The 71,882-nt window shown below is 43.8% G+C and overlaps 2 protein-coding genes across 2 annotated transcripts; both read left to right on the top strand.

Moving 5' to 3' along the window:
- The first annotated feature begins 26,101 nt into the window (after positions 1 to 26,101).
- p4hb (prolyl 4-hydroxylase, beta polypeptide) lies at positions 26,102 to 58,765 on the top strand. The gene is made up of 11 exons (XM_078571237.1): positions 26,102 to 26,382; positions 34,374 to 34,580; positions 38,504 to 38,637; positions 42,801 to 42,938; positions 50,029 to 50,133; positions 50,539 to 50,664; positions 53,068 to 53,268; positions 55,056 to 55,176; positions 55,487 to 55,668; positions 56,409 to 56,495; positions 57,991 to 58,765. Exons 1-11 carry the CDS (start codon positions 26,244 to 26,246, stop codon positions 58,078 to 58,080), a joined length of 1,530 nt encoding a protein of 509 aa, XP_078427363.1. The 5' UTR covers positions 26,102 to 26,243; the 3' UTR covers positions 58,081 to 58,765.
- Positions 58,766 to 66,069: 7,304 nt separating this feature from the next.
- On the top strand, positions 66,070 to 69,440 carry LOC144667580 (protein phosphatase 1 regulatory subunit 27-like). The gene is made up of 3 exons (XM_078528977.1): positions 66,070 to 66,260; positions 67,038 to 67,188; positions 68,458 to 69,440. The coding sequence occupies exons 1-3, from the start codon at positions 66,080 to 66,082 to the stop codon at positions 68,576 to 68,578; spliced, it is 453 nt and encodes a 150-aa protein (XP_078385103.1). The 5' UTR covers positions 66,070 to 66,079; the 3' UTR covers positions 68,579 to 69,440.
- The last annotated feature ends 2,442 nt before the right edge of the window (positions 69,441 to 71,882 follow it).

Below are 71,882 nucleotides of genomic sequence, written 5' to 3'. Positions count from 1 at the left end.
CAAGTATCTCATATACCTTCTTGACCACCTTATCTGTGAACATGTAGCCCAAGGCCACTCTGTTCCTTTATATTTCTCAGCATCGTACCATTTATTGTGTATTCCCTTGCATTGTTAGCCTTCCCCAAATGCCCTTATGATTCTCCAGACTGAATTAGGAGCACTCATAAATAGTAAGAGTTTCAGCAGAGACTCATGTGCACTCTAACCTGAGAACCCGTTGCAGAAAGAAAGAGCCATTGATTAATTTCCATTTTTATCTGGCCAATCAGCGTTGGCACCAAACTGTGCAACCACTTGATTTGGTCACTCTGATCCTCCTATATAATTGAGCCTGTATGTTTCTAGAGTAACAAACAATACTTGGGTCTTGATGAAGGATGTAGGAGCAGTGAGGGTTCAGTGAAAGCTGACACAGGGCAGCGACTGAAGATGGGTTTAGTCAAGGACGCAGATGCCCGTGTTGTGCCAGGAAGTCAACTCCTCTTTTTACCTACCGACATAATCAGCCACAGTCTACAAAGGGCTGTGGGTATAAGCATCTGTCTCCATTTACAGAGAGACAATTGTTTATATATAACCTGAGGGTCACCAATCCACAATCGTGGGGCAAGAAGAGGAGGTAGGGTCTCCATGAGCTGCCACAGCTGGTATGGAGATTGAACCCATGCCATTGGCATCGCCCTACATCACACTCTGGCCATCTTGCCAATTGAGCTAACCAGCCCCCACCCTGCAGCGTTAAAGGTTTAAAATTAGCCCTGGGTAAATCTCCTGTAGCCTGGAACAGTCTGAGATCATGATTAGAGTCCCGCAGTCAGCGAGGGCTCCCTGTGTTAGGGGATTTGCACTCCTGATGTAGGAAGCCAGTGTAGATGACCCTGGAAAATCCGGCTGGTCCTAAAACACGGGGAGGTGTGGGGGGTGAAATTGGATTTGCACAGGAGGGTAAAATAACTGCTAACACATTGGCCGCCTGCTTTAAACCCCACCCCATTTACCCCTTGACCAGTTCCCTTTTCCTGAGGTCACAGGTTTGGAAGGTGCTGTCAGTGGAGGGTTGGCAAGTTTCTGCAGTGCTGTTTGTGGATGGTACACACTGCTGCCGCTGTATATCGGTGGTGGAGGGATGACTGTTTAAGGTGGTGGAAGGGGTGCCAATCAGGCGGGGCTGCTTTGCCCTGGATGGTGTTGAGCTTCTTGAGTGTTGTTGGAGCTGCACTCATCCAGGCAAGTGGGGAGTATTCCATCACACTCCTGACCTGTGTCTTGTAGATGGTGGACAGGGTTTGGGGAGTCAGGAGGTGAGTTACTCGTCACAGAATTCCCAGCCTCTGACCTGTTCTTGTAGCCACAGTATTTATATGGCTGGTCCAGTTCAGTTTCTGGTCAAAGGTAACATCTCAGGATGTTGATGGTGGGAGATTCAGTGATGCTAATGCTGTTGAACATCGAGGCAAGATGGGTCATTGCCTGGCACTTGTGTGGTGCAAATGTTACCTGCAACTTATCAGCCCAAGCCTGAATGTGTCCAGATCTTGCTGTGTGTGGAGATGGGCTGTTTCAGTACCTGAGGAGTCAAGAATGGTACTGAACATTGTGTAATCACTGGGACTTGAACCCACAAGCCTTTAACTCAGAGGCAAGGGTGTTAACTGTTAAACAACAGCAAGAAAAGATAAAAGGGTTTGCCCTTTGGATTCTACAGTTGTGAAAGCTCTCAGAGCCTCACACTGTAGTTAAAAGCACGGATGGGAGCTGTCTCAGCTTTTGTGTTACACCAGGGGTGGGATATCCTGCAGTGAAAATTCAACTCTGCACGCATTTTTCACACGTGTCTTAACAGGCAGTAAGTCCCATTCCCCTGTCTCCCCTGTGCTCACTGACCTATCCTGGCTCCTGGTCAAACAACGTCTTGATTTTAAAATCTCAGCCTTGCTTTCAAATTCCTCCATGGCCTCGCCCCTCCCTATCTCTGTAACCTCCTCCAGCTCTACAAGCGCCTAAGATCTCTGCACTCCTCTAATTCTGGCCTTATTATGCGCATTCCCAATCACAATCGCACCACCATTAGCAGCCGTGCATTCAGCTGCCCAGGCCCCAGGTTCTGGAATTCCCTCCCAAAAACTGCCTCTCTACCCCTCTCCCTCCTCCTGTAAACCGCTCCTTAAAATCTACCTCTTTGACCAAGCTTTTGGTCACCTGACCTAATATTTCCTTATGTGGCTGGGTGTCATACTTTATTTTATAATGTTCTTGTAAAGCACCTTGGGAAGTTTCACTACATTAAAGGTGCTATATAAAAATAAGTTGTCTGATAAGACGCAGGAGCTGTTAAAGTTATTAAAACACTGTTTAGCAGGAGATAGAAGTTTGATAGAAGTTTGATTGAAGCGTGAGTTGATGAAGTATTACCTTGTGGTTAGATACATTTGCAGATATCGCCAAAGATTGTGTGACTGTGGAGCCAGCTCTCTGGGTCCAATCAGCCTTTGCCAACTCAGGCAATTTCTGATCAGATATAGAATATTATCTGATTGGATCACCCTCACACTTCCCCTCCAATGTTGGCAGGGAATTTATTCTGACAGGTTTCCAGGAATATTTGTTTTTAACTTGTAGATTTTTTATTGTAAATTCAGCTGTGGGTCTGGGAGAGGCACAGCAAAACCCGGGTTTCTTTCTGGCAATTCCTCCTCCTGTGGTCTGTCTGTTTGCTGAACCTTATCAGGCTAGGGTGGGAGAGGGGGAAGATATTAAGTCAGAGCTGCCTCGCTCTGCTGCCTCTGACCTGAGTTTCTCACTGTGATCTGGGAAGGAAGCCTTAGTTCCTTAAATAACTGGAAATACTTTGCAGGTTATGGCAGCATCTTTGGAGAACATTTCAGACCTTAACTCAAACTTAATGCCTGCTCAAAACCTATCTGTAACTTTTCACAGTTTTGATGAAAGATCATTGACCTGAAACGTTAACTCTGTTTCTCGCTCCACAGATGCTGTCAGACTTGCTGAGTATTTCCAGCATTTTCTGTTTCTATTTCAGATTTCCAGCATCCACAGTATTCTGCTTTTCAATCTGTTTTGATCTCTTGGCCGGCTCTGATTCACTGCAGATAACCTTCTCTGCTTTTACTCTGTGTGGAATGCCAACTCTTACACACATACATGACCAATTATAAACTGCTGATGGTCAATGTGAGAGTGCCTGCTTTATGTAGGGTGGGCTCTAGTTAGTTGATTCCCCCACTTGCTGCTATCAGTTGAGTACAAATTGTTTCCACTGTTTAATGGATAGTGCGTAGAGAGAGGGAGAGAGAGCTGGTCTTTTCAGTTACAGAAATACCCAGGGCTCTGGGCTGCATCAGGATCAGTGTGTAAAATAATCTAAATTTAAATTATTTAAAAATAGCATTCCTGGCCTTCATTATTCACAAACAGTTCCTTTTATTTTTTTCACTTCTGCAATTACTGGTCTGATAGTGTTGCAGAATGATTTCAACCATTCGGACAACTGTCTAGCTAGGTTGTTGGCATTTGGTGGAGTACGTGCAGAGTCTCACACCGGGTCTAGTGCACTCACTGTCTCATCAGTTGTGGTAAACTTACTCAAGTGTGGTACACTCACTCAGTGAGTGGTTTGGGGAGGGGATTCCAGAGTTTAGGGTCTCGATGGCTAAAGAAATGGCCATCCCATGATGAGGCAAAGGGAGGGATGGATTGACAAGAGGCTAGAATTCTATTTCTCGCAGAACCTGTTTTTCAAAACTGTGCTATTAAACAGCCGCTCATCCAGTGACACCTGCCAACAAGTCAACCAGGTAAAATATAAGCTAAATGGGACAGTCTTAAAGGGGTCCCAGAAGAGGGAGACCCAGAAATATTTGTCTACAAATGTTTTGAAGGTGGCAGGACAGGTAAACAGAGCAGGTAATGGAGCATATGAAATCCTGGACTTCATAAATAAAGGCAAAAAGCCCATATTAAACCTTCATGAAACATTATTTCAGCCCTGTCTGGAATATCCAATTCTGGGCATCACACCTTATGGAGGATGTGAAGGCTTTGGAGAGGGTGTGGAAGAGATTTACAACGATGGTTCCCGGGATGGGGAATTACCGTCAATAGTCTGGAGAATCTGGCGTTGTTTTCCTTGGGGCAGGGCTGCTAAGAGGAGATTTGATGGAATTGTTTAAAATTATAAGGAGTTTAGATAGAGTAATTAAAGAGAAACTGTTTCCAAGGACAGAAGTGTCCATAACCAGAGGGGACAGATTTAATGCGATTGACAAAAGAACCAGGGACAACATGAGGAAAATCTTTCACTATGCAACAAGTGGTTAGGATTTGGAATGCACGGCCTGACTGGGTGAGGGATACAGGTTCAATTGTGGCTTTCAAAAGATAATTGGATAAACACTTGAAGGAGAGAAATTGCAGTGACCTGAGGAAAGAATGAGGGAGTGGGGACTAACTGGATTTCTCTTTGAAAGGGCTGGTGCAGACTCAATGGGCTGAATGGCCTCCTTCTGCGCTGCACTAGTCTATGATTCCATGATATATTCCTATGCTTTCTTTTTGCACTTTTTAAGTAATGGAACCTAGGTGTATCAGGTAAGGAGATCCTCTGAAGTCCAGTTAAGAAAGCAATTGTAAATTGAGTTGTTAATGATCTATTTTTAAACTGTGTGTCAAACAGGGATTGTAAAAGAAAATCAAGATCCTTGTGTAACTGGAGCTCAGAAACTACTTGACAAGGACACTGTAATCTCCATGAACAGTGAACACATTTGCTTGTGGCTGGTCGGTGATGTCAATTTGCATACTGTTTTTTCACTTACGTATTCATTCAAATGATGAGATGTTCAGAAGAGGCAAAAATACACTCGCACTGTAATCAGGTGTCCATCAGAGTGATGCTAAAATACCGAGTTAAAGTTTAAACAATCCTTTATTTTCTGCTAATGTTCTTGTTGTGAAGTAAATTGTGCTCTAAACACTCCTGGGGTGAGAGGCAGCAGGATTTGGATCGTTCTGCACAGAGGAGTTCTGTGCTTTCCTTGCCACTGGTACAGTCCAAAGTCCAGGACTACATGCAGAGGGACACCCTGAAGCTTGGGGCATTCGCTGCAAAGGCTCACTGGGGAAAGGATAGTGTCTAAGCCCCTCCTGCTATTGTAGACTGTGGGTCTGGAAACTGTGTAAAGCCCATTGGGCTGTATACTTGGCATGAAACAGGTATTGTAAGGATAACCTGTGACTGAAGTGACTCACTCCACTTACAGAGCACCACATGATGCAATGAGAGAAATGAATAAAGTACATTTTGGAAAAAAAAATGCTTCTTTTCAGGAAAGAGAAGGAAGAGCAAATCACTCTAAGTTCATCCTATGTGTATCTGACTAGGCACTTATGAGATTGGCAGAGGTTCGGGAACGAGCTTTGCCAACCTTCCCTCCCTGCTCCAAGGTTGATCATTCATTCGCCATGTTCCTACGCTTTAGAATTCTCTCCACCAAACCCTCTCCTTCCCATCAAATTGGACTCACACACTTGAAAAGGAAAAAAAATGGCATGTCTGTGGGATGAAAGAGCTTGAGAGTGGGACTAAGAGCTGGCACAGGCACAATGGGCCGAATGGACTCCTTCTGGGTTGCATCATTCAACAAAAGTTTCTTAGGCTGCAGTTATACTGACACCTTTTCATTGACGTTAGGCAGTTTTGCACGGGCTTTGCCGCAATACTGGCAGTATAACTCAGAGAGAGCCAAGAGCACTGGAGTCCCGAGGTGTGAGACTTGCCACCTGAGAGCACCTCGGTTTAATATTGCATCCAAAAGACAGCTCCTCCAACAGTGCAGCACTCCTTCAGCACTGTACAGTGGTGTCAGTCTTCATTCTTGTGCTCAGGTCTCTGGCGGGTGGTGGGAGGGGTGGGGTGCTTGAACTCACAACCCTCCGAGGTCTCTCCACTCCTCCAATCCTGGTCTCTTGCGCATCCCCAATTTTCATTGCTGCCCCACTGAGAGCTCAGCTGTTTGGGCCCCAAGATCCGGAATTCCCTCCCTAAACCTCTCTACCTCTATGTCCTCCATTAAGATTAGTTCCTGTTATCTTTTTGAAAAATGTTCGAATAATATTTACCTCGAACGCCTTAAGAAAGGGTAAGGATCACGTTAAAGAAGAGAGATGGAAAACCGCCGTCTTTAAAGGGGCTCAGTGAATGTCAGCCCGCCCCAAACTAGATCATACATACGAACATACGAGTTAGGAGCAGGAGTAGGCCACTCGGCCCCTCGAGCCTGCTGTGCCATTATGGTTTTGAAACTGCCCCTTTCTACCCGTTCTTGTGTACAAGATTTAAATTGTGCACCATTATCATTTTCAGCCAGGGTTTACATACTGAGTGGGATTTTGTCAATAACCTGCCATTCCCGCCGCTGCAACTGGAAGTCGGCACCACTTCCCATTTCCGGCTTCTTGCCTTTCCCTCCGCGGTGCCGGTGCCGCTGGTGCACGTGGGGAAACGCGTGCGATTTTGCGGCGGAGGGAAACCTTTCACTGGTGAAACCCGCCATCAGCTGACCATGCTGGCAGCTACCAGCGAGCTAGCAAAGAGCGTCCCGGACAAAAAAGGGAGGCTCTGCATCACGGGCACAACTTCCCTGCCAAACGCCATTGCCTGTTTTCTGTGATGCCCCTTCCCTTGACGGCTGCATCCTGACCAGCTGCCCCCTCTGGGGGCTGCCTGCTGCTGGCGTAGCCGCCTCTGTTGCTGACCAGCAAGAGCCCTCCTTTGTCACATCCTCTCCTCCCACTCCTGAGGTTGGAGGGATGTTGGGTGTATGAGACCCATCGGTATCCCAGCAATTGAATTGTGTGAAGAAGGCAGACAGTGTCATGAGAGCATGTGTGTCCAAGCATTTCACCCATGGAGCTGATCCACAGGGAGATTTTCAACTCTTCCCATTGCCCATAACCATAACTCCACCCCCCGCACACTGGGCTCCTCCCACTTCGACCTGTAATCCTGACACCACACGTGCTTCTGAAGACATTACAAAAACGGTCATTTTAATGCTTGTACCATCCTCCTGCCCCCTTCACACTCGTCCCATCACCCTCGACCCTTCCAACATCACTTTGCACCTTCCCTCTACAACCCCTCAACTTCCTCATATTACCTCGGACCCTATCACCATCCAATCGGAAATGTCATCTCTCCCGCCTGAACCTACGCCCGTCCCCGCCAACATTTCCCCTCTGATCCTAGTCTCTCCCTGCATCAGCCTTAGAGTTTTTGTTAGATCCCTTGACCCGCCAAACAACACCTTTGATTGTCCTAGTCTCAGACCAGACCTGTTCCCTGGACCAAACCAACCTTGTCCCTGTGACTGTGAACATTCCATCTGCCAGCCAACGCCCTGAGATGGAGCCTCACGTGGACACTTCTGACCCCACCCTTTAGGCCTCTCGTTTTCTTACCTAGACTGACTGTTTCATACACCCACCCACCCACTGCACACCCAGGATGCCAGGCCCTTCCCACTTCACTCCTCCATGCCCCCGATCCCACCACCTGTGCTGCCTTGGATCCCTCTTCCATCACTCTGGCACCACTCCACATCCCCCCCCACCGCCATTGACTCGCGCTCGCTGGTCCTGAGCCTCCATCCAAGCTGCCATTCTCCTGCTCCCCTCCCTTGTGCCGTAGAGTTCAACAAGGAAAGCTATTGACCTCAAACACAACTGCACAAAGCCAACTGGTGTACGTTACATTTAAACAAACATGAACTGGATACGAAAAGATTTTTTTGCGCTGCTTTCTTTATCTTGAAGGTAGACATCATTTTAAAAAGTTTCACACTCATGAGCATTCAAGCTATGCAAATGTATTACAATAGGAACCCGCCACAGGCCATGTGAGGTTTGACATGTCACAAACACGCAGCTGATTTAATCTTTGCATCTCAACCCACCATCGGGAAAGCAAAATTTTGCATCCTGCCTAATTAAGCCATCCTGCACTCTACATTTCCTACTCTTCCAGGCTCCATAAAATCCCCCCCTCCCACCATGTAGAATAAGAACACTGTGGGATATGTCAGGTAGTGGGGGATATGGAGATCTATGTGATTATGGAACTATGAGATGTGGAGATGGTGGGGTATGGTGCTGTATGGGATATGGATGTATGGAGGTATGTGGGATATGGAGGTGTGTGGGATGTGGAGGTGTGTGAGATATGAAGGTGTGTGAGATATGTAGGTGTGTGAGATATGGGGGTGTGTGAGGTTTGGTGGTGTGTGGGATATGGAGGTGTGTGGGATATGGAGGTATGTGAGATATGGTGGTGTGTGGGATATGGAGCTGTGTGGGATATGAAGGTGTGTGAGATTTGGTGGTGTGTGGGATATGGAAATGTGTGAGATATGGTGGTGTGTGGGATATGGAGCTGTGTGGGGTATGGAGCTGTGGGATATGGGGGTGTGTGAGATTTGGTGGTGTGTGGGATATGGAGCTGTGGGATATGGAGGTGTGTGAGATTTGGTGGTGTGTGGGATATGGTAATGTGTGAGATATGGTGGTGTTTGGGATATGGAGCTGTGGGTGTATTCAGACATATTTAGATATCAACAATGTTAATATTTGTTGGTTTGCATTTTTGTATTTTGTTCTATGAGAGTGATTATACTCACGTAACAACACAGATTTACAGAGTGATTAATAACATTGTCAAAATACCTTTAGTGGGTAAAAATATTGATGTTAAAAATAGGACTATAAGAAGCCACACCTTTATGATCTATCTTAAGCTGTTTATGTCTCTGAGGGACTGTCTTCTGATTCCTTCTGGTACTCTTGTATAAACCAGCAGCTGTGAGCAGGGCAGTCTGTTGGTCACAGCTATCCACATGTGATATAATGCAATTTTCAGAGAAGTTATCAGAGGTTCATTCTGGCTATGTTCTATTTTACTCAATTTTCTTGTTATTCCTTGATCGAGCACCAGGATCAACCAGTTGCTAATCTGCAAGGCTGGTACAAAGAAACAAGAACATCAAAGCTGTCTGCATTACTCAGGCCACTCTGCCTGGGTCCTTCTACTATGCTGGAAATACAGCCAATGAGGAAACTCCGATTCTTGGGGGCAACAACTTTCGGAAAATATAACCAGGAGGCTGAGTAGATGAGAACATACACTCCTTTGTCCAAAGCTCAGTACCTAGCTAGACCACAAGAAATATAAGCAGGATAAAAGCAAAAAATTGCGGATGCTGGAAATCCAAAACAAAAACAAAAATACCTGGAAAAACTCAGCAGGTCTGGCAGCATCTGCGGAGAGGAACACAGTTAACGTTTCGAGTCCGCATGACTCTTCAACAGAACTAAGGAAAAATAGAAAAGGGGTGAAATATAAGCTGGTTTAAGGCGGGGGGGTAGGTGGGACAAGAAGAGCTGGATAGAGGGCCAGTGATAGGTGGAGATAACCAAAAGATGTCACAGACAAAAGGACAAAGAGATGTTGAAAGTGGTGATATTATCTAAGGAATGTGCTAATTAAGGATAGAAAGCAGGACGAGCAAGGTACAGATAGCTCTAGTGGGGGTGGGGTGGGGTGAAGGAATCGAAAAAGCCTAAAAGGTAGAGATAAAACAATGGATGGAAATACATTTTAAAATAATGGAAATAGGTGGGAAAAGAAAAATCTATATAAATTATTGGAAAAAACAAAAAGGAGAGGGAAAATCGGAAAGGGGGTGGGGATTTACTCCCACAGCTACCTCGACTACAGCTCCTCACACCCCGCTTCCTGTAAGGACTCCATCCAATTCTCTCAGTTCCTTTGCCTCCGTCGCATCTGTTCTGATGATGCCACTTTCAAAAACAGTTCCTCTGACATGTCCTCCTTCTTCCTTAACCGAGGTTTTCCACCCACGGTGGTTGACAGGCCCTCAGCCATGTCCGGCCCATCTCCCGCACAACCGCCCTCACACCTTCCTCTCCCTCCCAGAAACATGATAGGGTCCCCCTTGTCCTCACCTATCACCTCACCAGCCTCCACATTCAAAGGATCATCCTCCGCCATTTCCGCCAACTCCAGCATGATGCCACCACCAAACACATCTTCCCTTCACCCCCCCCGGCGGCATTCCACAGGGATCATTCCCTCCGGAACACCCTGGTCCACTCCTCCATCACCCCCTTCCTTCACCTCAACCCCCTCCCATGGCACCTTCCCATACAACCGCAGAAGATGCAACACCTGCCCCTTTACTTCCCCTCTCCTCACCGTCCATGGGCCCAAACACTCATTTCAAGTGAAGCAGCATTTCACTTGCACTTCCCTCAACTTAGTCTACTGTATTCGTTGCTCCCAATGCGGTTTCATCTACATTGGAGAGACCAAACGCAGAATGGGTGACCGCTTTGCAGAACACCTTCGGTCAGTCCGCAAGCATTACCCAGACCTCCCTGTCGCTTGCCATTTCAACACTCCACCCTGCTTTCATGCCCACATGTCTGTCCTTGGCTTGCTGCATTGTTCCAGTGAAGCTCAACGCAAACTGGAGGAACAGCACCTCATCTTCTGACTAGGCACTTTACAGCCTTCCGGACTGAATATTGAGTTCAACAATTTTAGATCATGAACTCTCTCCTCCATCCCCACCCACTTTCCGATTTTCCCCCTCCTTTTTGTTTTTTCCAATAATTTATATAGATTTTTCTTTTCCCACCTATTTCCATTATTTTTAAATGTATTTCCATCCATTGTTTTATCTCTACCTTTTAACCTTTCTCAATTCCTTCACCCCACCCCACCCCCACTAGGGTTATCTGTACCTTGCTCGTCCTGCTTTCTACCCTTAATTAGCACATTCCTTTAGATAATATCACCACCTTCAACACCTCTTTGTCCTTTTGTCTGTGACATCTTTTGGTTATCCCCACCTATCACTGGCCCTCTATCCAGCTCTTCTTGTCGTTCCCCCCCCACCCCCCCACCAAAACCAGCTTATATTTCACCCCTTTTCTATTTTTCCTTAGTTCTGTTGAAGAGTCATGCGGACTCGAAACATTAACTGTTCCTCTCCGCAGATGCTGCCATACCTGCTGAAATATAAGCAGGAGTTGGCCATATATGGTCCTCCATTCAATAAGATCATAGATCACTACATAAGCTCCACTTTCTCTCCTGTTCCCATATCCCTCGATTACCTCAATGCCCAAGAACCTATGGACCTCAGCCTGGAATGTGCTCATTGACAGAGCATCCACAGTCTTCAGAGGTAGAGAATTGCAAAGATTTACAACCCATGTTTCAGAGGCACAGCAACCTCCCCCGAAGCTCTGTTGCTCCATCTCGTTGGACATATCATCAAGGGTCTGGCATGTGTGCTTCTGTCCTCTAGTTGGTTGGATGGGGACAAGGATTTAAAGTGTTTATTCGTGAGTTATGCTGTTCATCGTCATGCTTACGAGGAGATCCTATAGTACTTGTGTTTGCCAATCATCAGACAACTGACTGATGTTTAGGCTCCTTGTGGAAGGAATGTAAATAAGTTCTTTTTGGGTTAAGGTGGTTCTAAGATAAGGAAATAGGAACATAGGAAATAGGAGCAGGAGTAGGCCATTCAGCCCATCGAGCCTGCTTCGCCATTCAGCAGGATCATGGCTGACCTGATTGTGGCCTTAACTCCATTTTCCTCCCCCCCCACCCCCACCCACAAACCTTATGATAAAAGCAAAATACCGCAGATGCTGGAAATCTGAAACAAAAACAAAAATTGCTGGAAAAACTCAGCAGATCTGACAGCATCTGTGGAGAGAAAGACAGAGTTAACGTTTCGAGTCCATATGACTCTTCTTCAGAACCAAAGAGAAGTAGAAATGTGGTGAAATATATACTGTTTAAGGGGGGGTGGGACAGGTGAAGCTGAATAGAAGGCCAGTGATAGATGGAGGCAAAGGAGAGATTGCAAAAGATGTCATAAACAAAAGGTCGAAGGGGTGTTGATGGTGGTGATATTGGCTAAAGGAGGTGCTAGTGGTGACATTAAGAGTAGAAAGCAGAAAGAGCAAGTCAGAGATGGCCCTAGTGGGGGTGGGGTGGGGGGAGGGGACGGTGTGGGAAAAAAGATTGAAATAGGCTAAAAGGTGGGGATGAAACAATGAATGGAAATAAATTTTAAAAAGTAATTATAAAAGGTGGGAAAAAAGATATATAAAAATTTAAAAATAAATATTGAAAAAAGGGGATCAAAAAGGGGTGAGGATGGAGGAGAGAGTTCATGATCTGAAGTTGTTGAACTCAATATTCAGACCGGAAGGCTGTAAAGTGCCTAATCGGAAGATGAGGTGCTGTTCCTCCAGTTTGCGTTGAGCTTCACTGGAACAATGCAGCAAGCCAAGGACGGACATGTGGGCATGAGAGCAGGGTGGAGTGTTAAAATGGCAAGTGATGGGGAGGTCTGGGTCATGCTTGCGGACAGACCAAAGGTGTTCCGTAAAGTGGTCACCCATTCTGCGTTTGGTCTCTCCAATGTAGAGGAAACCGCATTGGGAGCAGCGAATGCAGTAGACTAAATTGAGGGAAGTGCAAGTGAAGCACTGCTTCACTTAAAAGGAGTGTTCGGGCCCTTGGACGATGAGGAGGGGGGAAGTAAAGGGGCAAGTGTTGCAGCTCCTGCGATTGCATGGGAAGGTGCCGTGGGAGGGGGATGAGGTGTTGGGGGTGATGGAGGAGTGGAGCAGGGTGTCCCAGAGGGAATGGTCCCTACGGAATGCCGCCAGGGGGTGAGGGGAAGATGTGTTTGCTGATGGCACCATGCTGGAGTTGGCGGAAGATGATCCTTTGAATGCGGAGGCTGGTGGGGTGAAAAGTGAGGAACAAGGGGATCCTATCATGGTTCTGGGAGGGAGAGGAAGGGGTGAGGGCAGAGGTGCGGGAGATGGGCCAGACACGGTTGAGGGCCCTGTCAACCATCGTGGTTAACCTCGGTTAAGGAAGAAGGAAGACATGTCAGAAGAACTGTTTTGGATAGTGGCGTCATCAGAACAGATGCGACGGAGGCGAAGGAACTGAGAGAATGGGATGGAGTCCTTACAGGAAGCGGGGTGTGAGGAGCTGTAGTCGAGGTAGCTGTGGGAGTCGGTAGGCTTGTAATGAATATTGGTGGACAGTCTATCACCAGAAATTGAGACAGAGAGGTCAAGGAAGGGAAGGTAAGTGTCAGTGATGGACCATGTGAAAATGATGGAGGGGTGGAAATTGGAAACAAAATTAATAAATTTTTCCAGGTCCAGACGAGAGCATGAAGCAGCACCGAAGCAGTCATCGATGTACCGGAGAAAGAGTTGTAGGAGGGGCCTGAGTAGTACTGGAACAGGGAATGTTCCACATACCCCATAAAGAGACAGGCATAGCTGGGGCCCATGCGGGTACCCATAGCCACATCTTTATTTGGAGGAAGTGAGACGAGTTTAAGGAGAAATTATTCAGTGAAAGAACAAGTTCAACCAGATGGAGGAGAGTTGTGATGGATGGGGACTGTTCGGGCCTCTGTTTGAGGAAGAAGCGGAGAGCCCTCAGACCATCCCGGTGGGGGATGGAGGTGTAGAGGGATTGGACGTCCATGGTGAAGAGGAGGCAGTTGGGGCCAGGGAACTGGAAATTGTTGAAATGATGTAGGGTGTCAGAGGAATCGCAGATGTAGGTGGGAAGGGACTGGACAAGGGGAGAGAGAATGGAGTCAAGATAGCAAGAAATGAGTTCCGTGGGGCAGGAACAGGCTGACACGATCGGCCTGCCAGGACAGTTCTGTTTGTGGATTTTGGGTAGGAGGTAGAAGCAGGCCATCCGAGGTTGGGAGACTATGAGGTTGGAAGCTGTGGAAGGAAGATCTCCAGAGGAGATGAGGTCAGTGACAGTCCTGGAAACAATGGCTTGATGTTCAGTGGTGGGGTCATGGTCCAGGGGGAGGTAGGAGGAAGTGTCTGCGAGTTGGCGCTCAGCCTCTGCGAGGTAGAGGTCAGTGCACCAGACAAAAACAGCACCACCCTTGTCAGCGGGTTTGATAACAAAGTCAGGGTTGGACCTAAGGGAACAGAGTGCAGCAAGTTCAGAAAGAGACAGGTTAGAGTGGGTGAGAGGAGCAGAGTAATTGAGATGGCCAATGTCACACTGACAGTTTTCAATGAAAAGATCAAGAGCAGGTAAGAGGCCAGAGGGAGGGGTCCAGGTGGAGAGAGAAACTGGAGGCGGGTAAAAGGATCCGTTGAACGGGGAGAGGACTCCTGCCCAAAGAAGTTAACCTTGACTCCCTTGTCAATCAAAAATCTGTCCAAGTCAGCCTTGGATATATTTAATGACCCAGCCTGCACTACTCCCTGGGAGAGAGAATTCCAAACACCAATGACCCTCTGAGAGAAGAAAATCCCTCATCTCTGTCTTAACTGGGAGACCCCTTATTTATAAATTGTGGTCTCTAGTTCTAGATTTCCCAGCAAGAGGAAACATCCTCTCAGCATCTGCCCTGTCAAGCCCCCTCAGAATCTTATATGTTTCAATAAGATCACCCCTCATTCTTCTAAACTCCAATGAACATAGGCCCAACCCGCTCAACCTTTCCTCATAAAACAAACCTCGCATCCCAGGAATCAGTCGAATGAACCTTCTATGAAATGCCGCCAATGAAAGAATGACCATATTTAGGTAAGGTGACCAAAATTGTACACAGTACTCCAGATATGGTCTCACAAAGGCCCTGTACAGTTTTAGCAAGACATCCCTACTTTTATATTCTATCCCCCTTGCAATATAGGCCAATATTTCAATTTGCCTTCCTAACTACTTGTGTACCTGTTTACTAACTTTTTGTGATTCATGTACAAGGACACCCAGGTCCCTCTGTACTGCAGCATTCTGCAGTCTCTCCCCATTTAAATAATATTCTGCTTTTCTATTCTTCCTGCCAAAGTGGACAAGCTCACACTTTCCCACTTTATACTCCATCTGCCAAATTTTTCCCTCACTCACTTAACCTACCTATATCCTTTTGCAAAACAAAAACAGAATTACCTGGAAAAACTCAGCAGGTCTGGCAGCATCGGTGGAGAAGAAATCAGTTAACGTTTCGAGCCTTCACGACCCTTCAGCAGAACTGAAGCATAGTTAGGAGAAAGGAGAAATATAAGCTGGTCTAAGGTGGGGGGGCGGGGGGAGAGAGAAGTTGAGGGTGGGGTGGTTGTGGGGATAAGCAAGCAGTGATAGGAGCAGATAATCAAAAGATGTCACAGACAAAAGGATCAAAGAGGTGTTGAAGGTGGTGATATTTGTCTAAGAAAAGTGCTAATTAAGAATGGAAGACAGGACACTCAAGGTACAGCTCTAGTGTGGGTGGGGTGGAAAGACTAACAAGGTTTTAGTTTTAGATTTAAAAATAATGGAAATAGGTGGGAAAAGAAGAATCTATATAAATTATTGAAAAATTTCAATACCACCAAACACATCTTCCCTTCACCCCCGCTGACGGCATTCCGTAGGGATCATTCCCTCCGGGACACCCTGGTCCACTCCTCCATCACCCCCTACTCCTCAACCCCCACCTATGGCACCTCCCCATGCCCATGCAGAAGATGCAACACCTGCCCCTTCACTTCCTCTCTCCTCACCGTCCAAGGGCCCAAACACTCCTTTCAAGTGAAGCAGCATTTCACTTGCATTTCCCCTAACTTAGTCCACTGCATTCATTGCTCCCAATGCGGTCTCCTCTACATTGGAGAGACCAAACGCAAACTGGGCGACCGCTTTGCAGAACACCTGCGGTCTGTCCGCAAGAAAGACCCAAACCTCCCTGTCGCTTGCCATTTTAACACTCCACCCTGTTCTCTTGCCCACATGTCTGTCCTTGGCTTGCTGCATTGTTCCAGTGAAGCCCAACGCAAACTGGAGGAACAGCACCTCATCTTCCGACTAGGCACTTTACAGTCTTCCAGGCTGAATATTGAATTCAACAACTTTAGATCTTAAACTCCCCCTCCCCCCATCCCCACCCCGTTTTACCCCCCTCCCCCTTTTTTTTCAATAATTTATATAGATTCTTCTTTTCCCACCTATTTCCATTATTTTTAAATCTAAAACTAAAACCTTGTTAGTCTTTCCACCCCACCCCCACTAGAGCTGTACCTTGAGTGTCCTGTCTTCCATTCTTAATTAGCACTTTTCTTAGACAAATATCACCACCTTCAACACCTCTTTGATCCTTTTGTCTGTGACATCTTTTGATTATCTGCTCCTATCACTGCTTGCTTATCTCCACAATCACCACACCCTCAACTTCTCTCTCCCCCCGCCCCCCCCACCCCCACCTTAAACCAGCTTATATTTCTCCTTTCTCCTAACTATGCTTCAGTTCTGCTGAAGGGTCGTGAAGGCTCGAAACGTTAACTGATTTCTTCTCCACCGATGCTGCCAGACCTGCTGAGTTTTTCCAGGTAATTCTGTTTTTGTTTTGGATTTCCAGCATCCGCAGTAGCTTTTAGCTTTTTGTTTTTATATCCTTTTGCAGACTGTTTGCATCATCCTCACAACTTGCTTTCCCACTTATCTTTGTATCATCAGCAAATTTGGCTACAATACAGTTGCTCCCTTCATCCAAGGCATTAATACAGACTGTAAATAGTTGAGGTCCCAGCACTCCACTAGATACATTTTACTAACCTGAGAATGACCCATTTATCCTGACTCTCTGCTTCCTGTTGGTTAGCCAATCCTCTATCCATGCAAAATATCACCCCCAAAACTTATTTTGCGCAGTAACCTTTTATGTGGCACCTTATCAAATGCCTTTTGGAAGTTCCAATGCACCACACCTACTGGTGGTGATGATGTGCATGGTGGTGAAACCATCGACAGTTTGTACTGCACTGTGGAATCTGATACCTGAACCAGACTGGCCTTTACTAGTTAATGACTAGTTAATTCAGGAAATGTGATCACCATTTGCACACAGCAAGCTCCCACGAACAGCAATGAAATAAATGTTCATATTATCCATTTTTATGATGCTGGTTGCAGGCTACATGTTGGCCCGGAGAGCGGGACAACTCCCACACTCTCCTTCCAATAGTTCCATGTGCAACATGAGAGTTTAACATTTGACGGAGCTTCTGACAGTGCAGCACTATGTTAGCGCTGCACTGAGGTGTCAGCCTAGATTTTATGCTCTCGTCTCCAGATGCACCTTGATCACATGACTTTCTAACCCATAGGTGGGGGGTGCCCATCGCCGCTGCCACCCTGGCGCATTAGTGGAAGCAGTATACATTGGTTAAACTCCAATGGCACCTCTGTGAACACATGGTGGGTTTGGAGGAGGGAGTGGTATCCCTAAACCTTGGCTCATATGGACTTTGGTAAGTAGTTTGTGTCCTTACAAGGAGAGTGTGTGGACAGACCAAAGCCCTTCAAGTGGGCCTACATTTCTCAGTTGGTTAATTTTAAACATGGTGATGGTTTCAGCACGTGTTACTCACTTGCATGACCATAAAAGGAAGTAATTATTAACTGATATTATCTTCTCCCTCTGCCGGAAAAGATGTTGTAGATATTTATATATGACTATAAATATATCTAAACAATGAAATACCATTGAAATAGACCACTTCACAGATGTTGCAAGTCAGCCATGGTTCAGTGGGTAGCACTGAGGCAAAAAGGTCATGAGTTCAGGTCCCACCTCCTGCCACTTGAGTCATATGGGACCAGGGCCCGATAATCTACATCCCCAGGTACTAAAGGAGGTGGACATGGAAACAGTGGTTGTCATCTTCCAAAATTCTGTAGATTCTGGAACAATCCTGGCAGGTTGGAGGGTGGCAAATGTGACCCCACTATTTAAAAAAGGAGGGAGGGAGAAAACAGCGAATTACAGACTGGTTAGCCTCACATTAGTAGTAGGGAAAATGCTGGAGTCTATTATAAAGGATGTGATAACAGGGCACTTAGAAAATATCAACGGGATTAAACAAAGTCAACATGGATTTATGAAAGGGAAATCATGTTTAATAAACCTACTGGTGAGGACGTGAACTAGCCGAATAGATAAGGGAGAACCAGTGAATGTGGTGTATTTGGATTTTCAGAAGGCTTTTGATAAAGTCCCACATAAGGGGTTAGTGTGTAAAATTAAAGCATATGGGATTGGGGGTAATAAATTGGCATGGATTGAGAATTGGTTAGCGGACAGAAAACAGAGAGTTGGAATAAATGGGTTTTTTTCAGAGTGGCAGGAGGTGACTAGTGGAGTATCACAGGGATCAGTGCTTGGGCCCCAGATATTCACAACATATATCAATGGTTTGGATGAGGGAACCAAATTTAATATTTATAAGTTTGCTGATGGCATGAAACTTGGTAGGGATGTCAGTGAGGGTGTTAAGAGGCTTCAAGGTGGTTTAGACTGGTTGAGTGAGTGGGCAAATACATGACAGATGCAGTATAATATGGATAAGTGTGAAGTCATCCACTTCAATAGGAAGAACAGAATGGCAGAGTATTATTTAAATGGTGATAGATTGGGAAATGTTGATGTACAAAGGGACCTGGGTGTCTTTGTACACCAATCACTGAAAGCAAACATGCAGGTGCAGCAAGCAGTTAAGAAGGCAAATGGTATGTTGGCCTTCATTGCGAGAGGACTTGAGTACAGGAGCAAGGATGTCTTACTGCAGTTATACTGGGCCTTGGTGAGACCACACCTGGAGTATTGTGTGCAGTTTTGGTCTCCTTACCTAAGAAAGGATTATACTTGCCATAGAGGGAGTGCAGCGAAGTTTTACTAGACTGATTCCTGGGATGGCAGGCTTGTCGTATGAGGAGAGATTGGGCTGACTAGGCCTACATTCACTGGAGTTTAGAAGAATGAGAGGAGATCTCATTGAAACATAAAACTCTGACAGGGATGGACAGGCTGGCTGCAGGGATGATATTTCCTCTGGCTGGGGGCTTCTAGAACAAGGGGTCACAGCCTCAGGATACGGGGTAGACCATTTAGAACAGAGATGAGGAGAAACATCTTCACTCAGAGGGTGGTGAACTTGTGGAATTCTCTACCGCAGAAGCTGTGGAGGCCAAGTCACTGAATATATTTAAGGAGGGAATAGATAGATTTCTGGACTGTAAAGGCATTAGGGGATATGGGGAGAGTGCGGGAGTACGGCGTTGAGATAGAGGATCAGTCATGATGATATTGAATGGCAGAGCAGGCTCAAAGGGCCGAATGACCTACTCCTGCTCCTAGTTTCTAGATTGACACCTCGGTACAGGCCTGAGGGAGCGCTGCACTGTCGGAGATGCCGTCTTTCAGACACAATGTTAAACTGAGGTCAGGTCTGATCGCTGTGGACATAAAAGATCCTGTTGCATTATTTTAAAGAAGATCATGAGCTCCCTTGGCATCCTGCCAAATATCTAACCCTCAGCTAACATCGCTAAAACAAATGATATGGTCATTTATCTCATCGCCATGTTCCAAATTGGCTGCCGCATTTCCTGAGTTACAACAGCGCCTACAGTTCAAAAGCAAGGTTGGACAGGCTGGGCCTGTATCCATTGGAGTTTATAAGATTGAGAGGTGATCTTATTGAAACATATAAGATCCTGAGGGGACTTGGCAGGGTGGATGCTAAAAGAATGTTTCCTCTTGTGGGAGAGACTAGAACTAGGGGGCACAGTTTAAAAATAAGGGATCTTCCATTTAAGTCAGAGATGAGGAGAAATATTTTCTCTCAGGGGATCATGAACCTTTGGAGCTCTCTTCCCCAGAGCGTGGTGGAGACAGGGTCATTGAATATTTTTAAGGCAGACGGAATGTGGAGTTGAGGCCGCTGTCAGATCAGCCGTGATCTTATAGAATGATGGAGCAGGCTCGAGGGGCCGAATGGCCTACTCCTTCTCTTAATTTGTATGTTCGCATTTCACTGACCGTAAACTCTTTGAGACGTCCTGAGTTTGTGGACATGCATTTTTTCTTAAACTAGTTATGTCGGGATGTTTATAGGAAAATTGCCCTAAAAGGAAATATTTCATTTGGCCTCAAGGATGCAATTGTCAGGAGAGGAGAGACAATGACAAAAGCAGCTGAGTGTAACTCAGGCCAATATTGGATGGGCAAAAATAGTGGTATTGGAAATAGAACAGTGGATCACTGTAGTAGCACCAGACAGGTTTTTTTATTAGTTATGTTAGAAGTCAGAAGATGATTAGAAACATGGATTATTTGAGGATTTCTTAGGAAGATAAGGATTTAAAGATTAGTTTCCCCTTCTGAAGACGAACCTACAGTGCAGTGTACAGGTAAAAATACTTCAATAGATGTTATTGGTGAAATGTTCTTAACTAAGATTAAGATGCTTCCAGTTGATAAGGCTGGAAGACATTATTGTCTGATTGGTCCACTGGCCTTGGTTCAGAGCAGCAAGATGTGGTCACCAGTCACAGCCCCACAGCCTGCCCGTTGTGGGGGAAGGGTGTGGGTTTGGGGGAGAGGTGATAATAGAAAGTGGTGAAGCCTTCAATTTATTTTCTGACATGGGAAGTCATGAGGTTATGAAAGGTGCTATATAGATACTAGTTCTTTCTTCCTTCCAATGTTGCTGATCAAACTTCCCCTCCCTTTCCTCTGGCAGTTGTGGCCTTGTACTGCCTCCATCTCATTAACTTTCTGCCCAGTTACAATCCTTCAAAATGTCCTCTTTCTCTTACCCACTGATGTAGCCCACTCCCCACTTCACTCATACTCTATGCAACCCCCCCTCTCTCTTTCACACCCCTTGTAGCCAGAGATGGCCAGGGTGACCCAACCTTGAGTAGATCCAGTTCAGAATGCATCACAGAAGAGTCTGTGAGAATGACACAGGAGGTAATTGAATTGATGTGAATTGCAAGATCATAATGAACAAATTAAGCAGGTGAAACCATATATCTCATAAGAACATAAGAAATAGGAACAGGATTAGACCATTCGGCCCCTCGAGCCTGCTCCGCCATTCAATAAGATTATGGCTGATTTTCTTCCGTTTCGATTTCCACATTCCCATCTAACCCCGATAACCTTTGATTCCCTTGCCTTAAAAATATTCAATGGCCCCACCTCCACCACCTTCTGAGGCAGAGAATTCCAAAGTCGCGCAACCCTCTGAGAGAAAAAGTTTCTCCTCATCTCTGTCCATAAGGGCGACCCCTAATTTTAAAACAGTGCCCCCTAGTTCTGGACTCACCCACAAGAGGAAACATCCTTTCAACGTCCACCATGTCAGGATCTTGTATACTTCAATCAAATCACCCCTCACTCTTCTAAACTCCAGTGGAAACAAGCCCAGTCTGTCCAACCTTTCCTCATAAGACAACCCACTCAATCTAGTAAACCTCCTTTTAACCGCCTCCAATGCATTTACATCCTTCTTTAAATAAGGAGACCAAAACTGCACACAGTATTTGAGGTGTAGTGTCACCAATGACCTGTATAACTGAAGCAGAACATCCTTTTTATGTTCAATCTTTCTCGTAATAAAGGATGGCATTCCATTAGCTTTCTTAATTACTTGCTGTACCTAACTTTTTGTGATTCATGTACTAGAACACCTAGATCCCTCTGCACCTCAGAATTATGCAGCCGTTCTCCATTTAAGTAATACTCTGCTTTTTTGTTCTTCCTGCCAAACTGAACAACTTCAAATTTTCCCATATTAAACTCCATTTTCCAGATCTTTGCGAACACACTCAACCTATATATATCCATCTCCAACCTCCTTATGTCCTCTTCACAACATACTTTCCTACCTATCTTTGTGTCATCTGCAAATTTAGCCACCATGTCTTCACTCCCCTCATCTAAGTCATTGATGTAAATTGTAAAAAGCTGAGGCCCCAGTACAGACCCTTGTGGGACTCCACTCGTCACATCCTGCCAATCAGAAAAAGACCCATTTATGCATACTCTCTGTTTTCTGCCAGCCAGCCAATATTCTATCCATGCTAATATGTTACCCCCTACACCATGAGCTTTTATTTTCCATAATAACCTTTGATGTGGCACCTTATCAAATGCCTTCTGGAAATCCAAGTACAGCACATCTACAGGCTCCCCTTTATCCACAGCACATGTTACTCCTTCAAAAACTCCAATAAATTGGTTAAACATGATTTTCCTTTCAGGAAACCATGCTGACTCTTCCCTATTGTCTTGAGCTCTTTTAAGTGTCTAGCTATAACATCCTTAATGATCGATTCTAATAACTTCCCCACAACAGATGTCAAGCTAACTGGTCTACAGTTTTCTGTTTTCTGCCTCCCTCCCTTCTTGAATAGAGGGGTTATATTTGCTACTTTCCAGTCTGATGGAACCTTTCCAGAATCTAGTGAATTTTGGAAAATTAACACTAGCGCATCAACTACCTCATTAGCCACCCCTTTCAAGATCCTAGGATGTAGTCCGTTGGGACCCGGAGACTTGTCAGCCCACAACTCCATTAATTTACTCAGTACTGTTTCCCTAGTGATTTCAATTTCACCATGTTCCTTTCTCCCGTTCACCTCCTGATTTGCAGCTATTACTGGAATGTTTTTTGTTTCCTCTATAGTGAACACAGAAGCAAAATATTTGTTCATTTCTTCTGCCATTTCCTTATTATCCACTATTAACTTCCCACTGTCACTCTCTAGAGGACCAACACTCACTTTACTTACTCTTTTCCTGTTTAAATACCTGTAGAAACTCTTTCTATTTTTACATTTCTAGCTAGCTTCCTCTCATACTCCAATTTCTTTCTCCTGATTAAACTTTTAGTCATTCTCTGCCGTTCTTTATATTCTGTCCAATCATCTGTCCTGCCACTCAACTTTACGGAGTTGTATGCTTTTTCCTTAAGTTTGATGCTTTCCTTAACACCTTTAACATCAGAGCCTCGGACTGATTAGACCACGGTTACCTCCCAAGTGAAACTAAGTTACTAATGAGATCAAAGGGACCTCACGGCCGCTAACTTATCCCAATGGAACGAATCATCACTGCAGACCAGTAATTTCCCCTCTCTCGTATAATATTTAGGCTTTTATTTGTTGTGAAGAAGCGGCTTGGAAGGTTTTACTTGTTGCCTAATTTGATCATTTGCAGGATGATGTTGAATAAAGCATCAGGACTTTAGGGACAATAATCACCACTTAGTGTGATTGGACATTCCGGGAGTGACAAATGTGCCTTTTCTATGCTTTATTCCCCCTGTTTCATTTCTCGCTGGGTGAATGGACAGACTGAGAGGTCCTGAGTCCAAGTACCTGCAAATGTTCCCACTTGCAGTGTGTTGTTAGGAGATGCTTAAGTTTGTCCTCCTTCCAAGTGATGGAACTTCACTTGACATCTCCTCATGGATCCTTAGTCGATCCTGTAGGGAATATTTTGTGCATAGAGGGGTGACAGCCAAACAACAAAGGCTAAAGTTTCTGACAACATCCTGCTAATCGTACTGAAGGCTTCTGCTCCAGAATGGCCCCACTCGTAGCCAAGCTGTTCCAGTACAGGTACAACACTGGCACCTAACCAGCAATACGGAAAATTGCCCAGGTATATCCTGCCCAAGAAAAGCAGGACAAATCTAATCCAGCTAATTACCGCCCCATCAGTCTACTCTCGGTCATCAGCAAAGAGATGGAAGCTGTTGCCGAGAGCTATAAAGTGGCACTTACACAGCAATAACCTGCTCACTGATGCTCAGTTTGGGTTCCGCCAAGGTCACTTGGCTTCAGTTTTCATTACAGCGTTAGTCCAAACATGGACAAAAGAGCTGAGTTCAAGAGGTGAGACGAGAGTGACTGCCCTTGACATCGAGGCTGCATTTGACAGAGCGTGGTGGCATCAAGGAGCCCTAGAAAAACTGGAGTCAAAATATGTGGTTAGAAGCTCAATCCAAGTACAAATACGACATCAAGGTTGCCCAAACAGTCTGCCTCAGCCTCAGATCAGACAACTGCCAGCAAAGAAGTTATAACTCTTATCAGCAATATGTGGTCTGGCATTGCAACAGATATAAATTAATCTACATTTCCACATGTGTGCCTATGCCTCCATTATGTATTAATTTAAATATGCATGTACACCTCTGAAATATACATGTACACCTCTGTACATGTGTATACACACACACACACACGTCAGACAACGTTGAGAGAACAAAGAACATTCTGATCACCAACAGCGATTTCGGCTGCAAACACATTAAATATTTATGAATGTATTTTATGTTAAAGAGATGCTCCATAACACAATCCCTTTTGTGAGGTGATTACTTTCAGTAATTGTTTATTTTTGCCCTCAGCCTCTTCCTGCAGTTGCTGTCACTTCTTTTTGTTTTGGTTAGAGCCATAAAGGGATTTTCCCGAATCGTTTTCACCTCTGACGAAGGGTCAAAATCAGAGCATCAACCTCTTTCAGATGAGAGACAGACTTGACGTCTAGTTTCAGTTCTAACTTTCAATTTCCTCTGTGTTGCCTTTTCATTTAAACATGTTGATTGTTTGTTTCCCATATCACAATGGGGTTTTTGGAGCGAGTGCCTTGGGATCCCAGGGAATGTCAGCTGTCAAGCCTTGTGTGTATACGGTTCCCTTTAAAGGGTGTGAGGATTATCGGCAAGGCCCAATTTGATAATAGAACTGGCAGATAAAAATCTCTCCATAGCGGATTGGGCAATCCTGACAATGTTGCAGTATTTGAATATCACAGCGGGGCAAGGATCAGACTGACAGGACAGCACAGCAGAGTCTGTATGGGGGGGCGGGGGGGGTGGTGTGGTTTGTGGTGGGGGAGTCCCTCTCCCTCTATGGGGGGGGGTTTGGTGTGGGGGAGTCAGTCTCTCTCTCTATCGGGGGTGTTTGGTGTGGGGGGGTCTCTCTCCATGTGGGGGGGGGGTTTGGTGTGGGGGAGTCTCTCTCTCTATGGGGGGGGGTTTGGTGTGGGGGAGTCAGTCTCTCTCTCTATCGGGGGGTGTTTGGTGTGGGGGGTTCTCTCTCTCTCTATGGGAGGGGGTTTGGTGTAGGGGGGTCTCTCTCTATTGGGGGGGTTTGGTGTGGGGGGGTCTCTCTCTATGGGGGGGGTTTGGTGTAGGGGGGTCTCTCTCTATCGCGGGGGTGGTTTGGTGTGGGGGGGTCTCTCTCTATTGGGGGGGGTTTGGTGTGGGGGGGTCTCTCTATCGGGGGGGGTTTGGTGTGGGGGGGGTCTCTATCGGGGGGGTTTGGTGTGGGGGGATCTCTCTCTATCGGGGGGGCTGGTGTGGGGAGGTCTCTCTCTATCGGGGGGGGTTTAGTGTGGGGGGTCTCTCTCTATCGGGGGGGTTTGGTGTGGGGGGGTCTCTCTCTATCGGGGGGGGTTTGGTGTGGGGGGTCTCTCTCTATCGGGGGGGGTTTGGTGTGGGGGGGTTCTCTCTCTATCGGGGGGGTTTGGTGTGGGGGGTCTCTCTCTCTATGGGGGGGGTTTGGTGTGGGGGGGTCTCTCTCTATCGGGGGGGTTTGGTGTGGGGGGTCTCTCTCTATCGGGGGGGTTTGGTGTGGGGGGGTCTCTCTCTCTATCGGGGGGGTTTGGTGTGGGGGGGTCTCTCTCTCTCTATCGGGGGGTTTGGTTTGGGGGGGTCTCTCTCTCTATCGGGGGGTTTGGTGTGGGGGGGGTCTCTCTCTATTGGGGGGGGTTTGGTGTGGGGGGGTCTCTCTCTCTATCGGGAGGTTTGGTGTGGGGGGATCTCTCTCTATCGCGGGGGGGTTTTGGTGTGGGTGGGTCTCTTTCTATGGGGGGGGTTTGTGTGGGGGGTTCTCTCTATCGGGGGGGTTTTGGTGTGGGGGGGTCTCTCTCTCTCTCTATCGGAGTGGTTTGGTGTGGGTGGGTCTCTTTCTCTGGGCGGTACAACAATCCATGGGGGCCGCCATGATTGATCCTGGCAGCCGATGGGCATTTGACAGTTGACCCGGAAGGTGCTCTTGCGTTTCACTACCGCGAGCGAGGCCGGCCAATCAGATGTCTCCACGAGCCGCTAAACGGGGATTTAAGCGCGTGCGCAGTGGTTCGTCTCCTTCTCTGCCGCTGCCACGTTCCCGGTGAAGCTGAGGCCGAGAGTCCCGGGCCCAGATACACAAACCACCCCCGCCCAGCCCGATCCAGTCCCCGGCCTCCCGCTCTACACTGAGACTCCAGCCCAACATGTGGCCTATCCGCCTGCTCTGTTTGGCCGCCCTGGCCTTGGCCGCCGATATTCCCGAGGAGGAGGACGTGTTGGTTTTGAAGAAAGACAACTTCGAGGAGGCGCTTCAGAAATACCAGCACCTCCTGGTGGAGTTCTGTAAGTGAGGGGGAGGGGAGTCTAACCAGGACATTAACTAGTAAACTCCCGTAACGGAGTCATGGCATCTAACTAGCAGCTAACTCCTCTAACTACTAATATGGCCTGTCTAACTCGCAACTAGCTTCTCTAACTAGCAATCTGGCCTGTCTAACTCGCAACTAGCTCTCTAACTAGCAATCTGGCCTGTCTAATTAGCAATATGGCCTGTCTAACTAGCAACTAGCTTCTCTGTAACTAGCAATATAGCCTGTCTAATCAGCAACTAGCTTCTCTGTAACTAGCAATATAGCCTGTCTAACCAGCAACTAGCTACTCTGTAACCAGCAGTAAACCAGCAGTAATTTGCAATGAATTGTAACTAACAATGAATCTCTTGTGTAATTAACAAGGTAGAGAAGGAAGGAGCTGCCAGTTTTATTGCTATTTGGAGGAATTATTTGCCATAAATCTGGCCTGAACTGTTTCTAGCGGTTAAACCTTTTGCCACAACAACAATCTGTAACTAGTTATTGAACCACCAGATGTTCATCAGTTAACCCCTTTTAAGTGTTGACCACCCTCGGGGTGGTCGGTGCTCACTTCACTGCGCCGAATCCTGTGCCCCTAAAGCGAGGAGGGTTGGTCCCTGTCCCGGGCTCTGCGATTGTCTGTCTGCTTCTTCACACTTGGCACGTTTTGCCTGGGTCTCGTTTAAAACGCCAGCTGCAGATCAGTGCCCAGCCTCCTCTTAACTTTCACTGGCCCAAGAAACCCAAACCAGTGCCTAGTGAAATTATTACAGCTTCACTGACTAGCTGTAGTCTTCCAGCTTCAGTTTTAGTTTGATTTGTGTTCCTCCTGCTATCTTTCTGATAGTATCTCGCGTGTGGCTTTCGCCTTTTACTGAAATGGGGAAGTGGCTTCGTGTGAGACATTGCTGATTTTTTTCCCTCCCTCCCCCTCATTGTACAGGAGCAATTAAACCTGCACTTTAAACACTCACTGCTGGAGATCTGCATTATGAGCAGAAAATGCACTCAGCAGATGGAAAGTGAAACGATTCAAGAGGGTGAATGTAAGCCATTTCTTGAAGGAGACAGAGTCCCCTTTTTTTTTTGGAAAGGAGTCGTACGTGTATAAACTGCACGTACTTGAGCAGGAAAAACGGCAGGAAAATTGGGCTAACTGACAGGTCATGTTGGCCACTAGCGACCAGCAAAATAAGTGAAGGGGGCGGGTGTTCTGCAACTCGGGTAAAGTTGACGTGTACGAGAGTCAGTGGGTGGGAGAGTGGCTCCGCTTCCCAGACCCCAGATTGCGTGGTGGACTGGGGAGGGAGGGAGTGGCCTGTTTGGCAGCACCAACAACGGGTTATTTAAAAGTTAGGCTAACGTCGCCTCTTCTTCGAAAGCAAACCAAAATAAAACACACGAGAATGATACAAAGACTAAGGCCTTTACTTGGAGCGAGTGCCTTTTAATTTAAAATATTGCCAGTGGTTGCTCTGGGACGACTGTTGATGAGGCCTGACTTTTTTTAAAGTGAACTTCCTATTGTACTGGAGGGGACTGACATGAATGGGAAGGTCGGTTCATGTAGGGACAAAGGGATGCCTTTAGAGCATTACATTTCTATAGTTTGTAACTGGCTTCAAAGACATTGGGATAAATGTAATTTTAACAGCATCTTGCAGCTGTAAAGTCTGTGTCAAGGACACTTTAGGCAGCAACTGTTTCCAGTAAATCATCAGGCTGGCAATTATTTTAGCTTCATTGCACCAAATCTATTTAAGTCTGGAATTGGGGTTTGCAGCCCTTTCCAGTCAGGGAGGTCTACAGCACAGAAAAAGACCCTTCGAATCTGTGCTGGTCAGACAAGTAACTTACAATTCTAATCCCATTTTCTAGCACTAGGCTCATAGCTTTGTTTGCCATGGCATCGCAAGTGCATCTCCAAATACATCTTAAATGTTATGAGGGTTTCTGCCTCTACCACCCTTTTCAGGCAGTGAGTTCCAGATTTTCGCTACCTCTGGGTGAAACAATTCTTCCTCACATCCCCTCTAAACCTCCTGCCCTGACCTTAAATCTATGCCCCCTGGTTATTGATCCCTCTACCAAGGGGAAAAACTCCTTCCTGTCTACCCTATCTATGCCCCTCATAATTTTATACACCTCAATCATGTCCCCTCTCAATCTCCTCTGCTCCAGGGAAAATAACCCCAGTCTATTCAATCTCTCCTCATAATTAAAACTCTCCAGCCCAGGCAACATCCTGGTAAATCTCCTCTGATATGAGGAAGTAACAGTTAAATAATGTGGCAGGTACCATGCAGGATGCTTGCATAAACCATTTTATATTTAAAAATAAGAGAAACTTAGTATAGTTTAAACTGCTGTTGGAGGAAATTTAAATAGCCAGTAATAGGCTACCCATCTCTGTCCTCAGTCAATAGAAATTCTGCACCAGTTAGTTGTCCTAATGTCTCACTTTGAATCTGGTCTGTTGTACAATTCAATGTTTTGTGTCCAGTGGAAAGGGAAAATAAAAGGTGTCTAAAAGTACTGTGGATGCTGGAAATCTAACAGCAAAATGCTGGAAATACTCAGCAGGTCAGGCAGCATCTGTGGAGAGTATTTTGCTTTTGGATTAATGTTTAATACACTGCCACCTGACTTCCAAGAATGCTCTGTTTCTGTCCATGGATGGTGCCTGACCTGAACATTTTGTTTTTAATTCCTACATTCATCTATCTCATTTTTATGAATTATTTGGTCGCAGTGACTTGGCTAGACACTTAGGTAGTAAACTACTTGGCCTGCCCACCTAATACAAACATTTGTTTAGCAGAAGTTTAAGTGATGGCCTGAGATTTTATATAGAAAGCCCAGGCATGTTGCAGTCTGGTTGGCTTCAAACTTTCTAATTTTGACTTGATTGGGACATGCTGGTATAACTGTGCACTGTACTGACTCTTACATGCTAGCAAACTGATCATCTACTCATCCTGCTTGCAAAAGTTGAATTCAAGTCTGTGCATTGAAGCACTGCTCTTTCTTGACACTTGCATTTTTTTGTAGCTTGTCAGATTGTGACTAAGTACTGAAAGTTAGCATTTAACATTTATAATATGTAGAGATTGGGAGGAAGGAGTGTGGGGCTAGAAAACCACTCTTGAATGATTATATCCATAACCATGGATTGTAATCAAGCCATTCAGTTAAAAGCCAGTCAGACTGATAATTATTACATTTTATTATATTGAATTATTATTCAATTGTTGTGTTGGAGGAGGTACATAAGATTTATATGGATGATACCAGACCTGAGGGGTTATATCTATTGGGGAAAGGTTGAACTGACTTGGGGCTGCCCTTGGGAAAGAGAAGGCTGAGGGGTGACTTGATGAAAGTCTTTGGGGATGAAGGTTGACAGAAAAAATATTTCCATTAATTAGGAAGATCAAAACCAGGACTATAAAAATAGACTATAAAAAAATTTGAATTCCCTATTGGATTTATTTAGAGAAACTTCTTCCCCTAAATTTGTGGGGAAGGGAGTTTAGATGAGATGGGAGGTAGCTTGTCAGCAGTATAAACACTGGCATAGACTAGATCTAATCTGACATCAGGACAGGGCTGAATGGGGGTGGGGAAAATGCCACCAGTGTGAGGTTTGCCTGAAATCAGTGCTGAGTGGGAAGTGTCCTAGCCTGAGTGTTAATCTGGTTATTTTCAATAGACACAATCATCCTACTTATCTCATTGGTTTACTTGGATCAAGATGACATTTCTGGTGCTGAGATTATTTGCTAGTGATGGTGTAACTTTGTGGTGGACTTTGCTATCACAAAGAAATTGATTTCCTTCCTGATAGTTGGGAGCCATGTTGTGTAACCCCTCTTGTCTGGTGATGCCACAGAATGCAGGAAGTCAAAAGAAATGATTCCTACAGAGAGTGACATTTTGTTAGATGCTTGCCTCTTTTTAATCTGAAGAAGCACACTGCTACCGGATGGAGCTACAGAACGTGGTCACTGGAAAGGAGTTATGGCTCCCGGTGAAAGGCCAATGGTGCTGTCACCTTATCAGCAGAATTTTCAAACCGTCAAGATATAGCTTGGTGAGAAGGGCCTCCCTGTCAGATCTTTCATGTGTACACCCAGTGTCTGTTACCACACTGCCCACCGTGTGGTGGGGTAGAGATATTGCCCACCTCTGTTTGGAACGAGCATTTGTGAAGAATGCCTGGAAAGAGATGCACTGGTTTTTGACAAAGCTCATCCTGAGCAGCTGCCTAACGCAGGACTTGGTACTCGTATGGGCTGTTCCTAGGGATGCGCACAAACACACCAATTGCTGCTTCAGTGCCATCACCTCTGAAAGATGCTCTTTTGGTTTGCCTGAAATCCTTTTTTGGGCTTCCAATGTAAAGAGCTGTCCATGACTCATACAGGCTGGCACATTCCAAAGTCCAACAGGCCGGCATATTCCAAGGTCCAGTGCCACGTGCTGGGCAATGTACTGGAGCTTGGGGCTGTCACCACTAACGTTCATTGGGCAAAGGCCACTGCTTAGGGTTCCCCTCCTGTCGGGAATGTAGCCGTGCAAAACCTTTCTGGTTGTACCTGAAAATGTTTAAATGACATGTAAATGTAGATGTAATTTGCTTTGTAAATGGAGTGAGACACCCTGGAGTGTCATCTGCAATTAACCATATGATCTGTAATGCACTTTAAATGTTGCTAAACTTGTACCTCGGCCAGTTTTTTGAATAAAGGATACTTGGGCTAACATGGGGATCCTCACACATGGGGGGTTAAACTCTGGTTATGTTTAACTAATTGTTTTTGCCAACTCAATTCCTGCCTTATTAATAATTAAAATTCAGATTGCTCTGTTCAATGTTCAGTGGGCAGCCTCTAATGGAGCAGTGTGCTGTAATCAGCCTTGCTAAATTCCACGTGGATGGGAGCTATAGTGAATTCTAGTTTAAGGTTCATGTTGGCTATCCTCTGAACGCTGGGTTTGCCTCCCATGAGAGTATTTAATTGCCCAGTTCCAGAGATAGCCTACTGGACAATGTGCTATCATATTCTATATGCATATGGATGTAGAATATTTAGCTTTATTGATTTGTTACACTGCAATCAGAATTAAAAACATTTGGAATGCAGGGATTTTATTTCAACTTCAATCTGAAATTGGTGTTAAAGTGGCATTGACAGGCAGGTATTCCAGAGATCTTTTGCTGAAAGGGTTGTATTCACTGACTAATGTTCACAAAGGTCTAATTTTGGGATCACCAGTGGACCCAAGAAATGTTTTCCCTGTGTACTAGCTTCATTCTGGGAGAATATTTGAGGAAGCCTCATTTTCACCCTTTATAAATTGTCATTAAAAAAAGTCTGTGATGAATGTTGTGCCCTCAATTTTGTTTTTCCTATCAAAATACATTTCTGGTGTGTCACCCCCCCGCCCCCAAAAAGAGAGCTTGGAATGGTGGAACATTGTTTAAATGCAGACCCCTGTTCAGAGAATGCAGCATTAGTTGTCAAGGGCCTCTGTCTGCCTCCGCAACTTAACCATAGTAAAGGAGCCATCCCAATACTCGTTGACCATGTGCTTTCTTTTCTCTTATTCCAGGAGTAAACCCAATTGTAGTATGTCTTGCTGCATTGTCCCATTAGATGAGTGAGATGCAGGTTCAGTCCTGCGCTGCACTCTTGGATGTTCCCTGTGCTGCTTTTGAGGTGGAATGCAGGCAGGCCAAATGCATCCATGGGCTTGAGTCAATAAGCTTATTTTGCCTCGTGGCTAGTTTGATCAGCACTGACACAATTAACAAGTGGCAAGACCAGGGATGCAGAGCAATAGCATTCTGGAATGAGAACACTAATCAACCCCTCTTACTGACATTCTTAAAAATATCAGTTTCTAATTATCTTTAGTTGAGATTCTAGGTTAACTTTTACTGCAGCTTTTTAAAGTTATCGGGTCCTTTCTTCCAGTATCCCCATTACCCATTCTGATATCCTTTGCACCTTCACTGGGGAATACTGCAGATCTGTAGCCTGTCTCCCCAGTGAGGTTGGGCTGACTATGTAATCTGCAAACAAATCCGTTTAATCACCAAAGATCCAAATAGTTATTAAATTTTTAAAGTTGCATGATTGAGCTGAACATATTCACTGGGTGAGTGCACCATTTGAGTTGTAATAGGGTGTTGCAGACTAAAGGCCCTATCCCTGGTCTGTGCAGATTTGATTGAACTTGGTAAGGGTAATGGTGGGGCTACTACAATCTGACCAAGTTGTCTCGTGTTTTAGCTCCCATTGAAGTATCTGATCGCTCTCGCGCTCCCCCTGCCCTGGTTGGGAAAGTGCAGGTTAAGTGAGGACAGAATTGACCTTCACTTTATCTCCTTTCCCAGTCTGCCAGACGACTTGGTTCCTTTCAGAAGAATGGAGAGCTGTTGATGTGGAATAATCTAACTCAGTTACTGCTGAGGAAGAAATGTAAATGGGGGTTTGTTGCCAGCTGTTTGCAGTAACGTGAAGGTATTACTGGTACTGTTAAAACCAGTCCATCAACTTGCTGAGTGACACCTTGTTTGCATTGAAACAGTCAGATTTTTGCAGCCCAGTGTAAGCAAACCACTGCAATCACTTCCTTACTTGTACACAATTGAGCAAAGGACCTTTGTCCCCTGGGTGCTGGTTAATGTATTAACTGGCAGGCTGACTCACTCATTCCTTGGCCTTTTAATCACACTTCCTACACCATGATATTGGAATGTTCTGAAGGTTATCTACCAGACTATGAAGAGTTAATTCATACTAAATTAAAATAGCGCTGTGGTAGATGGTCAGAGGACATGTGACTCATAATGTGAATGACTGCAATCAATGCTTGGGTGTTGGGTTACTGTTTCTGTTGTCTGGAGCATCACATTTTTAGTACTCTGCTTGTTGTTAGTTGGAGTGAGCTGAATTTAAAGTGGTTATACTGCACTTTGGTCTCCCAGTAGTCAGTACAGCTTCAGGAAGAATGTATACGATCTGATTTGCTGCCAATAGTGGGCTGCTTATTGGGGAGCTTGTGGGATGGCTACATTGATTGAAGGTGTTACTGTCTTCATCTGCTGTAGTTTTGAATGTTTGAATAATGTGTAGTTAAAATGTGATTGCCTCAATAGGATCTGCATTTTTCTCTCTGGTTTAAAATGTTTATGCCGTTCCCTGGCTTTTGCTTGAGTTTTTCCCCCTCTGGCTGTTGGAGTTGACTAGCTGGTCCCTACCCGCTACACTTTTTGAGGGTTGAGGTTGGGAGAGGTGGTTGGGGAGTAAGACAGCATGGTCTGCAACAGGACTTGGTGATGTTTGAGGGGTGGAAGCTCAGGCTGCCTGCACCACATTTCCTGCTGTCTTCCTGCTGGTGTCCTGAGGGCACAAGCCCTTCTCCAGGAGGTTGCTGCCACTTTAAGGAAGTGAGATGCAGGTGTCTTTCCATTGGCTGTTCCTGTATAAGGAATAAGGATGTAGGTGCCCACTGGCCCTGCTGTTCTGTTGCTGCGCACTATCCCAGTAATGCACTGTATCCCAATGCTGGAAGCTGTTTACAATTGGTTTATTCCGGTAAGTCACCAGAGTACATGGTGTGAATTTTACCATCTCCCTCCTGTTTCAATGAAATAACCTAAAATAGTTTGAATCTTTAACTTTTCAACATGCGTCCTAATAAATTGGTTGTTAATCTATTGCAATGTTTATCCCATCATCCTCCTCAATGTGAAATGTGGCCATTTTAAAATTCCGTTAGTTTAACATTTTCAGCGCAAATCAAATGGTAAATTTGTGTTCCACAGATGTTTTGGACTCTAGATTGGGAATCTCGGCATGGGGGATGTGTTGTGAACGCTGCATCGGAAAATGTTTTGGGCTTGTCCTGAAACATGAGCCTTATTGCACGTTTGCTAGTTTTGATCTGATGTGACTTCTCCTCCCACAGATGCTCCCTGGTGTGGACACTGCAAGGCACTTGCCCCTGAATATGCCAAAGCTGCTGCAAAGCTGAAAGAAGAAGGCTCCGAGATCAGACTTGCAAAAGTAGATGCCACCGAGGAATCTGACCTAGCGCAGATGTTTTCAGTACGGGGATACCCAACCATTAAGTTTTTTAAAAATGGTGATAAGAGCAATCCTAAGGATTATTCAGGTAATGAAGATTTCTATTGCAACAGTACAGTGAATGCACAAATAACTGGGTCTGTAACTGTCGTTTAAAAACTCAATTTCCACTTTTTTGAACTTGAGCAAACTATGTAACCAAGTTATCAGAATTAGGCTGCACTATCTTGGTATGTAGTTCAGCATTGTAACAGGAATTGCTTATGGATGGTATAGTGCAGATTACACACAAAACAATACACTAAATTTGCTTTCAGATTAATTCATTGCTTGTATTGTTACTGCTATTATGTCAATTCAGGAGCCACTTGTACTTTGTGGTCTGCTCTCTGCTTGGAATACCAACTGTACTGGCAAGCAATGTACCTAGTCTCTGTTCAGCAACCTATCCTGCCCTTCAGGTGAGATGTTAAACTTGGGTTTTCTGACAGTGTGGATATGCATTGTGTACTGGACTAAAATCCTGGAGTGCCCTAATCATCTCCCTGGGAGTACCTTAGCCACACAATGCGGCAGTTCAAGAAAGCTGCTCGCCACCATCTTGGGCAACCAGTGATGGACAATAGATGTTAGCAACATCCATCTAGCAATTTTTTTTCAAATGAAAGCTCCTGCAGCTTTGAGTCAACAAAAGTAGTTTGCTCAAGTTCCAAGAAAGGTGGAGTTTAGAAAAAAAAACTATTGCCATCTCCTTGCTGTTGGATCTTGCTAGTGCAAATATTTCAAAATAGTCCTTTATGAGTACATCACTTAATGTGTTTCTTCAGTCTGTCAGCATGGGCAGGTTGAATTTACAACCTATGGTTTCACTCATGAGTTTGTTTTAGAAACCGAATTGTGCAATACAAATGAGCTATCTTTCACTTTGTGGCTGAGACTTGTAGAAAGTTAGTCTTAGGGAAATCCCATCTCATTGTTTTGGGTTTCATGTAGATTTATCGTCACCATCAAAGTGAAATTCTCATTTTCTGACTATGAATCTTAGTATGACTTCTCTATTGGATAGCATTCATAGATTTTATCCACGAGTGTGTGATTGTTATTTACATCTGTGGTCTGAGCAAAGGAGTTCATGGTTTTCTGTTTTAAGTTAGAAGTTTTTTGGGAAAAGCCTTTATCTCCGTCTAACTGCATGACTTGCTGAATAGTTCTGATCCGATTCAGTCATAACATTGAAATGCTGAAAGTCCTTTGCAGTAGGAATTGACTTATATTTGATTAAATTTGCCAGGTGAGAATGGGGAAATCTGACCTCTGCTTATACCAAAGAAGTGCTATTTTTACGACTCTGCTATTGCTATTTACACCATCTCTAGCCTCATCTTTCCCTGACCCATTGCTATCTCCTTTTTGTCTTCCACCCACCCCCTTTTTGTCATCTAACCTCCCCTGTGTTTCATCTGTCACAGACTTTCCCTTTGTTCTTTTCTCCCTGTCCCTCACTGCCTCCGTTATAATCCATTGCATCTTCAACTTTTCCAGTTTTGACTTAAGGTCACCAACCTGAAACATTAACTCAGTTTCTCTCTCCACAGATGTTGTCAAGACCTGTTGAGTACTTGCAGCATTTTCTGTTTTTATTTATTGTTTGGGGTGGATGCTAATTGAAGTTTCTGTGCACTTTAGCAGCAGAAATTTTCTTCCCAGCTCTCCTTTCTAGGGCATGGTTCCCACGGCCCCTGGTTGACGATGCTTACTGGGTAAGGCACTCATTCGGGCATAAACCTTGGCAGGGAATGGCTTTTTGATGGTGTGGGGGTTGGGTGAGGGGGGTTGGTGGTGGGGAAGGTGACATCTCTGCTGATCCCAATCTTGACCTCGGCTGTGATTTTTTTTCAGCCGTTTGGACCACTTGAGCAGTGTTTGTCCATGATTTTTCTCCTCTCCCTGGAGATGTTCCTGGCTTGAGAATCATGTGACCTGCTTGCTGAGTTATGAAGTGATTGCCTATAATCTACTTAATTAAACAGTGCACATTATCTCCTTCCTACTTGTGGGCATCTCTTGCCAATTCAGTACCAGGTTATGGGCACATGCACTATGTTAGGATGAGATTGCACTTGTCTGCCAATTGTTTTCTCATCTGACTGCAAGGAAATAAAACTTGGCAAGGACAGATCGGATGTTGGGGATTCTAAAGGCAAGTCCAAAAAGTATGGTTCGTGCTGTGGTCAGCATTGCTTTTAAATTCTTTGGTTGCTGGCTTCCAGAGCCCAGATCTCCTGAAGCCAGTGGCTAAATGATACTAAAACAGATATAAAAAAAACCCAGCATATTGATGGTTCTGTCTTTTAACTGGGTCTTAACCTGGGTTAACTTCTGCTTCTAGCTATATGGCTGGGAGGCACTAAGGCCATTTGTAACCTGATTTAACAGCCACTGTCCAAAACTGGGCTGCTTTTTGCAGAGCTGCCTCGTACCTTGGGCCTGCATTCAAAGTGAAACTTGCTGCTTTTCAGTTTTTAACAGCAAAAGATGTTTTTGGGGAGAGTGTGTGGTGTAGTGGTAATATCATTGGCCTAGTGATCCAGAGGCCCAGGTGAATTCTCTGGGGATGTGGGTTGAATTAAATTCAATAAATGAATCTGGAATTGAAAGACCATAAGACATAGGAGCAGAAATTAGGCCATTCGGCCCATCGAGTCTGCTCCGCCATTCAATCATGGCTGATAAGTTTCTCAACCCCATTCTCCCGCCTTCTCCCTGAGACCTTTGATCCCCTTACCAATCGACAACCTATCTATCGGAAGCTAGTCTCAGTAATTGTGACACCATCAATTGTCATTTTTTTTAAAAAAAACCCGTCTGATTAATTTCCTTTTGAGAAGGAAATTTGTCAACTTTACCTGGTCTGACCTACATGTGACTCCAGACCCACAGCAGTGGTTGACTCTTAACTGCCCTCTGAAATGGCCTCGCAAGCCACTCAGTTCAATGCCAAATAGGGATCGGCAACAAATGCTGGCCTTTCACATCCCATGAAACAATAAAGGGGACAAAAGCTATTACAGAATTTAAATCGCAACAGTGAACATCTCACTGTCCTGTACAATTGGAACAGAAGCTTACTTATTCAGTCCCCATCAGCCAGTGACTGGTTAGTACTTTGAAGGTAATAAATTGGGAACTTAGTTGCAACTTGCAGTTCACCAGCTCCAACTCACCAGCAATATTTCAAGGTTAATTAAAAGGGCTTTTCAAATCAGTCAGGTGTGGAGTGTGCACTGTTTACACTTGCTGAATTATTCACAATTTTATAGTGCACAGGGTAATAACAAGCCCTTCAATCGACCTGGCTCATTTCAGTGTTTGTTTCACATGAGCCTCCTCCCAGCCCACTTTGTCTTGTTCTTATCCCTCTATTCCTTCTTCCTTATGTCCTTGCCTATTTTTGCTCTTTAATGCATCGCTGCTGTTCACTTTGAGCTCCTTTTGTGAACTAACAGCAGAGGAAGAGCAGGTGTGAAATGCTTCAGTGCCCCCTGACTACGTAGTTAGGAACTGAACTCTACTGCACAGGATCCTTGGGTTATATCTCTTAAATACAAGTTTCACTGGTTGATGCTGTATATCTTGGATACAGATGCTGTCAGACCTGAGTATTTCCAGAATCTGTGGCGAGAGCAAGAGTTAACATTTCAGGTTGATGACCCTTCATCAGAACATCTTTTAACTCCTCCAGCTTTGAAGGGTCATTGACCTGAAATGTTAACTCCTGCTCTCTCCACAGACGCTGTCGAACTGCTGGTTTGTATCTTAAATGCAGCCTGAACTTGGCAGGTAGTGATAATGAGATTGGCTGGATCTTCACGACAGGAGCACACGATATAGGGTCCAGTCACTTGGTTAACCTGAGGTGGTATCTCTTATTACTTCATGAGCTAGCTGCACGTGAGCAAGTATTCCTTTTTTTTTTTTTGAAAAAAAATGCTTTGTTCTTCCTCTTGTTAGCTGGAAGACAGCACGAAGATATTATAAACTGGCTGAAGAAACGCATGGGACCTGCAGCAGACATCATCACTGAAGCAGATGCTGCTGAGAAACTAGTGGACTCTTCTGAAGTGGTTGTTATTGGGTTTTTCAAGGTATTAATTATTTCTTAAGGTTTGTTGTATACATGGGCAAACTGCAGCTTTACCCCAGTGAAGACAGTGTATAATGTGAACAAGGGTGGTGTAGTTTTATTGGCTGCTTGCATAGTGAGTGATGAAAGGCTGTGTTCATTACAAGCAACGGTCTGAGCCCTGCTTAGCAACCACTGACTGCTTTAAGAACGAGCAAAATTGTCCATTCCCTTCCCCTGAATGAAGAATTATTTCTGCAGGAGTGGATTGAAAACTGGCTTTGTGATTGGAGTTTCCCCACTGAATTATCAATGCAGCGCTGGCCTGTGTATATTGCTGCTACTACATGAGCCTGAACGCTAGATATGTTGCTAGCCACCAAGTCTGTGAGTGGCCATGTACTAGCAGTAACTTGTGTAGAATTGCAATTGGGTATTGCTTCACATAATTGAGTAAGATGCTTTTATTTGTCCCTTGCTGCTTAAAACCCAGTAGGGTGCGCAGTGAAGAGTAACAAGTCAATGTTAAATCACTTGGAAATTCTTTGTTTTTAATCGGTGTTATTTTAAGGATCATTCATAAGAAAAGACTATGTGTGAATTGTCTAAGTATAGCACTGAGTTTTGCAACTCTTTTTTTAAAAAAAAAAACAACCCTTTTTTAAATAAAGGAAGTGGAAAATGTTTGGCTAATGTTAGTAATTTAGCTCCATTCAATGTATGGAAGCTATGCATAGGCCTACATATTGCAGAAAACCCACTGTGTGGGCAGGTTGAGGATTCTGAGCTACTGCTGCAAAAATTGCAGTGTTTTAATGTCTTCAGTGTTACAGCACACTGCTGGATGCAGTAACTGGTGTGAAAGGCAGGGCTGCCTGTGCCAGTGCTACATTAAAATGCAGCAAGTGGGTGTGACAGCTCTTTGATAGAGATGGGTATCAGCTGGCGAATCTCAGGTCATAGGTGAACCCAGTGATGACCAACAGGATTTGGGTCCCCCCCCCCCCCCCCACACACACACACACACACACACAATCTGGAGTTGAATGAAGGGTTGAGAAATGGGACCCCAAGGGGCTAATTGTGGGATTTGGTGTCACTACTCAATACACAAGCAGCTGTAGGAAGGAGTTGTGGCTAGAGATGTGCTGTTGGGAACTTGTTCTGATTCTTGATGTTTGCACAGTCCTGGAGTAGATGTGGGGCCCTTTGGGTGGGGGTGATACTGGCACTGAACAGAACTGGGACCAATATCCTATTGGGAGGTACTAGTTATACAGTAGGATTAATCTAACATGAGGGGTGAAGTGAGAATAGAAAGACAACTTAAGGGTGTCTTGAGTGTATAGGACATTGAGGGTGAGATGGACTAGATGGTAACAATGATTGGGATTTGGAGCATTCACTGGAACTGAGATCAAGGTTTTAGGATTGAGTTGCTTCTGTTATTGAATGGAAGTGCAAAAATAAAGATAAAGGCAAAAGTTCCACAGGATTTGGTGAGGGTTGGGGAGAGGGGAGGAAATGTTTGTATAATGTTGAATTCTCTGCAAATGGTTTTGAGGTTTCTGAAATAAAAACATCCTGGAAATGCTCAACAAGTCAGCCATTATCTAGGGAGAGAAACAATCACTATTTTGGGTTAAGTACCTTTCTTTTGTGTATTCAGACTTCTTTGCCTGTTACTCAGTATCTCTCCTCTAGTGTCTGGAGTCTGGGGAGTTCTGTTTGACACTCATTCCTGTTTATCTTGCACGTGGTCTACTGTCTAAGATTATTTTCTTCCCTGTACATTCTGTATGTACGTACAGGATGTTTGATTCATCTTTGTCATCTGGAGCCTTGACACTTCCCAAAATAACAACTCATCAATGCTACTAAGTTTTAAAACTCACCACAAACCCATATTCTCAGCATCACCGAGCACTGTCTTACACCAGTCATGCCCGCTCTATTCTCTACACCAGCTCCCATGCATTTAACAAGTTGACGTCAAAATTTCTTGCTACCCTCCACCTTGTCTCATCCTGTCTGAACCTCTTGCTTTGTATCTCTTCACACACCCTCCATTAGTCAGCCTCTCCTGGTTTCGCTTTTCCCCACTCCCCCTATTGTTCATTGAGCCATGACGTACTTGACAGACTGGTGTTGTGACACCTGCTTTTGACCATGCCCCTCTTGCTTGGTCTTTCCTTTTCCCACTCTTTGAATACTTAACTCTTCCAGTACATGAGTGCTGTAGACATGCACGCTCCTCAGTACATACCTAGTGCAAAGGCTGAACTCATTGTGCGTCAGAACTAATGTGTTTTTAACAATTCCTAAACTCTGAATAGGGCCATTTAGCTCAGATGGTTGAATGTGGTGCTTGATGCTGCATTCAATCCCCATATGGCTGAGTGGGTTCTTGGGAAATGTAGGAAAGGTAGACCCCATTGTGATATAAAGTCATAAGAAATAGAAGCAGGAGTAGACCATTTGGCCCATTGAACCTGCTGTCATTTGATAAGATCATGGCTGATCTGATTGTGGCCTCACTCCATTTTTCTGTCTGTCCCCCATAAACCTTGACTCCCTTGTCAATTTTAGCCTGGCCTTGAATATATTCAATGGTCTGCCTCCACTTCTCTCTGTGGAAGGAAGTTCCAAAGACTAGACCTGAGAAGAAATTCCTCACTCCTTCTTTTTAAATGGGAGACCCCTTATTTCAAAACTGCCCCAATTCTAGATTTCCCCACAAGAGGGAACCTCTTAACGTTGTGGCCTGGTTTTGTAGCTAGAGAGCCATGATTAGCAAATGGAGCGGGGCTTTCTATGACTACCTGAATTTACAAAAGTCACTGCATATTTAGTTTGTTACATGCAAACATGAGATACAAACATATGAAGCAGGAACAGAAGTAGGCCATTTGGCCCCTTGAGCCTGCTCTGCCATTCATGGCTGATCTTTGTTTTGCATTCTACATTCCATCTACCCCTGATAACCTCTGATTTAGAGAATCAATCTACCTCTGCTTTAAAAATATTCAGTGACCCTGCTTCCACTGCTTTCTGAAGCAGTGTTCCAAAGTCTCTCAACCCTCAGAAAAAAATTTCCCCTCATCTCTGTCCTAAAAGGCCGACTCCTAATTTTAAAGCAAGTGCCCCCTAGTTCTGGACTTACCCACAAGAGGAAACATCCTTTCCACGCCCGTTGTCGATACCGTTCAGGATCTTATACTTCAATCAAATCGCCCCTCATGCCTCTAACCTCCAGTGGAAACGAGCCCAGCCTGTTCAACCTTTCCTCATGACAACCTGCTCGTTCCAGGTATCAATCCAGTAAACTTCCTCTGAACAGCCTCCAATGTAGTTGCATCCATCCTTTAATTCAGGAGACCAAAACTGCAGACAGTAATCAAGATGTGGTCTCACTGAAGCATAACATCATACAATATACTGTCCTTGGATAGGGCAGACAAGAAAGCAAAGTTTCTCATTGGCATAAGTAATGCTGTTTATTTGAACTATTAATCCTCTGCAACTTTGTAGTTGCTTGTTTGCACTCACTGGGTGAGATGCCTGCCTTAATTCTGTGTCTTGATCCTTGCGTATATCACTACTCAGCTGCCTCAGTGCATTTGTGCTGATCAAGTTTGGGTTTTTTTTTAAAACCCTAGTTTCTCTAGTTGAAATCTTTTAGTTTTCTCCTCAATACGTTACACAACTCTGTAGCTCCATTACCACAATAGGATCATATTAGGTGTCAACACTTGAAGCTAATTTCAACAAGGTGTTAAAGAAACAAGTGTCTTTCTATAAAAAAAAAATTAATTCCCACCACAATCGGTAAGTGGGTAATTCTGAGCCCCAAGTGTGTAATGTGTTTAAAATAGCTTATTTTAAAACCCTTGTGTATCTCAAACCTGTTGCTTCAGTGCAAGGACCCTGCAGTTGTAACTTGTGTGTGGTCACTAGATGTCATCATCAGTTCTTGCAGTCTGGGACACGATCTGTTTTTTTTTATCTGCTCAGCTTGAAGCCTGAGTGTCTGATTTCATTTAATATAAAACCCAATGGGGTTACTTGTGGAAGAGATGTGAAAACCCTGCCAATCACTTTCATAGCAAACTAAAATTTGTAGCTCTCAGTAAATGTTGAGTGGAATGAATAATGTGTCTGAATAAAGCTGTGCGTCTCTTTCAGGATGTAGAAGGGGGCGATGCCAAAATCTTCCTGCAGGCTGCAGAGGCCTTTGACGAGGTGCCGTTTGGGATCACTGCGAAAGCAGACATCTTTACCAAGTATGATGTGAAGAAGGATGGAGTTGTCCTTTTCAAAAAGGTAGCTGATTAAATTGGCCTCACTTGTAGCTACAGTAAAATAACATTGACATCTAAACCAGCATTTTGATCGGTGACAGCCTTGGCCCCTTGAGTATTGTTTTGGAGGCAAATGTTCACTGGTTGTAGACCCATTGCACAAATTACCACCAGGTCAACTGGTAGTAACCACCACTACTTCAGGCTGTGCCAAGCTGTTGATAAAATTTCAATTTTTACAAAGATTCAAGGTAACTACGGGCGTATAATATTTTGTTGTAGTTGGACTGTTCTGGAAGGATCTATGCAGCTAATGAAAGCTTTAATTCCCATTCAAAAACTGAAATATGCAGCAATGCAATTAAATTCTTTCTAAGCTTGGTTATCAGCAGCACTAGGTGAAGTATTTTCTGTGGAGTCCAGACATTGGGGGGGTTGGGGTGTGGCGGAATCATCAGCTTCAAGCTAGGTTGTTGGAGGGTGATTCCAGGGAGCACAGATGGAAATCTGGAATCCCCTTTTCCCCCCTCCAACTTCCTCCAAAATAAATCTAACTAAGCCAATTTGGAAAATTTCAAAGCTTGATGGTTATTTTTGAGCAAGGGTATTAATGAATATGGAGCCAAGGTGCAGATCATTCATGACCTTCTAGTTGAATGGTAGACGAGACTCTGAAGGGCTGAATGGCCTACCCCTGTTCTAAAGTGCGAATGATTGATTTGTTCACTGGAAGTGGTGGAAACAGCTCAGTGAAGCAGTTGTAAAACTGCTGGAAGTGCCCTTCCCAACAGTTAATGACAAGCTGAGTGCAGTGACTGCAATTAAATTCCAAACTTGGAAGTCCATGACTTCAGTGATAGGCAATTAATGGATTGCAAGTGTAAATGGATGGCCCCATCCCAGGTTACTGAAATAACCCTATATTAATACCTTCAGTTTGTGCTGTAACACATTCTTCTGTTGACCTGGTGACAAACTTGGATGGCCCTGAATCACTAACAGTTTAAGTATAACTCAAGCTTGCTTACTCTCGCTCATTTGGAAGTGAGTTGGTGGCTATTTTCTGTCAATTAAACAAGTAAAAGCCTGTTAATTAGCCATGACAGCACTGTCATCCCCACCCAGGTAAATGAGGTGCAGCTGTTGGTGCATGCTTCGTAGGTTAAACTGGGCCTAGGATCTAGAACTTATTACCAGTGGGTGGCAGTATTTGTAGACCAGACTCCACTACCTTCCCTTAATATTAAATGGCTTAAATCAAGAGTTCTCTACCATTTTTTTTTGCTTCTGAGCCCCCTCCACCGTGAGAGGGGTCTGTGGATTTTTAATAACAAGTGTTTTCTGTAATACAGTTAAAACTTCAAACAAATCAAAAATTAAAACTTGTTAGCCCTGAGCAACAATTCTGCCCAAGACATGGGAGATTGGAATTCCTAGATATGCAGGGAAAGGGCTCCCTTTGCTCCGTTTACCAGATCCATAGCTGAATTATTGGGTACGTTTCAAACCAGAAAATAGCCTGTGGCTTTTCTGTAGAAAAGAAAACTGAGTAACTGGGATTCTGATTCCCAAGGTGAGGCTACCTCTTGTTAAATCTCTTTACCTCCGTTTCTGCTCTGGCACTAGTGTCCATTTCAAGGGTCCACTCGTACCTTCAATTGTCGCGGTTCCTAGAAGGGCAAATGAGTTCACCTCTTGCTTTCCTCTCCCTCTCTTTTTGTATGAAGCTTTCCCGAGTATCACATTACATTGGATATTGATTGTAAAGAGTCACTGGGACTGGAGGCTCTGCTTCTTTGTGCAGCTGATTGAACAGTTGTGTGAAAGAGATTTTCATCATCCCGTAATTAAGTTCTGACCCTGTTGTGTGGACGTTTTGCAGTGGAGTCAAAGTCTTGGGTTTTAATTTGAGCAACACAAATGTATGAACTTGAGCGACTGTTTAATCACTGGACATAATCATATAGGCCGCAAACTGAAGGGGAATTCTGTGGATTGGTTTTGTACCCTCCTAGAGTGAGGAAACTCTTGGGACTCTGTTTCAGACTCTAGTTATCCATTTTGATGTTAAATGTGAGAGCTTTATAGCTGCAGTTTCCATGGGAGCCACTGAGTGGCAGCATCATTCTGGGTACAATCACCAGCTTTCGTTCTTCCAAGCTTTTTTGGCTGCCCTATGAAATCGCCTGAATCCCTAGGCTTAAATCATTATTTACAAGTCAGTTTGGAAGTCATTACAGTAGAAGTGTGCTTCCTTTATTGGTAACTCCACACAATTGGTCACAAAATTAGGATGGTTTACATGTTTGAAGTTCAGTCCTCTACTTCTCTCACCTGTCCTCCCTCACCGAAACCCCTGCCCTAATTGGGTAAAGGCATTGGCTAGAATAGTGCTAATACATAAAGACTGGAAAGTTCTGTTTGGCTCCTAATTGGCAGCACTTTTGAATGTTGTAATCACCCTCTGGCATGGCAGAGAAGCTCTCTGGGGTTCCAGTTTTTGCCTACAATCCCATAATTGCTGAGAAATATTTGGAGAAGCTCAGGTTTAGTTTGTACATAGAAACATATGAATTAGGAGCAGGAATGGGCCATTTGGCCCCTTGAGCCTGCTCTGGCATTCAGTAAGATAATAGCCTATTTGATTGTGGCCACATTCCACTATCCTGCCTATCCCTGATACTCTTTGGCTCTCTTGTTAGTCAAGAATCTATCTACCTCTGCCTTAAAAAAAAAAAATCAATGATCCTGCCTCCACTGCTCTCTGGGGCAGGGGAAAAGGTTTCACAGACTGACCAGCCTCTTGAGAAATTTCTCTTCATCTCCATCTTAAATGGGAGACCCCTTATTTTTAAACTGTCACCCCTCGTTCTATTCTCTCCTGCAAGGGGGCACATCGTCTCAGCATCTGCCCTGTCAAGTGCCCTCACAATCTTAAAAGACTTCAGTAAGATTACCCCTCATCCCAGGAATCAACCAAGTGAACCTTCTCTGAACTGCTAATGCAACTAATCTCCTTTCATAAAAGAGACAAACTACGCAGTACCCCTGTGGTCTCACCAATGCCCTGTACCGTTGTAGCATAACATGTTTAATTTTATACTCCATTCCCCTTGCAATAAACAAACATTCTATTTGCCTTCCTAATCACTTGCTGTGACAAAGGTTCACTAGAGGATGGTAGAGTGGGTCATATGGGTGCTAGATTCTTACACTCTAATAACAGGGAAGGACAAAGGTTGCCCTTACTATCTGTCTACAGATGTTTAAATACTTAATGCAATCTAGAAGTTTTTTAGCCATCTACTAGGCTTGCCACGTGCTGAAATGCAAACTGTTCCATTTTGAATATGGGCAGCAGTGTGAAGAGACAATGCAGCTTGTAGGGTTCTGTTTTGGACTCTTGTAGAGAACAAATTGAAGTCATAGAGATTTTACCAGGATGGTGAGTTGTCAGACAGCGGATGTAGCAGAGCAGGCCAAGCAGAAATTTGAAGTGTCTTTAAAATGGGTAAGCATTTTCACCAAGGTGAATGGGGAAGTGTGTTCCTTTCACTGGAGAGTTATTGACTGCAGTTGTGTGGAGGGCTTGGGGGTGGGTGGATGGGATGGGGCAGGTGGTGAGATTTTACCCTATGCAATGCTTTGCGAAGGGGGAAAAATGGAGCAGTGGGATTAGCTTTAGATGACTAGCAAAAGGAGAGAACAGACAGTGTACCACATGCTGCCTTCAGAACAGCATAAAGGTGCAGGTGACCTTTTCATGCCCTTTTAAATTCAGAACCAGAAATATAGATTTTTTTTTTTTGCCCTCCTGATTTGGCTGTATCTGGAATATGAATTCTCTGTTGACAGTAGTTCAGTCTAGTGTTACACAACTACCATTTAAACAGTGTTCTGTTTTAACTGCTTTTGTTCTTGTTCATTCGTTCTCCCCATTCCCTCTTTACTGGTACCAAAATGTTAATGGCAGTGACAGTATTTGGATACTGTAATGTTATCTCTTACTGTGATGTGTCCTTAGTGGGTAGCAGATTTTTTTGGGTAAGCAATCTGATTCTTGTTTAAGGAACTGATTCCAATAAATGAAATAAAAACAAAATGCTGGAAATACTCAGCAGGCCTGACAGTATCTGCGGTGAGAGAAACAGTTAATATTTTAGGCCTGTGATCTTTCACTAGAACCACCATCTGTTCTAGCATCAGTATTTTGCTTCCAGAGAATGATTTATTGAAATGGTACATGATAGTGTCATATGTATGAATGGTGCTCAGCAACCTGTGCTTTCACCTTTACTGCACCTTTGAGATGTCACAAATTTAATTCAGTTTCAGAACAATGGAGGGATAAATTTCATTTGAGCCGTATGTAGAAATAAGTTATATTTAAATTGTTCTTTCGCTGCAGGTGTTGAGTGGAACTGGCCCCTTAGTGAAATTCCGCTAGTGTTGAGTACAGAAGTTCTCTTTTTTTTTAATGGGCTGTGGTGAAGGTTTTAAGTAACTGTACTTTTGAGCTTCGTTATAAATGGAGTGAAGCCCTAGTTGGTTATACTCATCCCAGCAACGGCTTATTTTATATTAAGATTTCTGTAAACATGAGTTCTTGGAGCTAGTCATATTTGACATGTTGGCATCTGTGTAAGCTTGCTGTCTAAGTGAGCTTTTCCTGGGCTATCTCTGATGTCAAGTTACTTCCAGTAACCAGAGCTGAGGTGTGTTCCCTTCTGTTGTAGCTGATCTATGGAAAACTGATTTGTATTTTAATACCTTAACTTCATTCTCTTACTATTCATACCTTGTATTGCTAACAGTGAGCATCCACAGGCTATTTGACTGTAGAGCTTGGTTCTGTTATTGAAATTCCAGAACAGTACTTGAGCAGGTTGGGCCTGCCCTCTGCTGCTGCTGCTGGGACATGCCTTGTTCTGACTGCCTGTCCAGACAAGCAGTGCATGTGGCCTTTTGAGTTCTGGCAATGCTCTCAGTACTGAGTGACCATTTACAGTTATGGTTTTAAGTTTCATGAAGAGGGAAGAGTGAGGAGCGGTAACTCGAGAGCATGACCTCCATGGCCTTGAGCTAGTTTACTTCGCTTGTCACTGGCTCTTCTCACTAGATGTACGGATTTAGAATGTGGGTATCAAACTGTTGCTGAGTCAGAAGGGGTGATCGTCTTTAATGAAGCACATTAGCCACAATTTAAAAGGGAAATGAAACCAGATGCATCCTGAGGCCAATTTTAACAATTTCTTGATTTTCCCATCACTGTCAGCAGGCAGGCGCACATTTATTTGAAATTCTTACTAAATAAGAAACGCTTCATCTAAAGTGGTAATGTCATTCAACTGTTAATGTAGTGGAGAGTTTAATTCTGACTCTACGGTGGTGTGGGAAAGGTAATTGGGAGTAAAGTTCTTGCTTAGTGCCCTGGTGTGTGGTTGCATGAAGAAAAAAAATGAAGAGTCATGTTCCAGTGGAGATGTAGCAAAGGTTGCATTTTTCAAGAGGCTTGTTTCTGTAGTCATCTGGAGCAGTTACAAGCCATGGTGTTGGATTAGAGAGGATTGGGAGACTTGCCTGACCTACTTAATGTGAAGTGGTGCACGTATGCAGAGTAATGCTGGGACAGTGCCACTTGGCAGGGGTGGCCTGTCTGTGCCAGGGCACCACTGCTGCAGCAAGTGTTGCCCACAGATGGTCAATGCAGAGTTTCTTTCAAAGCCTGGATTGCTGCCCTTAGCTCATGGTGGAGAAAATGCAGGGTAACTGGAGTTTTTCTTCAAGCATACAAGTTACATCATTCAAATGCAAGAGGTGATGTCAGAGCCTTTATTAAATGAAGCGTGAGTGCTGTCTGGTGCTAAACTGGATCGCAAGTGTGTAATTTTACACTTGCTGATGGGAGTTATCCCTTTAACGTGGCTTAATATGCTGGCAGGATGTGTTGATGTGCAAAAGTTCCCATCTAAATTGGGGGAGCCAGTGCCTGCTTGTCTACTATAAATAGACTGCTGTTAATGAAAGTACTTTGGTTTGTGATGTAGAGGCAGCGTTCTTTCTAGTTGCAGGTGAGTTGGGTACAGGTTTGCAGTTTCCTGTTCTCCCATCCCAAGATACTGGAAATCTGCCTAAAGTGATGCCCCCGATGGGTCCAGCATTATACATGAGGCACTGCTTTAATTATAAAGTATTACCAATGTAGAAACGGGCCATTCAGCACAACTTGTCTGTGTTGTTTGTTTTTCTCCCCTGCCCAGCTGCCTCCCACCTTTCAGCTAACCCTGTCAATATATCTTCCCTTCTCCCGCGTGTGCTTATCTAGTTTCTCAAATGCATCAATGGCATTTGCCTGAAATGCTCCTGGGTGTCAAATTCCACATTCTCACCACTCTGGGTAAAGAAGTTTCTCCTGAATTCCCTGTTGGATTTGTAGTGATTATGTAACCATTTTCACCCACCCCCAAAGTTCTGGTCTTATTGCAAGAATTCTGGCTGTCATCTTTTAAGTGTATAAAATCACTTGTGAACCCTTCTAGAAAACATAAATGTGGAAATTATGGTTTAGGAGGCACTGAAGTTGTACCTAATAACTGGTATTGCAGAATAGTGTCTCATGTTTGAGTGTTCCTACGTATTTTCCATGGTGGTTCAGTGAAATGAAATGCAGTGACTCTTGTACCCTTGAGCAGGTCATCAGTGGCTGTGGAGCAGGTTATATCCAAAATGACTAATGCTGAACCTCAACAAGACACAGTTTATTGGACAGATTTAAAGAATGGGAGTGTTGGCAGGAGGAGGAAAGGGCAGCTGTTCCATTGTGCAATGAAGGGGAAAGATTCCAGAGGCCAGGACTATTAAAACTGAAGTTTCTTTCCAAGCAATGGTCATCAGAATAGTTGTTTCAATCCAATCCTTATAGTATTGGGGTCTCTGGCTGTATTGGCCTGGATAACCTATAATGTCATAAGATTCACCTGTATTTCACACTGGGGTATTTGTAGGAGCTTGTCAACAGGGTATAGTTGGACAGGAGTGTGACTGCTGTTGCCAAGTGTTTAGATGGATGTTGAAATGTGTTTATTTTTAACTGATTATATTGCTTCTTTCAGTTTGATGAAGGTCGTAACATCTACGATGGAGAAGTGACGAAGGAGAATATAATTGAATTTATTAAGAACAACCAGCTGCCTCTAGTTATCGAATTCACTGAGCAGGTAGGAAAACCTTTTTTAATACTTACTGGAAATAGCCTCTCCCCAGTGCATGCTTCCTGAAGCCCAACTTCAAAATTAGCAATGGAATTTGAAGCTCCAAGTTGTATGTGTTCCCCATGGTGTGCTTTGAACCAGAGGGTGTCTCTGCACTGCTTTTAATGAGACCATCTGAAACATTGACACCTGCTTGTCAACAACCTATTCACATTACATGTGACAGCACCAATTGCTTTAAGGTGGATACATTAGTGCAGTGTTTGTCTGGAGACAGTTTCTCTTTTTTGGAGGCTGACAAAAATGGCCCATGTTAAACTATAATATATTTTTGAAACTGAGAAGTATAATTTAGTGAACAATCTATTTTGCAACAAACCAGTTCATTCTAGAATGATTGTTCTCTTGCAGAGTGCTCCAAAGATTTTTGGTGGTGATATCAAGACCCACGTGCTGCTCTTCATCCCCAAGAGCTCAACAAGCTTTGAGGGAAATTTGAACAGCTTCAAGAAAGCAGCAGAGAGCTTCAAGGGCAAAGTAAGTGGACGCTGCCAGTAACCTTTTGTCCTGATCTAGGGAAGTTGAGATTTTTTCAGTGGCTTAAATTCCACAACTTAATAAATAACAATGTATTCCAGTTTGATTATCCTCCAGAATTCTTTCCTATTTTCTCCCTTTATCTGAAGATGAAGTCATCTACTTTGGATCTGAGATGATGTTGGGGGGAGGACTGCTTGGGCACAAGTAATCTAAAAGCCAATGCAATGTTGGCCATTCCTAAATTGGTTGAAATGCAAAAGTGAGCAACTAATGCTTCAGTTGTACAAACTGCATATTGTTCCATTTTTGGACACCAAACCTTTTGGAGCATAATGTAGATTCACCATAACTATGAGGCTTAAAGGGTTATATTATAAGAACTGGTTGCACTTAAAGATATAGCAGAGCATAGAAAAATTCAAGGCAATCGGGCAGAATCAACATGGTTTTGTGAAAGGGAAATCATGCTTAACCAAATGTTATTTGAAGCTGTGGGTGAAGGGGAACCAGTGGATGTACTTGGATTTCCAGAAGACATTTGATAGCCACAGCGGAGAATAAAAGCTCATGGTATAGGAGGTAACATTGGCATGGATAGATTGGCTAGTGGAAACCAGTTGGCATAAATGGGTCTGTTTCTGGTTAACAGGATGTGATGAGTGGGGCGCCACAGGATTGGTGCTGGGGCCTCAACTTTTTACAATTTATATAAATGACTTGGATGAAGGACCAGAGGAATAGTTGCTAAATTTGCTGCCGATGCAAAAATAGGTAGGTAGGGAAGTATGTTGTGAAGAGGACATAGGGAGGCTACAAAGGGACATAGGTTAAGTGAGTGGGCAAAAATCTGTCATGTGGTATATAATGTGGACAAATGTGAAATTGTTCATTTTATGGCAGGAAGAATCAAAAGCTGATCTAAATGGAGAGATTGCAGAGCCCTGCTTCAGAGGGATCTGGGCGTCCTTGTGCATGAATTTCAAAAGGCTAGTATGCAGGTACAGCAAGTAACTGGGAAAGCTAATAAAATGTTTATTGTGAGGGGAATTGAATACAAAAGTAGGGAGGTTATGCTTCAGTTGTACAGGGCACTGGTGAGACCACATCTGGAATATTGTGTACAATATTGGCCTCCTTTAAAGAAAGACGTAAATACGTTGGAAGCAGTTCAGAGAAGGTTTACTAGACTAATACCAGGAATGGGTGGGTTGGTTTATGAGGAAAGGCTGGACAGGTTAGGCCTGTATCCACTGGAGTTGAGTAAGAGGCGACTTGATTGAAACCTTTAAGATCCTGAAGGGTCTTGACAGGCTGGATGTGGAGAGGATGTTGCGTCTTGAGGGATAGTCTAGAACTATGAACCACTGTTTAAAAATAAGGGGTCGCTCACTTAAGATGAAAAATTTTTTTCTCCCAGAGTGGGTAGTGGGTCTTTGGAACTCTGCTTCCACTGCCTCTTGAGGAGGAGAGTCTTTGAATATTTTTAAGGCAGAGCTAGATATATTCTTGATTAACGAGGGGGTGAAAGTATCAGGTAGGCAGAAATGTGGAGTTGAGGTTGCAATCAGATCAGCCATGATACTGAATGGCAGAGCAGGCTTGAGGGGCTGAGTGGCCTACTCCTAATTATGTTTGTATTCCTTAGAATTTAGATCTGAGGTATTTAAAATAAAGGGATGTATGAGGGTAGATAGAGAATCTGTTTCCAGTGGCTGGGGGGGGTGGGGTATCAATGGTGCAATTTGAAAGTTGAAGCTAGGCATTTGAGGAGTGAAGTATTTTAAACACCAGATGGAAAATGCTATCTTTTCGAGGCTGTGGATGCTGGGTCAGTTAGAGATTTTCAATTTGTTGGGATCAATTTATTTGCTGTATAAGGGTATTGAGGGATGTGAAGTAATGCATGATAAGTAGGAGTTTAGGTACAGAACAATAGTGATGTAATGGAATGGTGGAATAGGCTTGAGGAGTTGAATGATTTTCTGTGCAGTTACACAACTGCTGGCAGCTCATTAAAACATATCAGGCAAGTTTGATGCAACCAGGCTGAGTCTAGTGGAATATAGTTAGACTGTACAGTCAGTAAAAGCCCAGTTCAGACACACATGCTATTCAACAGTAGTCACTGGCTAGTGATCAGGAACAAGAGGCTTGAGTGCTTTTCCTTTCCTGTTAATCCTGACCTTGGGCTGCTCAGGCCATTTTGAGTGTCCAGGTGCTGCCCACTGAAATCCACAAATTTGATATGAACTAGCTTTAATAATTCTGGGTTTGGGAAATGACTTTCTCTCTTGACTCTAGACTTTTTTCTAAATAATGATTTTTTTTCTCTGCATTTGGAGCTATTCCCTCTACTTGACTCATGAATTGAATTTGCCCCTTTTAAACTCTTCCTGCTAGATCCTGTTCATCTACATTGACAGTGAAGTTGAGGACAACCAGAGAGTTCTGGAGTTCTTTGGTTTGAAGAAAGAGGAATGTCCGGCTATTCGTCTCATCACCCTGGAGGAGGAGATGACCAAATACAAACCTGAGAGTGAGGACATCACTGTAGAGAATGTCAGAATATTCTGCAACCAGTTCTTAGAAGGGAAGTTGAAGGTGAGTCTTTCCAATTCCCAGCTTTTGTGAACTGTTTCAATCTTGATTTTACAAAAAAAAAGTGAACAGTAGTGAATAGCAAAGATTCATTTAAAGGGAAGCTAGATAAGTACATGAAGGAGAAAGAAATTGAAGAATATGCATGGTGAATGGAGGTTTTATTCTTTTTCATGGGATGTGGATGTTGGCAAGGCCAGTATTTGTTGCCTGTCCCTCATTGCCCTTGACCTGAGTGGCTTGTTTAGGCCATTTAAGTCAACCATTGCTGTCGGTCTACATTCATATGTAGGCCTGACTGGGTAAGGATGGCAGATTTCCTCCCCTAAAGGACATTACTGAGACCAGTTTTGTATTCCAGATTTGTTAACTAAATTTTCAATTCCATCAGCTGCTGTGGTGAGATTTGGACCCATGTCCCCAGAGCATTAGCCTGGGCTGCCAGATTACTAATCGAGTGACTGTACCACTGCCGCCATCTGCTCCTGGAGCACAATAGGATAGGCCAGATGATCTTTTTACATGCTATAAAATCGATGTAAACTGGTTAAATCTGAAGGCCATGTGTTCAGGCGTCTCCTTCCTCCGGTACCAGAAATCAGTTTTTATCATTGTTCTCCCCTTCTGGCAGCTGGGTTATATTTTGTAATGTTGGCAGACTCCTAACATGCCACGTTCAGTGTGTATTCTTTTGAAACCATGGAGTAACACCATGCTCCATTTTCCAGCAGCAATCATTTAACACTTGTGACCAGTGAACCCTGTCACTGGACTAGCAATCCAGAGGTCCAGGCTACTGCCCTGGGGATGGGGGTTAAAATCCCACCAATAGCTGGTGAAATTTAAAATTTGGTTAAATCTGGAATATAAAGCTAATCTCAGTATTGGTGACCATGGCAACTATCACTGCTGTAAAAACCCATCTGGTTCATGAATGTTCTTTTAGGGAAGGAAATCCGTCTTTACCTGGTCTGGCCTACGTGTGACTCTGGACCCACAGTAATGTGGCAGTTGAATCTTAACTGCCCTCTGGAATGGCCCAGCAATCCACTCAATTCAAGGGCAATTAGGGGTGGGCAACAAATGCTGGTTTTGCTAGTGATGCCCACATACATTTTTTTCCTTCGTTGTCTCTCATGGTAAGTGTATGACAGGCCCCAGAAAGGCTGAAATGTGTGGAACAATTGTGACCAGACAGCACCAAGGTGAAGTATGAAGAGACAGATGGGTATAGTGTGATGACATGAAGCTGAGGACAGTTAGTAAGGTGGGCCAGTGAAATAGGGAGGAAATTAGAACAACCTGGGGAAATGAATTGTAATTTGGGTGAAGAATTAAGTGGAACAAAAGTGGAAATATCAGTAATGGTGAACCAAGATGAAACAAATGAGAGCAGCCAGTTTTAAGATTGCAAAATGCAATATTAAATTCTTTAAGATATTTGAGAAGCTGTTGTGTAAGCCTGTCAATGTTCATAAGGGGAAAAGCTAACTTCTGCTTCAATTAATGCATTTTTCTATCTAACCCTGAAATTGAAAATAAAACCCCATGACACAATAGAATACAGAAAAATTGCATTATAATGTGGTATCCTCTGAGCACTCATCCATTGCAGCCACAGGTATACACTGCTAACTGCACTAATGTTTCATTAATATACTACCTGTCAAAGATTGCCACTAAAGTTTGAATCCAAATTTGAACACGAATAAATGTTAATCTCATTGCCGTAACTGTTCTGAAGCAAAATTTTAATGTTTGTTTTTTGTGCCATTGTTACTACATTTCAGCCTCACCTCATGAGCCAAGATGTTCCTGAAGACTGGGACAAAACTGCTGTCAAAGTGCTTGTTGGCAAAAACTTTGAAGAAGTTGCCTTTGATGAAACAAAGGATGTTTTTATTGAATTCTGTAAGTATGATGTGTTTTTTCTGTGCTTAATGGAATGCAGTTCTCTCTCCCTTTTGATCCTTTCAATCGGTTCCATCTACCCCTTGGAGGATCTGGGATTTTAATTTCCTAGATAATTTTTGATCATTGAATGTTGACCAGTACATGTATATCTAATGGCCCTTTTAAAATGAGCTTTGTTTAACATTGAAATTAGTGTGAAGTGGTCCAATTGGATCCATGTGCTGGGGCATATAACAGTGCACTATTGGGTTTATACCTGTTTTAAAATTTGGAGTAATTTGACCTGTGTAATATTCTTTTGCTACAGATGCTCCATGGTGTGGTCACTGCAAACAGCTGGCTCCTATCTGGGAATCTCTGGGAGAAAAGTACAAAGATAATGATAAAATAGTTATTGGGAAAATGGATGCCACTGCCAATGAAATTGAGTCTGTGAAGATCCACAGTTTCCCCACCCTCAAGTACTTCCCTGCCAGCCCTGAGCGAACGGTGAGTAGTGGCCCAGGTGATCTTTGCCTCTTAAATTCTGGATCAATAAAATATTAAAATTTTGATGGCAGGTCAAGCTTGATGCCCTTATGGGGTGGGGCGATGGTGATGTGGCAATATCTCTAGGCTAGTAATCTGGAGGCCCAAGTGAAAGCTCTGGGGGCATGGTTTCAAAATTCACCACAGTGGCTGGTGGAATTTAAATTCCATTAATAAAAATCTGGAATATAAAGCTTGTCTCAATAATGGTGCACATTAAACTATCATCATGTCGTAAAAATATCACTAATGTCCTTTAGGGCAGGAAATCTGTTATCCTTAACTGGTCTGGCCTACATGAGACTCCAGATCTGCAGCAATGTGGTTGATTCTTAACTGCCCTCTGAAATAGCCTAGTAAGCAACTCCGTTCAAGGAGGGCAATATGGATGGGCAGCAAATGCTGGCAATGATGCTGCCTTCCTCTTTTTAAAAAAAAAACTGAATATATTTATTAAAAAAAATAGGCATTTGTTTCTCAGGAGATGAACAGTGTCTTGCAGGAGGGTTTGGGTTGGGAGGGACAAGTTTGTATACAATTGGAATTGATTTGAGGTTTAAGGATTGTGTTATGTTCTAAATGGCACAAATGCTCCAGTCACCAGTTCAAACATCACTAGATTGTCTCAGGAGCCTGAATGTTCAAATGTTTGCCATTTTTCCATGAAAGTCAGCTAAAAGTTTTCATTTTTATATTTATAGATAATAGATTTCAATGGTGAGAGGACACTTGAATCTTTCATCAAATTCATAGAGAGTGGAGGAAAGGATGGAGGTGCTGTTGATGAGGTGAGTACAGCTTGGGACTGCCAAAGATCATGTGGTCAGTCTGGTTGCTCACTACCAGTTCAAGGCTTGGGTTCAAGCTAGAAGGTGGCAAAATTGAACTTTTGAGTACTTGCCCTGGGATGGTGGTACCCAGAATCTGCTGGCCAGCTGTAATGAATTTCAGTGGTAACTTCAACTGCAACGTGACACTGAGCAGATCGTGCAGCTTGTCATAAGTGCTGGAGGCAGTTACGCCCCTCACAAGGTTTTATTGCATTGGGAAATACAACATACTGTCCATGGATTAATAATACTTTATTGGCTTAATTCCTTTGAACATTGTCATTACTCACTTTAATATTTCAGAGCTATTAATGGGATGGTGAAGGGATTAGGAGGAGAAAATAAAGATGTTTAGATATATTTATCCAGACTATTAAAAGTACCAAATATATTTTTGGCCTTGAATTGAACAAATGCAATCTGCATTCCTTGGTGCTTAGACAATTTTATCTTCCCAGAATAGGTAAAAGCTATCTTGTCATAGTCAATTTTAATCAAGTTGGTAAAGTCCTGTATTGACTGTTTTAACTCTAAATAAGCCAACTGTATATTGTCCATGCTGGTCAAGTGTGCTGCTTGCAAATCCCTGCAGAATTCATTTAACACCTGTTAAATGATTAGAGTGCTTGGGGTGAAACTCCCCTAGATCAGAAATGCCCCATCTCCTGATTTGTTGATCAGGAGCATTTCTTCCCTGAAGTGCAGCTACATGGGTGCCATCCTGTACCCCTTTTGGTACATTCTCAATGTACAACTGGCTTGATGAAGGGGAAAGGGCATTAGTTGTCTAGTTAAATTTAGACATGATGAGAGCTTGGTGATCAGGAATATGCCAATGTTTCTTTTTCATTGCCTCCTGCTGGTTGCCCTCAAGTAGCAAATCTTCATGTGGGGTGGGGACATTGAGAGATCCCATCTGAACCCAATTGTCATCTTGGCTGATGCTGCATATGTAAAATGTTCCAGATGGGTAACAGTTGGGAATGAACCCACAGGCTCTCTCGCTCCTTTTCCCACTGTCTGTGCTGTGACCAATTGTAGTATGTCAGCTGAGATCAGCTTAAGTTGAACCTTCTGGTCTTTCATGAGTCTCGCATGGGTACTACCCTTCACCATTGAGCTAATGGTGGAAGGGTGGGAATGAAAGCTGAGATATTCTACCAAAAGCATATAGGTATAATGGGGTCGATCTGACTGTGGCATTGACTGCTTGTTTAGACTTGAGTGCAGTTAAACTATTGGTCCTATTTTAAGCATGTGATGTACCCAAATACTTTTCCCATTCTACATGCCGGTAATTGCTGGCAATATATTGTATGCATTGGCAGGTGTGGGGCTGTTCCTGGAAATGGAATGGCAGGGGGAGGCAGTGAAGCTGATGAAGTAATGATGTAAACAGCTTGTAGGCCAGAAATTTGGTATTGTTTACACCTGTTTCTGTCTGTTTACATAGGACCTTGAAGATCTTGAAGAGGATGAGGAAGGAGAGGATATAGAGTCAGATGAAGAAGATGAAGCTGATCATCTTAAAGATGAATTGTAAAAAAATTGCAGCCAAAAACACTACACTTTTTTTGTACAATTCAAAATGCAGTAAACATGAAATATTTAACATCGAGCCTGAGTTGATAAAAACCAGGGAATATCCAAACAATTCAGCGCACACTGTGCAATGCCATCAATTAATTTATTAGGGATCTTCATCCTTAATTGTTCAAGCCACAAACTGATATCTACACTTGGGAACTTTTTTTGTTTCTTGTTACTGATTCATGTAATGTACTTTTGTACAGGGTTTTTAAACTTGTTTATATTAACATTACGTATTTGGTGATGGAAGGACATCTCGCACTTCGTGTCTGAGTGCCTAGTAGGAGATGAGTGCTGAACTAGGGGCCAACAGGGGGAAGGAGAAACATATGGGCCACAAAGCCTCCAACAGCAGTATTGTTAAAAGGAAAGAGGCTTCTAGTTTAGTATTTCAGGGACTCTCCTGTTTCAAGTAAACTTTCAATTGTTGAATCTGGACCCAAGGTGATTAACTTTTTTTTTTCCTTTTTGTGTGTGTTTTGGTTAAAGGGGTGGGTGGGGGAGGGGGATACCATGCAACAAGAGGGGTGGGGTGTTGAAGCTTCGTAAATGAACTGTGCAATTCTTTCAGCATTCCAACCTGTTTAAACAAGAGGCAGAGATTTGGTGGTCAGAGTGAAATAAAAGAATTAAACTTTTTTTCTCCATTCTGTGACTTCTGTTTGAATTCTGTCTAGCTGTTTTTTTTTGTGCAAGGGTATTGAGGTTTGTAGAACCCAAGGCAGGTAGATGAAGTTGAGATGTTGATCAACCTTTATCTAATTGAATGGAAGAACAATCTCTGAACTGTGCCTAGTTATGGTACAACTCCCAGTGAGTTTGGCTGTGCCTAGCCATACATTTGGACTCTGAGCTCAGTGATCAGTGCCTGAATCGCAAGATGCTTATAGATTCATAACCTGAGGGTGTTCTTCAAAATACTAACTCAGTTTATAGATGTGATCCAGACTAGATGGGCCAGAATTGTACAAACTTCCAGGAATTGAAAAGCATTTGGTCTTGGCAGCTGCTCACTGCTTTGCACAGTAAGAAATGGGCAGCACAGCTAAGCCCAGTACTGTCCACAGATGCACTTTGCAGTAGGAGTCAGTGGGTTATGGGAACAGAACAAAATGCAAACCAGGCTGCTACCTGCCCACCAGACCCACTGAACCATGGGCAATAGCTTACAGGGTTATCTGGAGGTAAGTGGAGAAAAAATTTGCTCTATTTGTGATGAGTCTACCCCTACAGCTCCCATTGAGCCAGATCAACACTCTTGGGAAACCGATGGGGAAGATTTTGACTTCAAGAGTGGGCTAAGGATATGAATCTGAGTTGACCTCCACCTAAGTTGGAATAAAATCCAAGATCTGACTTCCACTTGGGAGAGCAGTAAGGGTACTATTGACCCAGTACTTCAAATAATTGGGAAATCAACCAGAGTTGTTCAGTGACCCTGGCTGGAATGTGCCTGTGTGAATGATGGATGAGGGTGTGATAGCTGATCCCAGTGCTATCATGTGAAGAATTGAGGATGGATGACAGCTATATCAGCTCTGCCAAAGCCTACTTAGCATGTTTTGAAGTCCATGTCTTGGCAAATCCATTGGCTGAAAAGTTGATGTCTCTGGCCATACAAGGACTTGCTCTATTGTTACTCTTTCAATTTTGTGTGAACTTGCAGGGCCTGTGGTTCCCTCTTTTGAGGAACTCCCTGGAAGTGAGTTGAAATTTGTTTCTGATGGGCAAAATAAAGTTTAAAACAAATTAATTCCAGCCTATGCTTCAAGTGTAGCTGCTTTTGAGTGCAGCACAACACTCCGGACAAAGCAGCCCATGTCATTGGCACCCCATCCACAAATATTCACTCCCTCCACCATGACGCACAGTAGCAGCAGTGTGTACCACCTACAAGATACACTGCAAGAATTCACCAAGGCTCCTTGGACAACACCTTCCAAACCCATGACTGCTACCATCTAGAAGGACAAAGACAGCAGATAGATGTGAACACTGCCACCTGGAAGTTTCCCTCCAAGTTACTCACCATCCTGACTTGGAAATATATCACTGTTCCTTCATTGCCCCTGGGTCAGAATCCTGGAACACTATCCCTAACAGCACTGTGGCTGTACCTACCCCACATAGACTGCAGTGATTCAAGAAGGCAGCTCACTGCCACCACCTCAAGGGCAAGTAGAGATGGGCAATAAATGCTGGCACAGCCAGCAAAGTTCACATCCCATGAATGAACAATTTTTAAAGTGAGTAAGAAGTGTATAGTCACTGTAGTCACTGCATTGAATGTTGGGCCTGATGAGGTGTTAGCTTTCATCAATTTTCCCTTGTACTTTTAAGACTCTATTTTGTGTACCTGCTGTATCAGATTGAGCTCCTTGCCTCAAGTGATTAATCTATTTTTCAATGTTATCATGCACTTGTTTTTATTAACTTTAATTTCAGAGTTGCTAGAGCGGGTACTGGGTGAGTTCCAGGGGCCTGATACATTTTCTGGCTGGTGCCTAATTCCAAGGGTGCTGTCTCTTGCCCCAAGTGACTCATTCATCTGTAAATTTATAATGCATGTTAGGTTATTTGACCATTTCTCCAAGTCTCATCTTTACCTAAGGTCAGCTCACTTATCATTTCAATAGCCTGAGTGGAAACTGCTTACTCATTGGGCCAAATTGTGTAGAAAGTGACACTGCCTATCCTAGCTGTTTTTAGTATTTAGTCTGAACTAAATGTCAATTCCCAGTGACCAACTTAAAGGATCACACAACATGATTTCAAATTGAGACTTTTACTGCAACAAAGACTAAACACTCCCTTGTAGGCAGCTTCTACTTCAGACTATTGAAGCTGTTCCTTTACTTTCAACACTGCTGAAAATCCCACTCCATGGTTATACTTCACTTTGTCCCTTCGGGAGATATTTTAATTCCCCCCAGACCAGTCCAAAGTGATTCTTAACTCGAGGGTTTACTCCTGTTCTTCAGCCTGATAACTTTAAACTTCAGAGCTGTCTTTCATGGTGAGGGTTTTCTTGGAGATTCTCCCTCTAGCTTAAGCTAGGCAAATCTTCCAGCCTCTCTCGAATGCTCATTTGGTCTCTAGTCTTGAGCATAAGCTTCTATCTGCATTTGTGCATAGTGAGCCATAGATACTTGTCTCTATATGCTCCCTTTCTTCCAAGTCTTAGCAGACTGACCTATCAATTCAGGATCCTACAATGGCTTCCTGTGTAACCTCCCTGCCCCCAACCCATCTCCATGTCACATAAATTGCATGAATGTTGTGGTAGACATGCTCATTAACTATCCTTTTGACTTCCATTCTAAAAATTAACATTTGAAGTATAATCATTTACAAAACCTGACATTCTTAACACCTTCCTGATACTTTAGAGACTAACAGTAGCCACTGTCAACATAGATGCTTCTGCCATTGCCCTTCATTCTTTTATTTTATCCTATGTCATGTTTGGGGCTGTATCAAATTGTCAAACTTGTAACACTCCCCTGGCCTTTCCTTTTATAGCTGTGCAAGTTTTTTTTTCAAGTATTTATCCAATTGTGCTTGAATGTGATGCTTCCAACCCCTTTTCAGGCAGTGCATTCAACATCTCCAATATCTCAATTCCTACTACTGCTCAAAATGAACCAATTCCATTAATGATAAGTTATTCAATGTATGAATTTTTTAAACATTACTGCACAGCCAAAATGTCAATAAAGATGTGTTGACATGACTGATCTTCATTTCCATTCTGTCCTACATCATACTAGATTAAGCCTGGACATTTCCCAGTAATGCAGCATCTATGATTCCCTGTAATATGGTGATAAAGTTAAACCTCACTGCAATATAATCACATGCACTTCAGGTCATGTACTGGAGCTGTGGGGAAGAGGTAACAATCTAAATTTAACTTTGTACATGTGTGATCGGAAAGGAAAGCTTCTAGTATTGGAAAGGATGCAGCATAAAAACGGGCATGTACACATTGGAGTTCAGGAGGATGAGAGGTGATCATATTGAAACATATTAAGATCCTGAGGGGTCTTGGCAGGGTGGATGCTAAGAGAATGTTTCCCCTTGTGGGGGGAAGTCTAGAACTAGGGGACACCGTTTAAAAATTAGGGGTCTCCCATTTAAGACTGAGATAAGGAGAATTTGAGTATCATTAGTCCATGGAATTCTCTTCCCAAGAGAGTGCTGGTAAAGCTCCACACTAAACTCCCATCCTTCATCTAATTCCATTCTTTTTCTCCTCATGTTTATCTAGCTTTCTCCTTAAACGTTCTATGCTATTTGTCTCAACCACACCCTGTGGTAGCAGGTTTCACATCCTAATAATACTCTAGGTAAAGCAATTCCTCTTAAATTCTCTATGGGGTTTGGTGATGTCTCCTGTGCAAGTGGAGCTATCTCTGTTAACCCTTTCAGAAATTTGAAGGCATAGACTGAGGGTGACACAATCATTCATGTAAAGAAATGAGCATTAGCCTCTGGTATCATCCAATAAACCTTTTCCAGCGTCTGTATATCCTTTTTATAAACTGAAAACCAGAACTGTTTAGTTCCTCAATGGTGGTCTAGCCAAGGTTCTATACAAGCTTAATGTAACTTCTATTTTTGAATTTGAACTCTCTAAGAATGAACCACATTGTTTTGCTTATTTTGTGGTCTTATTAGTGTGCACCATTACTTGTGATTGGTGTGTCTGTACCCTAGATCGCATTATTCTTCAACCCTATTTTCCAATGATTGTGGCTCTTTATTCTTCCCACTAAAATTGTTGTAAATTTTTGTAGGAGGAAAAGTTTTCATTTTCATCACCAGGATTAATAAGGAAAGCTATGAATATTGGAAATCCGATGTAACAAAATGTGCTTTAGTGTTAACCTCTCACCACCAGATGTATTTAAGAGATGGAGAGGGTGACATCTGATTCCTGGTCATGGCTAGATTGCCTTGTCTACATTGGGATAGCAATGGAGTCCCTGCTGATTAGTCCCAGAGTAAAATTAGCTGGGGTTCTTGTTTCCAGATTGTGTCCAGTGACCTTGCTGTAGTGTGTGGACATTGGGTGAGGACTCAATTGGGCCCCGCTGTGCTGTCTTCACCCTCACCAGGTTCACCGGAAGATGGATGCTCAAGGGTAGCCATTAACAAAAGAGCTTGCATTGACTCTAGTACCTTCAGTGGCCTCAGGATGTCCCTTACCACTTCAATCAAATAATTGTTTTGAAGTGTGTAGGTAAGAACATAGAATTAGGAGCAGGAGTAGGCCATTTGGCCCCTTAAGCCTGCTCCACCATTCTATAAGTTCATGGCCGATCTGATTGTGGTCTCGATTCCACTCTCCTGCCTGTCTCTTATAATCCTTGATTACCTTGTGATCAAAAATCTAACTGGGCCTAGAATATGTTCAATGACCCAGCCTCCACCACTCTCTTGGGAAGAAAATTCCATGGACTAGTGATACTCAGAAAAAAATTCTCTTTATCTCAGTCTTAAATGGGAAACCCCTAATTTTAAACGGTGCACCCTAGTTCTAGACTCCCCCCCCCCCCCCCCCCATAAGGGGAAACATTCTCTTAGCATCCACCCTGCCAAGACCCCTCAGGGTCTTAATATGTTTCAATAAGGTCACCTCTCATTCTCCTGAACTCCAATGTGTATAAGGCTTCATACATTAGTTACGATAGGCTGCCTGGGGTCGATCATTATTTTATCCTTGCAAACATTGCAGTCAATGTGTGCATAGCAAGATCCCATCAACGGTAGCTAGGTTGGCTGCTCTTTAATGGGCAGTTGAGTACTGTACCTCGAATCTACACCTCCAGAAAAAAAGTTGGCATCAAAAAATAATTCTCTTGGAGAAGAATCTTCTGATTCGACCACGGAGAGGCTGAGACATAAACAGGTCAATGTGGCAGATGTGGAGAATTATTGGAACTTGGATGTGGATTGAACCCTCGAGCTGGATCGGAAAGGTGGAGTGGATTCATAAGTTGATGTGTGCTACAGGGTGAGATTACATCAAATAGCCAGAACAGTGATCGAAGGATCACTGAATTTCCCAGAGATATAAGTGATCATAGAGGAACCTGAAGCTTCTTGAGAAGCCGGAGATTAGTGTTGTTCAGAGAAACTGAAGACAAACGCCGGAGACGGTCAGGCAACACCTGTGAAGGTGAGGGAATGTTCTGGGTGCTGATCTTTTTAGAACTGAGGACAGAAATGTAGCGGTGAGCAAGCAGAGGAAAACAGTAGATTTTAAATCGAGCAAGAGGCACAACATTTGGGACATGGAGAGAGCTCCTTTAGGACTTACTACGTTAGAGAGGAGAAAAAATGGAAAGCTGGAACTGACTAGAAAACTGCAAAGATACAACAGGTTGCTCAGGATCTGAGAAAGGGATGTTAGCATCAGAATGACTGCATCAAAAGCACAATTCTGATCAAGCATCCCGTTCAAAACTTTTTTTTCCCCATTGGCTGCACATTTCAAGAATTTCCTTTTTAAATTTTGAAAATACAGGGGTTTACTTTCCAACGGGCGGGGCTCCGGTACAGGCTGGTCCGAAAAGCGGCTGCTTTTTTTAAAGCCAGGCGCTAACCTCAGTACACCTGAAAGCTGGGGGGGAGGGGTTGGTATGAACGCAAGAAAAGGCTTGCATTTATGTAGCGCCTTTTGTGATCTCGGGGCATTCAGAAGCACGCCGCAGCCAATGAAGTGCAGTCCGTGTTGTGGGAAAGCGGGCATCTGATGTGTGCACAGCAAGAACCCACAAAGAGCCATAAGCGAAATTTTGTTTTAAGGGCAGGAAATGAACGGATCTTCCTTCAATAGTGTCGCGGGGACGTGGATGTCCGCCCGGGGCTTCGGTTTAACGTCTCGTCCGGAAGACGGCACCGGGGAGAGTGCAAGTTATGTGCCAATGCCCCTGAACCAGGACCTAAAACCCACAGCCCTCAGATTCAGGGGCGACAGTGGATCACACTGAGCCAGAAGCTGGTGAAGGGTGTTCAACATTGGCCGCTGGACATTGCTTTGGAACTTGGCACGGATAGAAACAGCTCATCCCAGTATGGAGTGACTGGACGCTTTAGTGAGCGAATGGTCCCAGACACACACACTGAGACAGACTCAAATGGGAACACAGATGGACTTGGTCACCTGGTGTCTGTGACTGCGTCTAAGTATTCGCCTTACATCATTCGTGTCAGGTGCACATTCTGTGTAACTTTCAATGCAGTTCCCAACTCTCATATCTCCTCCACTGGCACCCCTACCACACACCACAAACACTTTATTTTAGGCAGCGGACAGCCTGTCCACACACACACACACACGGCAAAAACACTCCGGAGGATGGATTGTAAACAGGAGGGTTGCAACACTGTACAATCGGCCTTGGTGCGTGTGATATAAGCACAACAAACTCAAGGCATGAGTTGCCCTGGGCTCTATATTGCGGTCACCTAATACTGATACATCCTTCTTTGGGAACTATCAGTTAACAGCAGGAGGGTGAGCGGACAAAGCTCAACTCAGGAGGGGTGGGGTGGCTGAGTTGGGCAATATTGTTGAGATCTGACACTCTTGACCATGCCTTTGGGTATTTCCCCCTCCCTCTGTCCCCCTGCCAAACACCAAGGCAAGAGAAATACGTCCATTCCCTTTAATGGTGCAGATCTGCAAACGGGAACCCGAGGACTGAGGGCACATGTGAGAGGGGTGGGGAGAGACATGAAGATCCGCCTCCACCTCCCTGCCTCGCTCAATGAGCACAGTCCCCAGAAATAGAGCTGGGGGACAGTATATAGGGCGAGTGGAGGGGCTGTGTGAGTTAGCACCGAGAGTGAGAGGAGTCCAGCAGCGCCGCTTTCCAGAGGCAGAAAGGGCTCCTTTTTTTTTTCGCCCCCATTTGACTCACTTACAAACGTCAGCCTTTGCTATGAGGTACTATTCGGCCGTTTCCAGGTGCGCGATCCCTGCGGTCAGCCTGAAGCCCGCCCGAACCGTGCATTTCTCCAATGACATTGTCTTCCAGGACCACATTCGCCAGGGTGACCTTGAGCAAGTCGGACGGTTCATCAGAGCGAGAAAGGTGAAGCTGGACACTTTGTACCTGTCGGGTGAGTGCAACCCAGTCACTGCTCCTGTCTCAGAGTGTGTGGGGGTGAGGGGGGTGAGGGGGTGAGGGGGGTACTCTCCGCCCTTGCTGGGAGTGGGAGGGATTTTTAAAAACTTTTTCATAATTTTCAGAAGCATTTATTTGAGTTTAAAAAAAAAAGAAAATATCAAATTATTCGTCCATCCATGACATCTGCCATTATGTACACTGTTACATAAGGGAAATAAATATGTTCTGACACATTCTGTAGTTTTATATGGAAGGGACAGTCATTATATTACTGTTACACTAACATTTGTTACAGTTCATGTTACGTTTCTGCTGTCACGCTTATTACTGTACATTACACTCACATTACACTCACATTACAGTCACATTACACTCACATGTTCATCGTTACACAGCCCACCTGTCACATTTCCACTGCTTTCGATCCCATATCTCCAGCATTACGCAGTGCTTTAATCTCAAAATGCATGTCTGTTTACTGTAATTTATATTGGGGGCAATTTGCAGCCGGAAAGTTGAGATTTTTCCACTTTTCATACCACCAGTTGACTCTGGCACTAAACCCTTCGGCAGATGCCCAACCCCCTTTGCCTAGTGCAGTCGGTCTCTCTCTCTCTCCAGGGTAGCTTGTGAACTGTACAGATTACAGTACATTCTGTAAATTAATCAGATGTCAGATTTATTCTTGTGAAATTAAGGCATTGTTCTTACAGTGGGTTTTGGAAGCTTTTTTTTAAAATTAAACGGTTGGTGTACATTTAAATTTTAGGAATGGCAGCTTTACACGAAGCTGTCCTGTCTGGGAACTTGGAATGTGTAAAACTGCTGATCAAGTATGGGGCTGATCTTCACCAGAAGGATGAGAATGGCTGGACTGCTCTACACATGAGCTGCAGTGATGGGCACATCGAGATTGCAAAGTAAGAATAAATTTCACATTTGATAGATCATTCTGTGGAGGATTAAAGCTTCAAAAACCCCCAAATTGTTTCCTATACCGTTGCCTGTGTCTATACGATGCCTAATTAAAACATATATAAACTTCTTAAAGGGCTTGACAGAGTAGCTGCTGACAACATGATTCCCCTTCCAGGTGAATCTGGAGCACGGGGGCACAGTCTCAGGATAAGGGCTCAGTCATCGAGGACTGAGATGAGGAGAAATTTCTTCACTCAAAGGGCTGTGGATCTTTGGAATTCTCTAACCCAGAGGGTTGTGGACACACAATCGTTGAGTATGTTCAAAACGATTCAACAGAGTTTTGGACACTTAGGACGTAGGGATTGGGTAGGGAGTGAAGTTGAGGTAGAAGATCAGCTATGATGAACTACTCCACTCCTATTTCTTATGTGTATAATGTGAGCTGTGGTTCAGTGGGTGCCACTCTTTCCTCTGACTTAGAAAGTTGTGGGTTCAAGTCCCACTTGAGCACAAAATCTAGGCTGACTCCCAGAGCAGTATACTGGAGGTGCCACACTGTCGGAGGTGTTGCTGTTCATAGAAGATGTTAAATCAAGACCCCATCTACTCAGATGGGTGTAAAATAATGTATTATAAAGAAAGTCAGGGGAGTTCTCCCCAGTCTGTTGGACAACATTTACTCTTCAACTAACACCTAAAAACAGATTACTGTACCTCTTTCTAATTACATTACTGTTTGTGGGACCTTGCTGTGCACAAATTTTATTTCCTACATTAGAGTCTTTTTTTCATTTGATATAATGTTCTCCAACCATTCATCTGTCAGACACCAACTGCAGCTCATGTCCTGCTCTCCCTGCTGCAATATTGCTGTCTGCTCCTTCAGCAACTGTGTCCTTCCTTTCTAAAACACCAGGCCGCAGATTGTCCAACTGTGCCAGGCTGTATTGGCCCACGAGGTACTGTCCCACAGAATGCCTTTCTCATTCACAATCTAAACAATATCCTAATTATCTGCTCGTTATCACATTATTGTTTGTGGGAGATTCCTGTGTGGAAATTGGCTTTCACATTTCCTGTATTATAGCAGTAGCTAGATTTTAAAAGTACTTCATTGGCCATAAACATAGGTTGTCCTGAAATTGTGAAAAGTGCTATATAAATGCAAGTCCTCCTTTTAAACACAATGAAATCCTAGATCTTTTTGTGTAGCAGTCATGTGGTAGATATTTTTGTACCTGTGTCTCATTTGCCTCTGACCATTGCAGATACCTGCTGTCTCAGGGAGCCCGAGTGGACATGCTGAATGATAACGGTGAGGCCCCCATGGACCTGATTGACTCTGAAGATGTCAAGCTGCGGGCACTATTCGAGCTCAGGGATGGCTGAGAACGCCTAACAGGATTCCTTGATTGAGGCATATTTCACCACCAGACGGTACACTCTGACTGGATCTGAAAGTGGAACTAGCCTTCAGCTCAGCTGAGGAAGTGCCAGCATTTTTTCCATTAACTAGGAGAGTTGCAAGTGCAGGACACTTTCTGCAGAACTTGGTCAAGGGCCTACATAGTTCCTCTGAGTTTATTTTCTTCTGAGTCTTGGCTTTATGAATAGCATTGTTCTGGTAAATTTTAAATGGTGCTATCAAGAGGTTAACTGGTGATTTTAAAGAACTCTACATTTCTGTTACCAGGTGTATTGGTGCCAGAATTTCAACCTTCCAATGGTAGCATTTAGCACTGCCTGCTTTTGTCAACTCCTTGTTATGAACTGAAAGATAACAAGTCTTACACACATTAGCGTCTTATTTGCTGTGATTCATCACCTCACCCCCTGCTTTCTTCATATCCAGAGCCACCACTGGCTTGCTTCCAAATATCGTTGCGATTAGGGCCACTTGATTGGAAAAAAACTTTATGTCAGAGTGTGAAATTTTGAAACTATGGTGAGCAATGGTCTGCTGAATTTTAAAAACAGAAGTTACCAATTAGATCTGGAATTCTCTCCCTAGGCTTCTCCTACTTTGAGATCTGCTTTCAAACCTACCTCTTTAATGAAGTTTTTAATTGCCTCCCCTAATGCATCCCTTGTTTGACGATATCAACTTTGTTCTGATTAAACCCCTAGTGAAGTGCTTATGGGATGCTTTATTGTGTTAAAAGTGTTCTATAAATGCAACTTCTTGTTATAATATGTACTGGACCATGTTTTGTATATTTATAAATGAATAAAGTTCTACGTTTTGTTACTAGCGGTTGTGCAAGTTGACTTCTTGTCTTGTACCTGAAATCTCAATATTCCGATTATCTGCCTGTTGCTCACGGTATAATTCACTGCGTATTTTTTACACCCCATTTAACAAATAACCCGATTCAAAAATGGGCTTTATTTTTACCATTTGGTATTTTAATAAATTGTTCTGTTTTTAAAAACTTTTTAAATTCTACAGCATAAAAAATATTACTTGAACAGATTTCACATTTTTTGCATAACATAGTGTCAGCATCAAACATATCCTGTACAGCAAAGGAAATGGACTAACTTTCCTTTCATGCTCCTGCAAAACATGACTTAACCACAGAAGAGTATCCCACGATTCCAGTTTCTTATATCCATCATCTTTGTAGTTTCTGAATGAGATTGTCATGTTAATACTAATTGGAACTAGTGCTGGACTGTGAGCAGCCTACAGAATCACAGCATTGTTACAGCACAGAAGGAGGCCATTCAGCCCATTGTGACTGTACCGGCTCTCCGAATGAGTAGTTCATTCAGTGCCATCCCCCTTCCTTCTCCCTGTAAACCTGCACATTCTTCCTTTTCAGATAACAGTCTAATCGCCTTTTGAATGCTTCAGTTCAACGTGCCTCTGCCACACTCAGGCAGTGCATCCCAGATCCTAACCACTTGCCGCGTGAAAAAGTTTATCCTCATGTCGCTGTTGCTTCTTTTACCAATTATTTTAAATCTGTGCCCTCTTGTTCTTGACCCTTTCACGAGTGGGAACAGTTTCTCCCTAACTACTCTGTCCTCATGATTTTGAATACCTCTCACAAATCTCCTCTCAACCTACTTTTCTCTAAGGAAAACAGTCCCAATTTCTCCAAACTATTTTAATGGCCATTATGGTTGGTACTGGAGTGTGGGCAGTTTAATGGTGCTTGGGATTGGTACTGGACTGTTGTGGTACTTTTTCACAGTAGCCACTGATCTAGCAACTTGCACAAAGTAAGTTTCCACAAACCGCAATGTAACAAGGTTCAGGTAATCTGTTTTGGTAATGTTGGTTGATGGATAAATATTAACCAGGACACCAGGGAGAAGTCACCTGCTCCTCTGTGCGATAGAATCTTTTACATCCATCTGAGAAGACAGATGTGACCTCAGTTTAATGTCCCATCTGAAAGACGGTCCCTGGTAACAGCGCAGCAACCCCTCAGTGATGCACAGCAGTGTCAGCCTAGATTACGCACTCCAGTCTCGGGAGTGGGACTTGAACCCACAACCCTCGAAAAGCTTCTAGACCTATGTGGGACAATGATGTCAGATGAAATTAGTCTGACTAGGAGTGCTAACTAGAGTGCTTAAGTTTGTAACTAGTTTGAGCAGTTATAGGGATGGATGTGACTATGAAGTAATATCCTCTTGGCAGTTAGAACTGAGCCCTGGAATTAAAACGGTTACGGAAGTGCAGTTCTCATGAATATCCACCTGGCAGCTTTAGTTGTTAATGGCTATCCTCCTCAACTCAACTCCCCTGACATCTTAGTGGGTAAAGACACCACATGTTGTGGGACACAGAACAGAAACTTCCAGGTTGGTGCGGAGTGCACTAAGCGCAGCAGTCAGAGCACCATGACTGGAGAGTATATGATGGATGAGAACAGGGTGATTCATTCCTCAGTAGAATAGCCTCTTCACACAAATCCTGTCAGCCTAGGGCTTTAGTGATTAACTAATGGGTGCTTTTACGTGGTTTATTCAATTTCCTTTTCAGAATTAGTTATTTATAATACATTTCATGTCTCAAACCAGCTCCAGTATTTAGAAAAAAAGCAGAAGAGTTCTCCCCAGTGTCCTCAACAATATTTATTGCTCAATGAACAGGTTATCTGGTCATTATCACATTGCTGATTATGGGAGCTTGCTGTGCACATATTTGGCTGCCACATTTCCTACATTACAACAGGGACTCGATTTCAAAAAGTACTTTTTAAAATTCATTCACAGCATGTGGGTATCACCGGCAAGGCCAGCGTTTATTGCCCATCCCTAATTGCCCTTGAGAAGGTGGTGGTGAGCCGCCTTCTTGAGCCGCTGCAGTCCCTGTGGTGTAGGTACACCCACAGCGCTGTTAGGGAGAGAGTCCCAGGAATTTGACCCAGCGACAGTGAAGGAACGGGGCGATATATTTCCAAGTCAGGATGGTGTGTGGCTTGGAGGGTATTAATCCACATCCCTCCCATTGGACTGAGCACAGAAACTGCCTCTTTCACCTACGCCAGTCACAATGTCACATCTCCTGCTGCTGGGGCAATTGCCAATTTTGGTGAGAAACTTAGGTTTACGCTGCCCGCTTTCCTGCCACTCTATCTATCCTGAAGGCTTGGGAGCGGGAAGGAGAGTGGGATTAGAATAGGTATCTCCAGTTGGAGAGTTAGCACAGACAGGATGGGCTGAACAAGCTCCTCCT

This window comes from Cetorhinus maximus, chromosome 24 (genome assembly GCF_964194155.1).
Source record: "Cetorhinus maximus chromosome 24, sCetMax3.hap1.1, whole genome shotgun sequence".
NCBI classification, from domain to species: Eukaryota; Metazoa; Chordata; class Chondrichthyes; order Lamniformes; family Cetorhinidae; genus Cetorhinus; species Cetorhinus maximus.
The sequence above is the reverse complement of the archived record's forward strand: the minus strand, read 5'-3'. Positions and strand labels throughout refer to the sequence as shown.

Bases quoted from the DNA above. Each gene is read 5' to 3' on its own strand.
- p4hb (XM_078571237.1), top strand. From the start codon at position 26,244: ATGTGGCCTATCCGCCTGCTCTGTTTGGCCGCCCTGGCCTTGGCCGCC. The intron at 34,581-38,503 runs GTAATGAAGATT...TCCTCTTGTTAG, and splicing joins CAATCCTAAGGATTATTCAG to CTGGAAGACAGCACGAAGAT. The intron at 50,134-50,538 runs GTAGGAAAACCT...GTTCTCTTGCAG, and splicing joins TTATCGAATTCACTGAGCAG to AGTGCTCCAAAGATTTTTGG.
- LOC144667580 (XM_078528977.1), top strand. From the start codon at position 66,080: ATGAGGTACTATTCGGCCGTTTCCAGGTGCGCGATCCCTGCGGTCAGC. The intron at 66,261-67,037 runs GTGAGTGCAACC...TTTAAATTTTAG, and splicing joins GGACACTTTGTACCTGTCGG to GAATGGCAGCTTTACACGAA. The intron at 67,189-68,457 runs GTAAGAATAAAT...TGACCATTGCAG, and splicing joins GGGCACATCGAGATTGCAAA to ATACCTGCTGTCTCAGGGAG.